General features: G+C 36.0%; 2 protein-coding genes across 2 annotated transcripts; both read left to right on the top strand.

The window, feature by feature from the left end:
- The first annotated feature begins 36,885 nt into the window (after window positions 1-36,885).
- Window positions 36,886-37,299, top strand: LOC145096265 (putative mitochondrial protein AtMg00820). The gene has a single exon (XM_079034021.1). The coding sequence runs from the start codon at window positions 36,886-36,888 to the stop codon at window positions 37,297-37,299; it is 414 nt and encodes a 137-aa protein (XP_078890147.1).
- Window positions 37,300-63,258: 25,959 nt separating this feature from the next.
- On the top strand, window positions 63,259-65,907 carry LOC145094920 (RGS1-HXK1-interacting protein 1-like). The gene is made up of 9 exons (XM_079032898.1): window positions 63,259-63,583; window positions 63,859-63,925; window positions 64,031-64,108; window positions 64,184-64,236; window positions 64,339-64,422; window positions 64,868-64,920; window positions 65,007-65,071; window positions 65,288-65,346; window positions 65,681-65,907. Exons 1-9 carry the CDS (start codon window positions 63,329-63,331, stop codon window positions 65,768-65,770), a joined length of 804 nt encoding a protein of 267 aa, XP_078889024.1. The 5' UTR covers window positions 63,259-63,328; the 3' UTR covers window positions 65,771-65,907.
- Window positions 65,908-72,089: the final 6,182 nt, after the last annotated feature.

Raw genomic sequence — 72,089 nt, 5'->3', positions numbered from 1 at the left:
AGCTATCGTCCTCCTACAACACATGTGTATCTTTACTTAATACTACTTGACTCTGACTGACTAATACTACTAAGTCAAACCAGTCAACACTGGTCAACGGTCAACGGTCAACGGTCTACAGTCAAACCGACTCGCCGAGTCTGGCGTGGACTCGCCGAGTCCCTACAAGAACCCGATTTCCTCTGGATCTCTTCCAACTCACCGAGTCACTCAACCGACTCGGTTACACAGTCCCTGGTCCGAAGTCTCTGAACAACCCGCACCAACTTGCCGAGTCTGGGATTGGACTCGGCGAGTGCACTCCATGCACAACCTCAAACAACCTTATAAGGTCAGATCCACTCTAGTAACTCATAGATCCAGTCCCCTTAAGCTTATTAACCACGTAAAGTCCGAGTCTTGGTGCTCAATAAGCATCATATAGCTCATTAATGGAGGTTTAGCCTCAAATACATAGATCCCAATCTAAAACCTCCATGGATGCACATAAAGCTTGGGCAAGGAGGTGCCCTGGACCTCTATGGGTCTAGATTCAGAGCCAAAACTCGCCAAGGGACCATAATGATGCTAGATCTAGCCACAAATGGGTTTAAAAACCCTAAATCTATATGAACATCACAATAACAAAGAATGATTCGAATGGTACCTCAGATGTGATGTCCTAGACTTTAGCTCTTCAAGAATCCACCTCTCTCTTGCTTCCTCTTGGCTAGATCTTCTCTTCCTTTGCTAAACAATAACTCCAAGAATCAACAATGGCTTCTTCCCTCACTTGAATCACTCAAATGATCTAGGTTTTCACTCTGGGGACTAATGAGCGCAAATGACGGACATAAGGCCCTTTAAATAGGCCGTAAACCCGAGAAATTAGGGTTTCATTAAACGTCGCAGACTCGCCGAGTCCACTAAGGCGACTCGCCGAGTCCGAGCATCAATCCGGATGAGAACCCGCGTCTTAACTTGGCGAGTCTACGCACCAACTCGCCGAGTCCCTTCTCAAAACTCAAAATAAAAAGATTAGTTAATATACCTGAAATCCCGGATGTTACAAAATAGATGTCAGCAAACTATAACATTAAGCTTTAAAAATCAAATTATAGCACTATCTGAAACAAATAATATGATTAAACTTCAATATATTTAAGACATTATTAGAATTGCTAAATTACCTTGGGAGTGTACTTTTGGAAATACTAAACAATCATATCCAACTTTAGCTTAGGTTTATCCAATGCCAAATACAAAATTAAACAATAATATGACCCACAAAATAAAAATGTTAAATGATGAAAAGAAATAGAGCCTTAGTATTTTAATAGATACCTGAAAGAAAGGGAAGAAATTATTTTTATCATAAGCAAGTTCATCCGTGATAATCTCCATGCTAGGGGTTCTACATCAAAATATAGATCAACTTATTTTTTTGGGTACATTCATTTAAAGAATAATAAAAATATGAAACTTTAAAATTTTGTTAAAACAAAAAAGCATTTTAGTGAAAAATATATATATAAAAATACCTTACACCAATCCAACCCTCCATATCTGCTGACTTCTTAGATGAATCCAACTCAATTATCTATTTTAGTTTCATAATGTCATTAATAATATGTATATATTAAATTTGTTAAATGAATGGGTTATTTCTAGTGTGTTGTACCTGTTTATATATAGCACTTGTCTCAAATTGATCTTGACCAACTAATGGTATTTTAGTTAGCGATATTATATAAATGTTGGCCATTTAATCCTCACGTGACATAAAAGATTTGGGTGGAATAAGAAAAGACAATATAATACACACCATCTTGATTCCTAGATGAAATCCATTTTGTCCTATTTAGCATTTGAAATGAAAAAAGTATAGAGATCAAATTTATATAAACTACAAACCTTTTCCCACAATGCAATCTTTACTAGAACGGATCCATTATAACCTACTAAAAATAAGTGCAATCTTTGTAACCCATATTCACCAACTGCATATTTTCAAGAAAGTTACGAATTTACTAAAGAATAAGAAATGCTGACCAAATTTGTATGGAAACTGGCCTTTAAAATTATGAGCTCCATTTTAGTGCTCACCCGATTTGTATATTTACTATTTCATTTCCTTTGCTATCATTTTCCATGATTGGACCACCAAGAGACAGCCCAGGAGTAATAATATGGCTAGGCTTATGCCCCCATGTTCAATATTTTACCAAAATTTATTAGTATACAAAATAAAAATAAAATATATTCAATAATGTAGAAAGGCCAAATATTTGATTTTCAAATAGAAAAAAGAAAGTATTAAAGACTTACCTTTCCTCGAGTCTGGAGAATTTATCATAGTAATAGCTTTCTGGTCTAAGTCTTTATGGTGGGAGGGGCAGGATTGTAATTCACCAACGTCTTCCAAAGAAAGAGGTATGTCATTAACGATAACAGTCCAATATAGGAGTTGGTTTATTTAACGAGCTTCTTCAAAACCCATTCCTTGTTTACTTGAAAATATGTGAGCAATTGCTTAAGGATCTGTGAACATTTCCAAAGGCCCTCGATTAGACTCGTCAATCGGATACCCAATACAAGAAATCCACTTTCTACCTTCTTGAATTGACCACATTACTCTCAACACACATGTACTATAATATGTATTAATTCATATTATACATGTACTGTAAAGGCTATGATCTTATATTATTCTCAAAATGATTTGATTCCTCATTTCACTTTTTCTAATTGATCATCAACTTTTAACTTTAAAGGTGATTTATCATGTTCAGTTTCTAAATCATGAACAGGTGATGAATCAGATAAGATGGAGGAAGAGTAGGATGCAAAGGTAATAAATTTTTCTCTTAACCAAATTGAATAAATTCATAATTGATAATGATGGGTTTTTAGCATATCTACATTCATATGTGATCATGCAACTCTAATTGCCTTGGATCTATGTTTTTCACTATTGAACATACAAATTTGAACACCAAAGCAATAACCTTAAAACTAGTGTATATAATTCGAAATTCATAACTAAACTAGGGTTAGAACATTACCTCACTTGTTATGTAGCAATAACAAGAACACCTTAAAGATCTTTGTCTTTTTAAAGCTTAGTGCCCCAAGTGTTGCACCTCTAATGGAGGCACAAACACCTAATGCAAAGGATGACTTGGAGAGAGGATGAAAATCAAATATCTTAGGGTTTCTCAAGCATAGTATCGAAATTCCAAGAGGTGTAGGGGATTTATATAGTTGTCGGGCTGCTAGGGTTTTCAAGTGGAAAACCTAATTCTTGCATAAGGCTTAAATAGCCCATGGACTTCCTCTTTAGAGCCCTTAGATGAAATCTTATGGCCTTACCCATAAATTTCATCCACTCCACTCTATGGAGTCCATCAGCCATTTTTTCAACTATCAATGATTTGCAAAACAGCCCCTCCATTATTAATCAGTTCCTTCAATCCCAAAATTAATACTAGATTAATTTCTAATTAAATATCAACTAATAATATGATTTCCAAATAATATATTATTCTTATAATATATTAATAAAGTCATTTTAAGTGCCAATTTATTATTCATATAACAAATCCTACTTTCACTCCACTGGTCATCCTGTCAAGTTGCATAAGTGAAGGCAACCCAAAAGGACCATGCTCAAAATCAAATCAAGTACACACCAGTTATAGTCATGGGCTTAGACACCTAATTCAACAGTCTCCGACTTGGATAAGTGTAATAAATATTATTGCAAGTATCACTTCAGAATCTAATTAGCAATCGTTCTTTCAAAAGCCATTGTCGAACTCTGATCATATCAGTAACGCGTCCTTCACATAAGGGGTCAAATACTCCTCCATTCTACAAGATATTGTATGGACATGAGACATGGATTACAATCATTCTCTCTGACCAAGAGTTACTTCCTGATTAATGATTTATGAAGACCGACTAATTGAACAAATCAAATTAGTCCAGGCTTGGCCAAGCGCTTAGGGTGTCATTACTAAATCATCAAGGGGCCCACAAATATCGCTTTTATCCCATTTAGGGAAAAAGGAACGGATAAACTTCGACTCATATGCTTGGACTATTTACTCATCAAATCACACACAACAATACATTTTATAACATCAAGTTACTAATGCGTTTACGTGTTATCAATGCACCACCTACTCATAGACAACAACTCATATGTCTGCGTTTCAAGAATATAAGATATTATCGTCTCATAATAACTCGTGATAAATCCATGAAGTTATTCAAATGAGTGTGGGTTTAATCCAATACTCAAATTCTTATTTCAAGAGTACTCATGAACACTACAACAAACATTTTCTATGTCTAAGCACTTAGACAGTCTACAGTCAGATTCATGACAATCTTAATTCACTACTTACTTCCAAAGTATGATCGATTGTGGATGTTTGGATAATCCTATTATTCTAGAAGTAAAACATGCGAAGTGAAACACAAAAATAATCAAATCCAATATGCTCTCAAAAGTTTTGAATATAAATAAAACACTTATTATTTAATCACCATATTAATTAGTCCTTATTCATTGTATAATGTTTCGTCCAGTCAAATAAATACTTGAATTGAAACATAAATCATCCCATGCTCTAAGCATGCACACTATGTTTATCTATTGTTCTTTCTTTGTGAAACAAATCAATTGGTCACATTACCAATGATCCTCATTTCATAATTTCAAATCCTTATTACAAGTGTAATGTCACACCCCGCTAAAGCGGAAACACGGGGCATGGCAGTACAAAGGGTTTCATAGCAAAAGTTAAAAGGAAAAACCAACCATAGTATTAAAAATCATTACAAATTTACAATAGGTTTGAACAACTTTTAAAAGAATTACAATGTAAATTGAAATACAACACATGCGAATGCTCCTAAAAGTGATGTGTCCCTAAGTGCCACTTAGTCCATGATTCCTAAAAAATCATGTAAAGCGAGCGTCGACTATAAAAATAGTTGGTGAGTACTCACAGATAAAAATAATAATAATAATATTGGTTTCATGAATCGAAATCAAAGTTTTGATAAAAGTTTCCATAAATAGAAATATATTGCAAAAATGAGTATTAAGTTTGCATAAACAAAGTTTGTTGTTGTAATGAGAAACAAAGTTCATTGCTATAATTAATAAACATGTTTATTGCCATAATAAATAACAATTTTAGTATGTGTATGAGAAAATAATGAGTTCACAACCAAGCCTATGACTGATGCCCTATCAAGGTCTATGCTTATCGTTCCATAGATTAATATGGTATCATGCACTCAAGCAATCGGGCGAGTGAGGAATTGTCATTTCCTAATAGTGCTATCCATAATGACCATTGGTTCAGAGAGTTAATGGTTGGAGTAAGTATAAGGGAAGGGACTTAAGACGATAAGGCCTCATGTTTGAAGTTATATAAACATACATAGCAAATTATAGCAATCAAGTTTTAATACAAATCAATTTAAGTACAATGAACAATAAATAGTTTTTAGACATGCTTTTCCACCCCAAAACGTAAAAACCGAAAATAGGGGAGTGCGTGAATACTCCCAATATGTATTGAGATGATACAAATGGTGCCTTGAACTATGCTCCACTTGTACCACTATCGTTTTCCTACAATAATGGTATTCACTAGTGAGTCTCTAATTGAAATATAACAATAGTATACTTACTACTACAATATAATTATGCAATATTGTGTCAAAATTCAATATTGATAAGTTACAAATATTTTTCTGTGAAAATTAAATTTCTGAATCAATTTGTTGAATAACAAATTCAAGTGGAATTTCCCATTATTGAAGTATTAAAATTTAATATTTTTAGAGATGTTCCAATGATTAAATATTGAAAAACTAAATCATTTTAGTTCTAAAATTTCCCAAACTTTGTGTTTTAGTTTCAACTGAAGTCAAGGATGTTAAGTTAAATTTTCTTGCATTTTCGATATGTCTAGCTATTTTTCACCATTTTAATTTCTTGAATAACCATAAAATTGTGAAAAATACTAAACGGTTAATAAAAATTACCAAACTTCATATTTTCGTTCTAACTGCATTAAAAGTCTTCCAGATAAATTTTCATGGATTATAGATATGTATAACCATTTTTCTTATATTTAATTCTCTAAATAGGAAAAAAATTCATGAAAAATAGCAATCAATTAACAAAATTCCCCAACCATTTTATAATACTGCCATTACACATACTTAAGCTGGAAAAAATAAAAAAAAATAGATTTCTAAACATTTTAACCCAATTTTATGATTTTTGTGCATTTATTCTAATGAAAATGAGAATAAATAGAAAACAGTTTCCAAAATTACCCAAACTTTTGGTAATATTGTTATTAAACATTCTTAAGCTGGGAAAAATAAAAACAATGGATTTCTAAACTGTTTAACCCAATTTTATGATTTTTGTGGATTTAAGTGTATTAAATCTTGGGAAATTAGAAGAAAAATAGCATACAAAAGAGAAAAATCATAAACATTTTTATGTAGAATCCTAATATATTATAAGAGTTTCTGGTAAATTTTAATGAATTTTGGATGAGTAGAACTATTTTTTCTATTATTAGTCCCTTATAAATACAAAAATCGGGTAAAAATAGGTATACATTATGAAAAATTCGAAAAATATTTTTATGAGTATTCCACATGCAGTAGGGTCTGCGAAAAATATTATATATCGTTTTGACATTTTCTAAAATGGTTTTATGATTTATTTGAAATAAAAAAAATTCAAAACCATACAAAAAGTAAGTAAAACCGATGAAACTCACTGATATGTCATCATTTACTTTAGGGGTCATCCACGAATTTACCTAGGATTTATACACCTCAGAAAGTATTTTATATGAATTATTGCCCTATTTTCTTGCAAGAATTATAATAATTCGAGAAAAATGAATTGTTTTCTGAAAATTTGTAGAACATCTGATTTCGTTGGTGGAATAGTGGGAAAAATCGTATCTAATCAAAAAAGTTGTTTTAAATATTTATTTGGGAATAAAACCTTTATAAACCTATTTGAAAGCTTTTTAACAACATACTTTGATGATTAAGCCTCTAACCTTGAAGATCATCACATGCATGTTGGTTTTTGGGTGAAATACTACCTCTGAAAATTGTGGTTATGAACATATGATTCATAATCCACCCATAGAATGGTGTAGAAGTAGAAAAATGTGCATGAAATGGTGAAATTATGAGTGGAAATGAAGGGATAATGCTTGGTTTTTGTGATTACCTTAAGAAGAACACTTGAAGAAGATGATTTTTGGTGTCCGACTCATTTTTCTGGAAAATTTCGTGATTTTGGAGGGGGGAAATGAGAGAAAATGGTAGTGGATTATGAGAGAGAGAGAGAGAGAGAGAGAGAGAGAGAGAATAGTGAAAGAGAAGGAGGTGTAATAGAGAATTGGAGTGTGTAGGAGGATAAAATGATTTTTGTCTTGGGGGAGAGTGTATTGGAGAGGGGGAGAACGAAATTATTAAGTAGGAGAGAGGGTTTCCCTCTCTTCCATTTTTATAAATTTCAAACTCTTTATAAAAATATCAAATTTTTATAAAATGTGCACTTAATTCTCTTTTTTTTATATAAAATCTTGATATTGGCTTATAAATTAAGGATAAATGTTAATGATTTAATTTTTGTTTTCCTTGATTATATTTCCCTGAATTTAATATGTTTAAATTGATATTGTAAGTTTCATAATTATTTTCATATAATTTTTAAGTTTAATGTTTATAAAATTAGGTATTTAGGGTTTTTTTCGGATTTTGCTAAACATTGAATATCAAAATAAATTGAATCTTTGAGACTTCAAATCATCTTATGGTGTTATAACTCTTTTATAGTTATAAATAATGTTTGTAACTTATTTTATCGGTCTATTGGCATTCTATGTAGTGATTCCGAGATTCAAGCGAAATTGAGGAATCAAGTATACAAGTCCTAGTTTTCCACTTTAACTTAAGTTCCTACGAGACTCAGACCTAATTTATACCACTAGGTCAAGTGCATGATGTGTGTATATGATTCATGAAAAGGTGTTCGAGTCAAAGAGCGACCCGAATATGGATAGTCACTACAGTTAAGTAGTTGTAGAATTCACATATCCATGTTGAAATCTAAGTACATTGTCCATCGTTTCTAATTGTTTCCTAGTTTTTAGTAGGTTATAACTTAGCTTCTAGTTACTAAGTCTAGTATGTGTCGTGCCTATATGTGCAAGTAAGTTTAGTCAAATCTAGAATTGACTCGAACTTTGACGGTTGTCACATGTAAGAATACCAAATTCTTGCCATTACTAGAATGTGTTAGTCTAAACTTACATGGAATGATCCTCTTGTAATGTCAAAGCATCAAAGTCATAGAGACTTTGCCAATTACATTACAAAGCATTTTCACTGGAGATTTGTTACATAAAAATTCCATGGAAATGAAGTCTCACTTTCAAAGTACATTCCTTTGAACATCCTTCTTGCATTAAAGTTTATAACTTACACATAGATTCTTAATATCCACTCCCAAAATGGAAACATTTCCATATTGCCATATGACAATGCAATCTTAATAGAATCCTATCTCTTCAGAATCACGTAAATATGGTCCATTTATTACTATACTTCCAACCGTTCATAAGCAACCAATCTTCAACGAACCTCAGATTGTCCTTGACAGTTGTTAACAACTTTAGTCACATCTTGTTCTAGTCCTTTTTCCATCTTAATACACTAGGCATTTGGAAAAATTTAAAACAAGTGAATATTATAGCATATGCAATTAATCCTATACCCGAAGCATATGGGATTCGATTCATAATATCTCACATAAAGGCATGATACTTGACCAGTCTCTTGCTATAATATTTCCGTTAGGTCCAGAAGGTGTTGCGTCTTGGGCTCAATATTTAGTCCATTTAATCTCCGGTATGGGCCTGTCCATCCGTGAGTTATTTTGTAGGGTTTTATATTTATAGATGCTTGCATGCATCCTAGAAAGTAAGATTTGATAGAGAATTTAATAGCGTTCATTGTTCTTATCTTTTGTAACCCTAATATCCTCTACAGCGGAAGTTCTTCATCGAGCTCTGCTGAGGATTGAGTCAAATGAATCATTCGACACGTTCAGATTCATTCTTGTGTTTTATCTTACTGTTTTTCGCTTTCTTAATTTACTTGTTATAAGATCTAAACGATCAAAGAGTTTTATAAAATCATCAATTGGTATCAGAGCAGGAGGTTGTGTAATTCATACACATCTCTTCTGTGAAAGAAGTTATTAGGGTTTATTCCGCATTAACTTATATTTATTGAGCCGTCACTCCATAATTGACGTATCTCATTATTTATTCGTTTTGCCCTAATATTACATATTACAAGTCTGATCTTGCAACAGGTTAAACGATCAAGCATGGATGATTCTCAATCTAATCCTATCAACATCTCAAACAATATTGGATCTACAACAAAGATTCCAATTCTTTACACTCAAGATTACGAGGTTTCGGCGCATCATTTCGAAGACTACGCAATCGGATCTGAAGATAATGGGTATCTAATATGGGAAGCCATTGTGTCTGGACCATTTGCTCGTTCAGGAACATCCAGAATTATTAAAACTCAGAAGGAGTATAATGATCTATTAAAAGATGTGAAAGACGTTGCTCAAGACGAAAAGGAGAAGTTTCAGTGCAACATCAAAGCATTAAGACTGATTCGATTCGCTCTTTAATCTGACACGTTTAGATTGGTGAGCTCATGCAGTACTGCTAAAGAAATCTAGGATCGGCTGCGAGAGCTGTATTCCACAGATGAAGATCTGGAGCACTCAATTCAGACCTTGCTTTTGTCTGAGTTTGGAGAGTTCAAGCAAAATCCTGATGATTCTATTACACAGACGTTTGATCGCTTCAAACATCTTCTCAGCAAGATGATCAAACATGATATCGAAAGGAAGCTTATTGAACAGAAGGTTACTTTTTTGAATGGCTTAAGATCCGAATGGAGAGCTGTTGTGTCTACAGTTAAGGCTCACGAGCAGTTCAAATCATATTCGCTGGCAAAACTGGTGGGAATTCTGAAATCCCAAGAAAAGATAGTGATCTAAGAGAAGAGTGTGGTCTCAAACTTGGGGTCCTTGGCCCTCCTATCTAAAAGCAAGAATGCAGTAGAAGACGAAGATCTGAACCTGGAGGACTACGATCTAACTTCAGAAGATTATGCTATGATGGTGTCCAATCCTAAAAGGTTCATCAAGAAGAAGTTTCCTACCAATAAAAACCGAAATTGGCAGGGAAGCTACAGTTCTGAAAAAGTAAGGGAGGAGCCGAAGACTGAAGAACCAAAGAAAGAGGTGAAGGTTGAAGCGGATTCTGGTGTCAGCTGATATTACTGTGGAGGAAAGAATCATTATGCCAAAGACTGTGTTTTGAAGAAAATGACAGAGAAAGATGAGGGGAAAGATGAAGAGGCCATCCTTATGAAAAAGCTAGAGGAGATTAAAAGGAAGAAAGTTGCTACTAATCCTTCTATGAATGCTCTTATTGTACAGGGTTCATCAGAGGATGACGAGTTCAGTGGCGTACAGGTGTGATCGACCGACTCAGAAGATGATGAGGTGAGAAAGCCTTCTCATGGAAAGGCTTATGTCGCAAGAGGTGGTGAAAGTAGTGGAAAGTGTCTGATGGTGACTGACGTATCTCACATGAGGGGATATAATACTGATGGTGGAAATGAAGACACCAAGGAACGAGAGGACTTGTGCTTCACAGCAAAACCTCTCAGTGTGCAGATCAGTGAACTTGATGAACTGATCAAGAAGGTACAATCTCTTTTTATTTCGTTCAAAATCCCACAGAAATCATATGAAAAGGAATTAAATAACTTAAATTCAAGAATTTCAAATCTAGATAGTTGTTTAACTCAAACACGGGTCACAAATTCTAACCCGACTGACCAAATAAGCAAGGTGTCGTCCAAGAGTGAGGAGCGAAGGATGTGGATTGAGCAGAAGGAATTGGAGCTAATTAAGTCTAGGGATGAAAACATTTATTTACAAAGAGACAATTTGAAATTGTTAAAATAAAGGAATTTTTTGTTTAATCGCTAAAAGACTTTATACTAACATTACTCAACTGCATCTAAATTGTGAAATAGAGCAAAAGATACATCGCATGATTCTACCCTTCCTTGAGTTTAAGGAGGATGAAATCGATGTGGAAGCATACAACTGTGAAAGTGTTGTATCTTCCGATGATGTCAATCCCACTTATATGTATGGTATGGACAAAATAGAATTTTTTATAAAATCCAAAGACCATAAGGACATGCTTAAAAATCTTTTGGACGAAAACGATAAACTGAAACTCAGGACCGAAACCATACAAAAATTTGACTCATTGAGTGCCAATTTAAGTTCAGAAAATAAAATTGATGTTGAAATCTGAACTTAATGAGGACGATGATATGAGTGAAATTTCTGTAGAGGTTGAAGTTGACTGTTCTGAGTTTGTCAAGAGCGAACCCAAAAACCACAAAAATCCGATTTCTGAAAATTCTATGGAATTCGCTCGTTTGTCCAAAACTAAGTCCCCAGCTCTTAAAGAAAAGGCCGTTGTGTTTCAGAAGGTTAGAACCACTTCCAATCAGGTATATAAGGATACAGGAGTAACCGAACATCAAACAGCCGAACTCACTGCCATGGTGAACGAAGACAATGCAGATGGCTGTCATGAGTTTTTCTGGTCAGCTCCTATAGATAATGCAGACGAAACAGTTGGTCTGTTAGAGTGCACGTCCTGGAAAACCAAAGGAAGATATGTACCAGAGCCGCTGAATAAGCCTGACAACTTTGACGTGCCAAGTACAAGTGGCACAAAAGAAATACATGTAGAAGAAGTCACCTCCACAAGCGAAACCTCATCTATGAAGAGTGAACCGGCTGTCAAGAAGCTAAAACAAAAAGCTAATATCCATAGACAACCGAAACAGGTGAAAAATCAAAAGCAACAAAGAAATCTTAGATACAAAAAGAATCTCTCAGATCGAAAGCAGTTTTGGCGCTCTCAAAATGCTCACTTCTCTTATCCTAATAAAGATTCAAAGTCAGGGAAAAAGACTTTTGGGCCACATGAAGTACAGAACCAAAATGAGAGGTTCGGTCCTGAGAACGACAAGAACCGGAAGGATAGGTTCGTTCCTGAGAGCAACAAGAACCGAAAGGATAGGTTCGGTCCGATCAACAACACACAAAAATCCAACTTTGGCTCATCATCGAGCAGCTACCGAAGATCCAGGTTCGGTCCCTCTAATGATCATAAACAAAAGGGTCATTTCGAACCTCAAACCAGAAAAAAATCTGATTCTAAATTCTCTTTTTCTAATTCTTCTCATTCTAAACCCTCTTCTAAACCCAATTCAGTCTCCACACAAAATTCAAGATCATCAACGAACTTGAACGGAAAAACGAAGATTTCCTCAATCAAGGAGAACCGAAAGCAGTCTAGTGCTCAAACACCAAAATCTGAATCCAAAACACCTGTAGCTAATTCTAACAAAATCAAAGTGTTTACTATTAAAAGAAAAGATGAAACAACCTTAGTTAAACACACATATATTGTTGATGTTTCTCTTACTATTCCTGTTCCTGTGAAAGGCTCACGTGAACCCAAGAAACTTTGGGTTCCTAAATCTGCTTAATTTTTGCAGGTTATCAGTGACGAGCAGTTCGACGAAGAATGGTACATTGACAGTGGCTACTCACGTCACATGACAGGAAGGAAGGAAGAGCTAAGGGAGTTTCGATCTCTTCAAAATGGTAGCAATGCCAAGTTTGGTAACAACTCCTATGGAACGATAAAGGGTTATGGGATGATAACCAATGGAGACTTCACAATAAGAAAGGTGGCGTACGTTGAAGGATTGCAACATAATCTCATCATTGTATCTCAACTAGTGGGTGGTACCGGTCTCAAAGTTTTGTTCGACGATGAAGGTTCAGAAATTATAGAGAAGAAATCCAACAAGGTTATCCTCAAATCAGACCGAAAAGGCGAAATGTTTCCTCTAAATCTCAAACCAATCAAAGGAAATCCAACTATATGTCTTTTTTCCAAAGCTCATTCTGACGAAAGCTGGTTGTGGCACCGAAGGCTCTCACATCTCAACTTCAAAGACATCAACAAGCTTGTCACCGTAGGTCATGTTCGGGGTCTTCCCTTGCTCAAGTTTGATCAAGAACACTTGTGCGCTGCATGTGAAATAGGGAAACAAAGTCTTCAAAGTCACCCATCAATTATAAACACAAAAGTTATTGAACCACACGAGTTGCTTCACATCGACTTGTGTGGTCCATCATCAATCGAAAGCATTGGCGGTAGCAAGTATATTCTTGTTATTGTTGATGATTTCTCACGTTTTACATGGGTGTTCTTTCTGAAGCACAAATCTGAGGCTACTCCTAAGCTAAAGATGTTTATCAAGCAAGTTGAAGTGCAACTGAGAAAAGTCGTTTGCAACATTAGGAGCGACAATGGACTGGAGTTCAAGAACAAAGAATTTGAAGACTTTTTGGCAGAAAAAGGAACCAGTCACAACTTCTCTGCCCCCTACACGCCTCAACAGAACGGAATTGTCGAAAGGCGAAACCGATCCTTGTGTGAGGCGGCCCGAACTATGCTAAGTTTCGCTTCTCTTCCCTTATATTTCTAGGTTGATGCTATTGCTGCAGCATGTTTTACGCATAATAGGTCTTATCTCAACAAGCGCTTCTCTCTTACTCCTTATGAGATCATCAATAACAGGAAACTGAATGTAAAATTCTTCCATGTGTTCGGCTCACGATGTTTCATCTTCAACTCCAAAGAACATCGTAACAAGTTTGACGTTAAAGCTGATGAAGGAATTGCTCTGGGATATTCTCTTACTTCAAAAGCATATCGGGTCTTAAATAAGCGTTCTAGAAAGATTGAAGAAACATATTATGTGACTTTCGATGATAGCTACGTCAAGAAGCTAAAGACTACTGAAGAAGCAATTGGAGAGACTTTCTCTTAAACAGGTCAAGTCACGGCCACGATTGCTAATTTGTTCGATCAGTTTGTGGACTTATTCGATAAACCTGAGAAAGCTACTCTCTCGGAAGCCAAGGCAGCAGACAACAAAATCGATCATCTGAAGTAAATTGTCGAAGATGCAGCCAAACAAATGGGTGAAGGAGAACAAGTTCCAAACAAACCTCCTCAGCACGGCACTTCAGTTGAGGGGGAGAATCTATTTTCTTCAAATCAACCGAACTCACACTTTCAGGGGGAGAATTCTATTCCTGTAGCACCCGAAAGCTCTGCTACACCCGAAAGTCCAGCTACACCTGAGAGTTCTGTTGCACCCGAAGGTACGAACCAACCTGAAAATCAAAGAGATTTATCAGTCGAGGGGGAGAATTCCGATATGTTCTACGATGACGATAGTCAATCTGAATTGGAAGAAATGGTCAACGCCGAATTGGATCCATCTTATGATCCAAATTATCCTCCTCTTATCAAATGGACCAGAGATCATCCTATATCTCAGATAGTGGGTAATGTCACTGAAAAGGTCCCGACCCGATCCCAAATGAAGGCAAAGCAATCATCTCTATTCTCCAAAGTAGAGTTCTGCATGTATAATTCTTTCGTATCCAAAGTTGAGCCGAAGACAGTAAACACGTCTCTTGATCATTCCGATTGGGTTCAAGCTATGCAAGATGAACTCAATGAGTTTGAAAGAAACAAGGTATGGTGCCTAATTCCAACACCTAAAGATGCCTCAGTTGTTGGTCTCAAATGGGTATTCAGAAACAAAATGGACAAGGAAGGTAATGTGATTCGAAACAAAGCTCGTCTCGTGGTGAAAGGATACTGCCAGGAAGAAGGAATTGATTACGAAGAAACTTTTGCTTCGGTAGCAAGGCTGGAATCTGTTCGAATATTTCTGGCCTACGCTGCACACAAGAACTTCGAGGTCTACCAAATGGATGTAAAATGCGCCTTTCTGAATGGAGAACTTGAAGAAACGGTTTACGTGGAGCAACCTCCTGGTTTTGTGAATGAAAAGCATCCAAATCACTGTTATATTCTGGACAAGGCAGTTTACGGTCTAAAACAAGCGCCTATGGCATGGTATGAAACGCTAACTAAGTTCTTAAAGATGTCAAAAGTCAAACAAGGTTCGGTTGACTCAACCTTCTTTCATAAGAAGGAAGGTAACCACCTTATGATAGTTCAAATCTACGTCGATGATATCATCTTTCGCTCAACGAATCCTAGCTTAACAGCTGAATTCAGAAAGCTGATGGAGACTAAATTTGAAATGAGCTCAATGGGTCAGATTAACTTTTTCCTTGGTTTAAACATTAGACAGGGATCCGAAGGCATCCTTATCAACCAGGAAGCATACACCAAGACTCTTCTTTTTAAATTCAGCATGATGGAAGACTCAAAGGTCAAAGTTCCAATGGCGTTCGGCACCAAACTCACACCATCCTTGGAAAAACCGGCAGTCGATATAACGTTATACCGCCAGATGATTGGTTCCTTGATGTACCTCACAGGTAGTAGGCCCGATATAATGTTTTCTGTGTGTTATTGTGCTAGGTTTCAGGCAAATCCCCGTGAACCACATATGCTAGCAGTGAAAAACATACTCCGGTATCTGAAACGAACCACCTCCCTCGGTCTATGGTATCCATCAAACTCAGGTTTCTTTGTTCAAGCCTACTCAGATGCAGTCCTTGGAGGATGTGGTTTAGACAGGAAAAGCACCACAGGAGGAAGCCAATTCCTAGATGGGAAGTTGGTTAGCTGGCAATCAAAGAAACAGACATGTGTTTCTCTGTCAACAGCCGAAGTAGAGTACATTGCAGCTGCCTCCTGTACATCTCAAGTGATTTGGATCCAAAGCCAGCTCCGTGATTATGGAATCAATATGAAAAAGATCCCACTATATTGCGATTCAGAAAGTGCAATTAGGATCTATCATAACCCAGTGCAACACTCCAAGACCAAGCATATAGCACTGAGGTATCACTTTATTAAGGATCATGTGGAAGATGGAAATGTCGAAATTCACTTTGTTCGAACCACTGATCAACTGGCCGATATCTTCACCAAAGCTCTTCTTGAAGCAAGTTTCAATAAAATTCTACAAGGGCTAAGAATGATGGAATCGGAGTCAGTACCAAAAACTACTTCTCAAAACTAAAAGTCGGAAGCGAAATGAACTGAACGTTCGGGTTCGGTTCACGTGTGTGCCAAAATGAACCGAACGCTCGGGTTCGGTCCTATTCTCTTATCTTCGCTGATCACTCAAAGATAGTTTCTTTGGTTGTAAACCTTTTGTATCCTTTTCTCAATTTCATCTCTCTTATTTTAAAAGTCCTTTTCTTTTTCAAATTCATTTTTTTGCAACCGAAATAGACCGAACGCTCGGGTTCGGTTCCAAAAAAAAAAATTGTCTGTTTTTTTTTCTTTTTCTTTCTTTAAATCAAAAATTCCAATTTTTTTTTTAAATCAAAAACTCCAAAAACATTTTTTTAATTATTTGTGTTCGTTAATATTTTTTTTGTGTGGATATTTTTGGGGAAATTCTTTTATTAGTTAAGTGTCCCTAGAAGCATGCTGTTGTATGTGTCCAAAGCCTCACCGGATTCTGAATAATAGCCTTACAGACTTGATATATACAAACCTTGTCTTCCCAATTAGGCTTTTATATTTATTCTAATCATGAGCTACCTTACTCTCTTCTCACATGAGATAAATGTTTTTTGCTTGGTCCTTATTTCAATAGCAGAGGTACTTTGGTTTCTTTACACCATCTCCAATATTTTTCTCCATCATATTTCGATCTCATACACGTAACCCTTGAGACTCTTAGAAATTACCACTAAGGTTTATGGTTACACAATTTCTGTGTTCATGATCTTAGCTTCGTGCCACTACGTGCTAAGTGAAACCCACAATTCACTACCTTCTATGCATTGACGGTGAACAATTAACTTTGCTCTAGTTTTCACTAAAGAATTGACGAATTCAGCCTTAAGACTGTACCTTGAAATCTCTGAATTTTATCTTTGTGTGATTCCTATGAAATTGTTAAATCCCATAACATTTCTTCCCATGGAATCCAGTTTTAATTTTTTTTTGTTGAGATTTCACCTACAAATATTTTCACCATGCCACTTAAATTCTTTTCAAACCTACTTGTCCAACAGACTACATTGGTCTCACAAGTACTTCAGTCGATTTCAGTCTTATGTCAAGATCAGGAATTTTGAACTGCAGCGATAGCCACCCAAATTAGCCTGATTAAAAGACGCCTTTCAACACTTCTCAATAAGTGTCTGATCGTAATCCAACGGGAAACCAAACAAACACTTTAAGGTCTCTCTTGACTTTGAAGGTAGAGATTCGTACCCGGGATCCATTGTTTCGTGTCTTTATTGACATCACAATTTCCCACATATGTGTTGCTTTATTTCTTTTTCTTTTACACACTAAGCACGAAAATCTTTTTGATTTTCCATAATTCTGGTTTCATTACTTACAAGCCATTTTTTTGAAGTTATAAAAGAGTTGTGGCTCACAATGTTACACATGGTCATTCTGCTTTAAGATGACGCTCACTCTAAAGGGATAAGTTGCTGACTCAACCGGGAGTCAAATCGCTTTGATTTTTAAACGGCGCCTGATGGGTAGGCGTGCGAAGTGGAACCGTTTTTTTCAAACGGCGCCTGATGTGAAGGCTTGTGAATCGGGACAGTTTTTTCTCTCTCCTGCATAATCATCGGGGCTCCAAACTGTCACGCGTCAATCACCTAAGGAAACTCTTCATTTTTTCCTCGAAGATTTGGGAACAGATTCTTCTCTCTCTTCTCACCATGGTATAAAAGGTAACTTCGACCATAATTTACCTCTTTAGTGCACCCAATTTTCAGAGAGCAAGAAAAGCATTATTCCTTCTACTGTTCATCATCTCTCCCAAATTCACTTCAATGGCGGACTCATCTTCGGTTCATGCCACTTCCCACATTCTGCCGATTCGTCCTCAACAAAGCCTGATCATCGATCTCACTCCACACGCTTACGATGCATTTATGTTTCCGATCATCGAATGTCTCAAATTTTCACCGCTGGCTCCTGCTCTCACCAAAGTTGAAGCTGTTCCAATGGAGTGTTTATCACAAATCTTCTCCACAGCTCATTATGATAAGTCTGTCGATAGAATCTTCTACGACATTCTTGATCACAAGGCATCCATCTCCAAGAAGCGATTATGTTCGCTTTTAGGGTTTGAACCCGATTCATCTAGGGTTAACCCTGAATCCATTCTAGTGGGTCAGTTGTTTTCCATGTTTTACAACATGGGATACACTGAGATTCTAACGACGGTCACAAAATTCAGGAAATCCTGTTTCCCTCCTCAGTGGAACGGGTTCTTCACAGTGCTGTTCAAGGGGTTATCGGAACGCAGTGCCGGTTCAGACAGAGCGATTCGTCTTTTTATGACGATTCTTTATGGGGTATACCACGGTATCAAACTTGACTATGGGTCGGTTTTATGGCAGCAGCTGATTCAGAGTCTTGCATCTACATCTCGCCATTCAGAGATTTCCTACGCTCGCTTTTGGACGTTGATCACCAAGTGGGTGATGGATAAGTATCTCGTTCCAATTGTTGTTGGTTGTCCACTCTCTTCGATAGGTACTTTCCATACTACGAAGATCATTGTCTCTGATGCATCTAAGTTTCACTTCAATGGCTCAATCCCTGAGTTGATGTTTGGAGACGTTCCAAGCGACAGCCGCATCATCAGAATCTACAAGGAGTTTTGTCGCTCTGGTCCTAGAGAGCTCACTCCTGATATGATTAAATCAATCCACGATGCTGATAGGCCCGCTCCAAGGGGAAAGAAAAATGAAAAGGGGAAAGACAAGAAGGTTGTCAAGGGAGCGAAAGGCCCTTCTCCGAAGAAACGAAAACCTACCAAGGTGGCTCAATCTCCTCCACTGAAGAAGAGGAAAACCCAACCTAGGCGAAAGCTGATACTTGCTTCCTCCTCAAGCAAATCTGAGGAAGAAAGTTCAGGCTCTGAAGAGTCCCCCCGTGGTAACACTCCTCCACGATCGCCTACCCCAGAGGTATATGTTTCTAGTTCACCTGTCTCTTCTCCACCAATCTCCATTTCTATTTCCATTCCCCCATAACCTCCACCACTCAAATACCACCCACTTTTATCCCAATATCCCCTCCCATTTTCACTGAAGCTACCACAACAACCGCTGAAGTACGAACCAACGTATCTATTACGGGGGCTCCTACTAAAGCACCCGAACCCACTCCCACTACCGAGCATACATCAGCACCCGAACCTACTTTCACAACCGAGCCTCCACCCTCATCTCCTGCTCACTCCGCAGACAATGAAGAACCTTTTCTTGATGGGGAGAACATGACATTTGATTCGGTCTATTACAGTCCGTATCAGGTGCAAAGGACGATGACGATGATGCTCCTGTCACCAAGAAGCATCTCAAGGAGCTTCACGAGAAGATTGATTCGCTCATTGCTTCCTCCTCTTCTTCATCACAGTTTACCATCTCTGAGGTTGCTATTTAGAGGATTGTTGATGCTTTCACTAAGGCTCATGAAGCCTCCATCAACTCAGCCACTGCCGCTATTGACGCCTCCACCAAGGCATGTGCTGCTGCGACCGAAAAAGTCGAAAAACTATTTCTTGATGCTTCTTCTCTTTTGCAGTCTTTACAGGAAACTGCCGATGCCAATAAAACGAAGCTTGACCCTATTGTCAACAAGCTGGCTACCTCAGTTGCCTCAGAACTGCAGTCCTTCGCCAGTCTTCGTCAAACTCTCAATGATGAAAACACATTGTTTAAGGCAACTATTGAGGAGCGCCTAACTAAGCTACAAGAAGATCTAGCTGCCGAGAACTCACTCATGGACGCTCTCGCTCGAAAGACCACTGCTCTCAAGGTTAAGAATCTTCAACTCTCCAATTCTCAAAAGGAGATTGAATCTCTTCGATCTGAACGAGAGGTTATTTCATCATGTGTTTCGGATGTCCACGCCGCCCTTTCTAACATCCTTGAAGCACATGATCCAATACTGAATTACTCAGTAAGGCGTGATCTTGCAGAAAAGCTTGCCCCTGCCCTTTCTCTCCTGAGCAAAATTGAAGGGCCCTTTAAGTTCGTGTCCATTCCGAAATAAGGGGGAGAGCATGTATCTCAAACCGCCTCCCACTTCTACAGCAACAAAAACAACTGAACCTCCTTCAACAGGTCAAGCCTCAGGTTCGGGTGTCAAAGACAAAGGGAAGAAAATTGCTGAAGAGAGTGATGAAGATAAAGAGACGATTGCAGATCTCTTAAAGAAGCAAGGTCGTGATAAGGATGCTGATATGAGCGCTCGCGTTGCCAGAGAGGCTGAGGCAACTGAAAGAAAAATGAAAGAGGCTCGTGACCTTCTTGAGAGTAAGAAAATCCTTTTTCCTCCGTGGACTCTTGAGAAGCTTTTGAAGGAAGCGATTGAAACTCCCATCATTTTGTGGCTTGAACCTGTGATTTCACTGGATCGCATCAACTCTGTTGATTCACTGTTTGACATGCCACTGACCCGAAAGGCCTTCATCTTCCATGCCTTTGATAACGTTGCTGATATCCCTCATCCTCATCCAAAGTTTGATTGGGATCTCGTCGAATTCTACCTGAAGGCTGCCCAACCACAGTATCAAACTTGGAGTGCTCAGAAGATAGTCAACGTTCGGGTCCTCAAACCGTTTAGAGAAGGGAACTTCACAAATGTTTGGTTCAAGGTGCTGAGGGGTTCTGCTAAGACCGAACATGCCATATCGCTTGCCGATCTTCCCAATTTGAATCCACATGATTGGATAATTTTGCACAACATCCTCCTCACAAATGAAGCAGAGTATGGTCCGATTATTGATCACTTCAAGAGGATGGTTGTATGCTACATAATGGAAGTTGCCAAGATGGATCAGAAGATCGCTAGCATCTTCAAGAAAAAGCCCACTATCTCACCTGTTGGCTCTGCCAGTGATCTGAACATGATGCAGATGGGAAAGATTGACCCGAAACGAAATTTTGTCATCTTTATAAGGAACGAAGGCCAAAAATGCTTGTTCGCTTTGGTAGACAAACATCTTTACACCACTGCATGCTTGGAACATGTTTTGGGAATCATTCATCGTTGCAAGCAGAATTCAACAGACGACAAGAAGTACTTCGATGACATGATCCAGTGGTACATTCGCTTCAGACAGACAATCCTCGCTCTCATCCCTCGTCTGTTTGAAACTACTAAGAAGGTTCCTGCAGTTGGACCCAGCAAGAAGAAGTAATAGTCTCACTCCAATTGATGCAAAGGGGGGGGGGGGATTGTTAGGTCCAGAAGGTGTTGCGTCTTGGGCTCGATATTTAGTCCATTTAATCTCCGGTATGGGCCTGTCCATCCGTGAGTTATTTTGTAGGGTTTTATATTTATAGATGCTTGCATGCATCCTAGAACATAAGATTTGATAGAGAATTTAATAGCGTTCATTGTTCTTATCTTTTGTAACCCTAATATCCTCTACAGCGGAAGTTCTTCATCGAGCTCTGCTGAGGATTGAGTCAATTGAATCATTCGACACGTTCAGATTCATTCTTGTGTTTTATCTTACTGTTTTTCGCTTTCTTGATTTACCTGTTATAAGATCTAAACGATCAAAGAGTTTTATAAACTCATCAATTTCCATATATAGAATTTCAAATGTTGAAACATTTCAACTTGACATTCATATATCCATGACTAAGTTCCCTTAAATATTACTAGAGCAAAACAATTTCCAAACTTTGCAGCTTTGCAAATTGAAAACTTTGTTTCCTATAAATAGCATTGTTACCTTGCAAAACTCATTATAACGATTATGTTCCGACTAGCATAATAATTATTCTTACTAGCATAACAATTATGCTCCCACTAGCTTTGACATGTATCTAAAAAATCAGTTGGACTTCTAGAAAGCAATACATATTGACTTTCTTTTACCAAAGTTCATATTTCTGATACAAGATGCTCTGATAAGTCTTTATCTAGACTTCTCAAGCTCATACACCTTCATTAGATAGCATATGTGCGTGTCTAAACCATTTCAGAACTTATAGCAGTAAGTCCTAAATTTTCAAACAGTTCCTTGCCATTTCTCAGAATTCGAACTATGAAAAGGGATGTCATAATCATATTCGAATTTGAGAACGCAATTGCCACAACCGCTAAATCTATTGATACTAATCAATCCTTTAAAATCTACTAGTGGAAGAGTTTCCTCACACTCATTTTCATGAAGTAGAGAGAAACCTTTCGCCACTTAGATTTTATGGTGTATGTGTTCTTATCCATGTGAATTCGTCATTTCCAACCACTATCAGAAGACAAGGTTTATGACAAATTCAAACTCATATGGACTAAACTTGTTTAATCTTTATTTCTTTCCATCTAGTAGCACAAGGGCCTACCATTGCTTCCAAGTTAATGAGCAGCTCACCTACACTGATCAATGCACTTTCACCGATCAAGGTCTTTTTGCCTTATGCAGTCAAATGAGAACTCATAGAACTCACATGCATGTCAACTTAACTGGAATGGGCACAAAAACAAGAATATGTCAACATGATAGGTTATATATCTCAAGTCGTGTGCTAGTGATAACAAAAATATTTATTCTCTATTGTCTCTTGAAACTTTTCAAGATTAACAAGACTCCCACTGACCTCTTGACATATAAGATTCTCCGTCAAGGAACAATCCTTGACAAACAAATATTCAAGAGTTAGTACGGGTTCTTATCAAGATAACACTTCATCTAATTGGTCTTATTTGGTCTTTATTTCAGCCGAAACATCACAACTACCAATTTTAAATGAGCAAGAGTAAAAAAGCATTTATACTCCACATTTCATGAGGCGTTGTAAACCTACTTAGAACATGTCACTCAAGGTACAACTTGAAGTAACTAGAGTATAACTCTAAAACTCGATTTTCGAACGAAGGATGACTCATCTTCTTGATTTAACTATTTCAATAATTCCCGATTCTTCTTCTTAGCCATACAAGTGCACTAAGGTGTCGTTAGAGGATCAATTGTGATATGGTTCCTTAATCATTAAAATGATCATAAAACACGATACTAAAGTATTCTCCTTTCCTTTCAGACTGGAGAAACTTTTATCTTTCTGCCTAATGGATTCTTCTTATTCGTTCTGCTATACTTTGAAACTTTTCAAGGTATCAGAATTACACTTAATCTTATAAGTATAACCATATTTACTGAACCAACAGTAAATCATGATGAATAGACTTTATCATTCTTTGTGGTGGATCTGACCAGTCCACATCAATGTGAACTAGATCCTTTAGTCTTTCACTTGACTCACATATACACGTGAATAAGGAATTAGTCTTAATTTACCAAAGATGAAGATTCTCATACATCACACAATTCAAATCGCATGATTCCAAGTTTCTGTCCAACTGAAATGTTGGTGATGAGAATCCTCCCGCATTTGGTAAATTATGACACCACCACAAACAATATAACTAAAAATCAAATCAATTTTTAACATTGCTAACAATAGAAGTATAAACATCAATTTTCATAAATGCCATTGCAAGGAAATGTAAAATAAGATAAAAAATCAAAATTTTCTTTATTTATAAAATGCAGAAAAACTTGACATTACAATGCAAATACAAATGAAAACTATGTTTCTAATATTCCTAAGCAATCTAGCATAACTCCTAAGCATCAGCTCAAAATTCTGATCATTGAACCATGCGATCGACATCCATTTCTTCACGATCAAAGTCGGCTTACTCTTCTTTTAAGCTTCAATCCTTTTCTTTGATCCTACAAAACATCAAAATGTAATATTATCAAATAATGTATTAAGAATTCATAAATAGGAACTTAATAGATTTAAATAGTGGACTTTACCTGAAGCAGAGTCATACAATTTGACTTTATTGTCTCTTAGATCTCTCAGGTAATTAGGGAAGCTTCGCTTCCAATGTCTTCAATTGGCAGTAGAAATAGATTGACTCTTTAGGAGTGAAATGTGGAAGTATCTCAGAGTTTGCCTTTCTCTTATGGCCAAACTTTTTGACCTTGGCCAATTTCTCTCCTTTAGGATAAGAAAGCATTTCTGGACTATCCTCGTTGTCATTGCCTACGTCCACGGAAATTTGTGAGGTAGATCGCCCAATCAAATTTGCTTGACCAGTGTGCCAAAGCATTGCTACTTCAGCAACAATCAGTAAATATGTTAGATCAACAAGGTCACATTGTTGTCAGTCACATAGTAGTCCAAATTAGTGTGTGTGTCAGTTAACCACAAACGCTCCACTAACTGACCAATAAGGTGAAATGTGCAATTTCATGGGTTAGCATCAAATTCACATTTTTCCTAAAGTAACTAAGATTGAGAATTTATAAAAGGTTTAGTTACTTTGTATTTTCAATATATTTATTAATGAGGATGTCCAATCCTACCCGTTCGGCTAATGACCCTGCACTGGTCAAGAGTGTGGTGGATAAGAGTGAATACCCAATGGCGGTCATTTTACAGGTTGTTTCCTTAAACACTCCTTATAGACCAACTTCGTGAATGAGGCCTACTAACGATAAGACTGACTTTTCTTATACATATATATGAATTAAACTTTTAATCTTATAATAGTATAAGGGTGTATTTTAAACTTTTAAAACACTAAGTGATTTAATCTTTTAATAAATTAAACTTAAAAATATTTACGGATTTATTAATTGTCTTTTAATTAAACACTTGATTAATTTATTAATAAAATCCATGAGGGTGTGTTTTTAAACTATTCAAATAATAGGGTTTAACCATTTAAATTTCTAAAATTTTTACTTTCAATTTCAAATATAAACTATAAAACTAAAAGGTGTATTTTAAAACTTTTCAAAAAATACTAGGTTAAATCTATGAATCAAAATAATCTTATATTATCCAATTTAACCAAATCTTCAAATTTGATTAGGATATCATGATACTATTCACAAAAAACGATTTTGGGCATTAAAAATGATTATGGTAATTATCCAAATCAAAATCAAATCTGAAAATCGAAATTTTAGGTGACAGACGTGTCAACTCGTCGAGTTCACCAACTCATTGAGTTCACTGGTCAGACAACCAAAAAATTGTTTTCTTGTTCTTTAGACCAGTTCACTCTTGCACCCATTCAATTGAAAACCATCCTAGGCTCTGATACCACTAATGGATTTTGAGCATATCTACATTCCTATGTGATCATGCAACCCTAATTGCTTTGGATCTAATTTTTCTCACTATTGAACATACAAATTTGAACACCAAAGCAATAACCCTAAAACTAGTGTATATAATTCTAAATTCATAACTAAACTAGGGTAGGGCTAGAACATTACCTCACTTGTTATGTAGAAATAACAAGAACACCTTGAAGATCCTTGACCTTTAAAAGCTTAGTGCCCCAAGTGTTGCACCTCTATTGGAGTCATAAACACACTATGCAAAGGAAGAATTAAAGAGAGGTGGAAAATCGGATATCTTAGGGTTTCTTGAGCATAGGGCCGAAATTCCAAGAGGTGTAGGGAATTTATATAGTTGTTGGGCTGCTAGGGTTTTCAGGTTGAAACCCTAATTCCTGGTTAAGGCTTAAGCAACCCATGGACTTCCTCTTTAGAGCCATTGGACGAAATGTTATGGCCTTACCCATAAATTTCGTCCACTCCATTCTATAGAGTCAATTAGCCCAGTTTTACAACTATCCATGATTTTCAAAACAACCCCTCCAATATTAATCAATTCCTTTAATCCCAAAATTAATACTAGATTAATTTCTGATTAATTACCAATTAAAATATGATTTCCAAATAATATATTATTCTTATATTTGTTAATAAAATCATTTTAAGTACCAGTTTATTATTCATATAATAAATCCTACTTTCTCTCCCCTGGTCATCCGATCAAGTTGCATGAGTGAAGGCAACCCAAAAGGACCAAACTCAAAATCAAATCAAGTACACACTAATTATAGTTACGGGCTTAGACACCTAATCCAATAGATAATTCATGAGCAGATGATGAATTAGATAAGTTTCTGGTTTCATGCTCTGATTCCAAGTCCTAATCCTTAGATGACTGGTTTGACTTTTGTAAATATCCCATATCATGATACTCTTAAAATAAAATCACATGCATGACTAGTGAATAGTGATACACAAACTAAAAATGATCAATGTAACAACAATTTGATTTCAATTTACTTTTTTAGTTCTTTCTATAATTATACATATAAAATCTTTGCAAACTCATATTGTATAAATGAAAAAAAGAAAAGTGAACCTGAAAGCGGAGAAGCTAACTATAGACACAAACTCCCAAAGTTAGATTTCTTTTGCAATCTCTTTTACTGATTTACTACACGAAAGGGGGAATTCAATCATACATAGATACACATAAATATGAATAATTCATGACTAAATAATAAGTTGAGTCAAATTTAAGAACATGATGATATTGTTTGACATTGTTTCCCATACGAAGTAGATATCCATTACAGGAACCTGCGGACATCCAAAAGAGCTACAAGAAATAATTAAGGACTATAAATCAAGCAACTAAGCATTTTAATTGTACTCATAATCATGAGCCTCTAATCTCCTAAACTAATTTTGATTCCGATTTTGTATGATCGAACTCTAATTTCACATCCAAACAACTTAACACTATTCAGTTATGCTTCAACCATATTCAATTAGCATAATTAGTTAAATACAGGAAGAATAGGAACATAAATTGAGAGATGTAGATGAAAAAATAACTCTAGGAACAAAAATATTGCAGGTAATCAAGGCATCAAATACATGTAGGGTAAGAGATATTGACGTGGATTGATGATGCAACAGCGGCGGCGACGAAAATAGCATGGACCGAAGATGACATATAGCGATGGCGGGATAATGGTTCGGTGTCGACGAAGAGAGGGTGGTGATGGTGCATCCAGATCAACATTAGCGGGAGTGGGAGTGGGTTTCAGATATGGTCATTGTTGGGAATTAGAGTTGTGTCTTTGAGTCTTATTTTAATAGTTCATTTATGTAAACAGGCTTAGTCTTGTCCACCCATCATTTATTAGGGTTGGAGTATTTAAGGTGCTTGCATGCACCGTATTTCATAACTTTTTTAATAAGATTCTTGTAACCCTAATCATGCCTCTACAGTAGCAATTCTTAATCGAGTTCTTCTAAGGCAGTGACTTTTGAATCATTCAACATATTTTGATTCACTGTTGTGTTCTTGCTTTAATCTGTTTTGAATCTTATCGATCTTTCAAGGTTTATTATCCTAACAATTGGTATTAGAGCAGGAGACTGTGTAATCTATACGCATCTCTTATATTTAAAGAGTCATGAAGGGTAATATTATGGGGCGATCCTTATTGGGTCCTCCTATAACTTCGCAATGTATATAAGTTGTATATAATTTAAGATTAAATAGAACTTCGAATAAGTGATCCTACTCCAAAACCACAACCAAACAAAGAACAGGTAGTGAAGCATAGATCACAAATTTTAAGTCTATAAAATCTCAATTATATAAAACCTTGGAAATATACCCTCCGAAATCATACACCTACCAGAAAGGTCTTTTAAGTTCTCACATAAGTTATTTATAGTGCCTAAAATACTCCTATAGTATTTTTATGTGATGTACTTGGTATGTTTTAAACTTGTTGTTGTCTTATAGCATCATAAAATACTCCCATAGTATTCTAACTTTTTGTTCTGATCTAGAAATCCCTTGAATATAGTAAGGTAAGTTTTAAGACTATTGCAACACCACATCACTCCCAAACACATGTCGATCATATCTCAAATGAATATAGTTGATCAGGCTATATTGATCCCATATATGATTACATAATTGTGCAGGTTTGACCGCAGTGTTTAACCTTTAAATATTTATATTCTGTTCTTCTTGTGATACTTGTTCTAGTATGTATATATGTATAAGCGTGTATGTATACTTTTATAAAGTATTGTTATATTCCCAAAATATATTATTATTCAGAGCACTTAGGCCCCCATTGTATTTATAGTTGTATATCTTCTATCGGTTGATATACTTAGTTCACTATAAACAATGCTCTGATACCAATCTGTCACACCCCCAAACCAGACGGCGGAAACGTCCGGGGGTGGATGACTTCATTTGTAGTATCACAACACATGCATTTATAGAAATCAAAGTAAGAACAACCGTTGCATTAATAAGTAAAAGTTTATACATGTGTTCAATCATAGTATATTGACGCTAAAATAATTAATACAAAGTATAGAACACATGACTCAAAACGGCTCCGTCTTCCTAGAAGCTTGGGGAATACCTCTCTACCGATTCCCTGAGAATACAAGTAATTTAAAAAAGGAGTATCAACATAAAGCTGAGTGAGTGCATAAGAATTTATGTTTGAAAGCTCGTTTTCTATTCATTGAATATGTAAAACTGTTCCAAAAAATCCTATATTTTCTTTTGTATGTGAAAAGTAGTTTTAATCCCATAAAATTGTTCCATTTGTAAACCAATATTATGTATTTGAATTTCCTTTGTAAAACATGTAAAAGTAATTGTGTCTGGTTCCACCAGCTGTTATGGTAAACTATAATGTAATACTATAAATTGTATCTTTGTAAAGTTAGTATTTTGAATTGTACTCAAGTTTAGTTAATTATACACTAACCGTATTGTTTAATATCTTTTTCATGAGTTTATTATAACCATACTATGACTAGATGGCCTGATTCAATGCTTTGGAGGCGTCAGAAATGTTGATAACAATTGTCACCACAGACCGGCTAGTCTAACTGTAGCTAACAGTTTAGGTGCGGGATTGTCAATCCCATATAGATCTATAAACATTTGTTTCGATCCCTATGATGGAGATTATGGTTATAATATCAGGACTTTAACTATGTTGTTTAAATGTACTAACAACCTGAACATATTAACTCCTAGAAACATATATATAGATGTTACGTGTATAATAAGTAATAACGATGAAAACTCAATCATTCTGAAATAAATGACTGTTAGTAAGTTTCTTGTTTAGTATTCTTGAAATGTATTTGTAAATTGTTCACACTTGTGTGGTTTTGAATCCAACTCGTGTTATTGTAAAACAATGTACTAGCGTATACTTGACTCGTGTATTAATGTTCTTGAATCATAAATTATACCTATTATAATTTATATGTATTTTCTGTATTGATACTAACTGTTCATGAATGCAACCTCTTACTCAGCAAGTTACAAAGAGTATTGAAACTCAATAAAATAACCTTTATATTTATATACATATACAATTATATAAATATGATTTTTGGAGAAAAATATAAGTTGGTATAACCTTTTAAAGAATTTAAAAGTTTTGAAATATTTGTGATGACTTGATGTCATTTAACGTTATTTGAAATCATTTGTAACACAAAATCTTTGTGTTAGACTTGTATTCCCCCCCCCCCCCCCCTTAAAACTGCAAAAAGTATGAAAACTTTAGCGGTATGAACTCACTTGATAAGTGGTGAATCGGGCAGCGTTTCGTTTCTAATAATGATATTTCTGGATGTAACTGCGGGTTTCTGGTGAAAAACCAGGCTTCACGCGAGCAGAGTTTCGGCTTGGGAACTCTGTTTCTCGGGATCTTGGGGCTTCGGGACTCACTTCAGGTCTCGGTATGATATCGGGGTTTCGGGGGTATAAATTGCGCGTAAATCGATGTGATACGGGTGAGAGAGAAGAGATTGAGCAACCCTAAACGGCCACCCTTGTGATCTATTTATAGAGGGGTCTGGCCCTTGAACGCAGCGCGTTCCCTGAACGAACACCACATTCCTGAACGCAGCGCGTTCCGCCGTCCGTCATGGCTTACGAACTTCGGACTTGACATGCGACGGGACAGGCTCTGGGCTCCGAATGCAGGGTGTTCCTTATTTGAATGTGGCGCCTTTCCCCTTTGGTAAGCGTGCCCCGAACTTCAGAAATTCATATCTTTCGCATACGAGCTCCATTTTCGATGTTCTTTATATCCACGCAAAGGTGAGATTATACTCAACAACTTTCGTTTAGACTCCATCGGCTAATTTTGAATTTATTTTTAATCTTATATTTTTAACTAGTCGGGATAAGAAAAGTTTGTTAAAAATGCATAACTTCTTCATCTGACGCCTGTTTTCGTCTGACTTTTTATCGTTGTGCTACTAATGTCGAGATCTTCAATTCTTGTTTAGGTTGTGTCGCCTAAAAATCAATCGATCTCTATTTCGAGTTTTTAGCTGTCTACTTCTACGTCTGAAACTTAGGAAAATTATAACTTCCTCATACAAAGTAAGATTTGGGCATTCTTTTTATGTATATGTATGGTTTAATGAGATCTACGACTTTCATTTATATACCTAAGGCTAAAAAGTATTTTATTGAGATTTCGCTTTTTACGCTTAATAGTGTTTTACCAGTTTTGACGCAGATCTTCGATTGGTCATAACTTCTTCGTTATAACTCGGATATGAGTGTTCTTTATATTTCTGAAAACCTTGACATGATATCTACCATTTTATGCAACCCAATTGAGACTTTTGAACATTTCATTTTTGACGCTATTTTTATTATATCAAAAATAGATTACCATACTTGACTTTAGGTCATTATACTGACTTGAAATATCGGGTTGTCACAGCAATCCAGAAATCCCAATTATGTTCATAAAAAAAATCCACACCTTTTAATCCAAATGCAAAAGTCTCTCAAACTGCGAAACCTAAAAGGTTTTTCATATAGCCGGTCTCAAACTCCACAGGGTTCAAAACCGAATGAAACATGTGAAAAAAATCAAAAACTAATGCGAATGTTTCAAACTCAGCTAATGCACCGAAAGATGTTAAAGGTAAAGGAAAGATACTTTCGGAGCCTAATGTCCATATCAAGAAAAGTGAAACTAGGTCTAAGAGAGAAGAGAAACAATTTGTTAAACATAAAATTCAACAACAGAAAGTATCCTCAAATGATACGAATCTAAAAGACAAAAGAGTAACTGTTTTTCAAATTACTAGGAAAGATAGCACATCCTTGATAAAACGAACATATTTTCTTGATCCATCTATTTGTTTTCTTACTTCTATGAAAACCTCACAAGGACCCAAATAATTTTGGGTTCCTAAATCTGCTTGATTTTTTCAGGTGATATGTGACGAGCAGTTTGACTCGGAATGGTATATCGACAGTGGCTGCTCACGTCACATGACAGGTATGAAGGAGGAACTGCGAGAGTACAAGGAATTGAAGGATGGAGAAAGAGTAAAGTTTGGAAACAATTCTCTTGGCATGATCAGAGGCTTTGAAATGATCACAAATGGCGAATTCTCAATTCGCAAAGTGGCATACGTGGAAGGCTTAGAACACAATCTAATCAGTGTTTCACAGCTAATGGCTGGAACAGGACCAAAGGTTTTGTTTGATGATGAAGGATCTGAAATTGTTGAGAAGAAAATGAAGAACGTTCTCATAAAATCCAAACGAAAAGGCGAGATGTTCCCTCTTGATCTAAAACCCATTAAAGGAAAGCCAACTATCTATCTACTTGCAAAAGCTTCATCAGACGACAGTTGGTTGTGGCATCGCAAGCTTTCACATCTTAACTTCAAAGAAATCAACAAGTAGTTCTTGGTGATCGTGTGAGAGAACTGCCGCTCTTAAAGTACGATAAAGCACATCTTTGTATGGCTTGTGAGATGGGAAAACAGAGCAGGAATAGTCATCCCACAATCGTCAATACGAAAGTTATTGAACCACTTGAACTTTTGCATATCGATCTTTGTGGTCCTTCTGCAATTGAAAGTGTTGGTGGTAATAAATACATTCTTGTTATAGTGGATGATTTTTCCAGATTCACTTGGGTTTGTTTTCTTAAACAGAAATCATGAGCCACTCCCAAGCTTAAAGACTTCATAAAGCAGACAGAGCTTCAACTGCGAAAGCTCGTTTGCAATGTTCGCAGCGACAATGGGTTGGAGTTCAAAAACCACGCAGTTGAAGATTTTCTGACTGCAAAAGACGTTTCACACAAGTTTTCCGCTCCTTATACTCCACAACAAAATGGAGTTGTTGAAAGGCGAAACCGATCCTTATGTGAAGCTACGACAACCATGTTGCGAATCTGCCACTTTATTTTTGGGCTGATGCAATCGGGACAACCTGTTTCACACAAAATTGCTCCATTCTTAACAAGCGATTCTTAGTCACTCCCTATGAAATCTTGAATAAATGCAAACCCAATGTTAAGTTTTTTCATGTTTTTTGTTCTTGTTGCTTCATTTTCAATTCTAAGGAGTAGAGAAACAAATTCGATGTGAAGGATGATGAGGGTATTTTCTTGGGATATTCGCTGACCTCCAAGGCATATAGGGTTCTTAATATGAAGTCCAAAAAGATAGAAGAACCCTATTATGTTACATTTGATGATAATTATTTGAAAAGGTATCAGATCACTACAAATTAATCAGAGGAGATCTTCCCACAAATGAATCAAGCAACCACTCCACTGGCCAATCTCTATGAAGAATTCACACTATTATTTGATGAGCCAGCGAAAGTGATATCATCAGAGTCCAAAGCAGCATACAACAAAGAGGACGAATTAAAGAAAATCATTGATAAATGTGACAACCCGAAATTTCCATTTTGAACAAACCATATCAAGCCAATAGATGTAGAACAGTTACAATGTAAACTCAGATTTTGAGTATAAGTTTGGCAGTTTTCAGGATTTTACACTTAAGGAGATATTAGGAGAGTGGACGCACTAGGGTTTTGTGCAACACTGTTATTCCAAGACTCTAGGACATTAGAGTTCGTTCCAGGAATAAAAATATTTTCTGCCAAAAATATTCCAGGCTATAAATAGATTTCTGAACTAAATTCATTCATGATTCACAATTCCAACTAGAGAAAAGTCGTTTTCTCTCTCACGGATCTTCGGGTTTTTATCCCAAATCGTGAGTACACTTCTCTAGTTGTGTTTTACTGCTTGTTTTATGCCTATTAACATAGAATACATAGCTAAATCATCCGATTTAGGAGTTTACTCCCCAAGGTGTTCTTGGGCGGTAAACTCCCGAAACCAAGCCTAGATTGTCCCCCATGATTAGTAACTACCTTAGACTTGTATAGGAGTGTGTTAGGGACAAGAAATCAACCAAGAAACACCCAATTTTAGGAGTTCACGGCCCAAGAATAGCTTAGGTCGTAAACTCCCTTGTAACTTGCTCAAATGGTGTTTTTAAGGCACCTAAGTCTTGGACTCTATTTTAGACAAATACCCTAAAGTGTTTAGTACCTAGAAAACATAAGAAAGCACAAGTGTTGAAGAGTTTACGGCCAAGAGTGGTTCTTGGGCCGTAAACTCCTTTAAAGGGGTCAAAGGACACCCTAAATCCTTCCTTAAGCCAAGAGACAATTTGGGCATGTACCTAAATGGGTTATGGACTAGTTAAAACACTTAGAACCCCAGGAGTGAGGGAGTTTACGGCCCAAAAGGTTCCATGGCCGTAAACTCCATAAAATCGTGCCAAATGTGCCATAACCTCTTCTAAAGCCAAAGTACCAAAGCCTAGATTTGTTCCTAGTTAAATTAGAGGTTAGAAAACACCATAATCACCCTCCCAAGGGAGTTTACGGCCGTAAACTCCAAGGGAATGTGGTCTCTGGGCCGTAAACTCCCCAAAGGAGTTATTATGGTACCCAAACACTTGTTTAAGCCTTAAAACAATTCCCCACTAGAGTTGTGATAATTCTAAGCTCCATTTAGAGCCTTTCTTGAGAGTTTACGGCCAAGAGTTTACTCCCCTGGGCCGTAAACTCCAATGAATATGGTCATTAGACCTTAAACTCACATTAGGGGCATTGCACTCCTTTGTTGCAACCCATTAGCCTCCTAGCACTTGGCCAAAAGTGTTTTCCTCGCTTTTAAATGTTTATACTTGTATAATTAGTGATTTAATCTCTAATTATTTATATACATATGTCTTCATATGTAATTAGGATCATTGTGTGTGTCTAAGTCTTCACTTGACACCAAGCACTTGTCCGATCCTTCCGTACAATAACAGTCCGTTCAATTCCAGTCACTTACTGCAGGTGAGTTCATACCCCTTAACTAATGTTTTAAACTATTTTTAAATGTTTTATGGGGGGGATACAAGTAGAATCATGCTAATTCTTATATCAATCACATGTGATTAATAAGTAGAATTATGCTAGTTATTCCATCAATCACATGTGATTAATATACAGCATTCAAATGATTTGGCTACTCATTAGCCATATTACCAAACAGTTTCTTCAAATGATTTTTATAAACATTTTATATGTTTTAAACTACTTATTACACTGTACATTTTACTCTGTACATTACCTTTCAAACTTATTTACAACTGTGATTCAAACAAATGTTCCTTATACTTAAACTGTTTTATCGAACTTATGCCTTCAAATTGTTTTATAGATTGACATCAAGTCGATCTTTTCTTAAAATAATATTTCTGTTTCAAATGTCTTACAAAACTTATTTATGCTTTTACTACTTATAAATTGCATGCCCATATATGTAAAGATGTATAAGCAATGTTTAAAGGGCTTAGAAAGGCCATCCGCCCTATTTCCTTTTTCTCGATTTGGATGTGGTCTGGTGGGATTTCGGGTGACCGTCCGAAGGTCGTTTCCATATTAGTTATATATCAATTATACATATATAGACATAAAAGTACTTCCATATTCATGCGTACTATACACGTCATTAGTAAGTTACCATCGGGGTAACACAGAATCGTACTACTACAACTGCTAGATCAATGAGTAAGTTCATTCATGCGTCTATACAGAACATATACAACTATACTAGGAGGAGAACATATACAACTATACTAGAATGAGAAACATTACATTACATTTACAACTATACTAGGAGGAGAACATATACAACTATACTAGAACGAGAAACATTACATTACATATACAACTATACTAGGAGGAGAAAACATACAACTATACTAGGATGATTACGTTACTATACTTGCTAGGTAGAGAGCACATTCATTACAGTTAGAACAGTTCATTACATTACTATACTTGCTAGGTAGAGAGCACATACATTATAGTTAGAACAGTTCATTACATTACTATACTTGCTAGGTAGAGAGCACATACATTACAGTTAGAACAGTTCATTACATTACTATACTTGCTAAGTAGAGAGCACGTACATTACAGTTAGAACAGTTCATTACAGTAGATATACGAGAATACGATAATTATTGTGATATAAATCGGAGCATGACATAAATGTCATGACTCGAGTTGTAGCCAGAGTCTCTTATAGGGAGAGCATGAGTTTGCGTATAGATCTATACTGGATTAACAATCCTACACCTTGCTGCTAGCTACAGCCAGACCTGCAGGTCTGCGGGTGCCAAACGTCATTCCGTTATTACGACCATTCGTATGTCGTTGTTATCCGTCGATAGTATGGTGCAATTTATCACATAATGCCTTAATATAAATCCGGTTTAAGGTAATTAGTACAGCAGTAGTTCTTATAGCGCTACATTTTAGTACTACATTAATTTTTCCATGTACATATCTTTAGTGATCTTCACTTAAACTATAAATGTAAAAACTATATTTTGTTAATAATAGTTACACTTGGGAAAATTACACACTCTTACAAGAAACGAACATTGAGAACAGTTAGGTCTTGGTAGAAGACTACATTCAGAACAGTTAGGTCTCGGTAGGAGACACCTTCATATACTAGTAGGAATCATAGGGATTTCTAGGGTTTTTCAAACACTTACAGTTCATATACAGTTACAAATTCTTACATACAAATACTATTTACAAATTAAGACACTAAATACTTATGATCTCACCAGCTTCAAAGCTGATACTCGCTTTCAAAATTACTTGTATCCTCAGGTCATCATAGACAGGTACCGATGCAAGGAGAAAGGAAGATGGAGCTTGTTCAAGACTTATCTTTCATTTTGATTTATGCTTTAGTGTTTATCAAAATTTGACAGAACACATTTGTATAATAATTATATTATTAATGCAATGGATGATGTTGTTGCTTGTTTGCTACTTTACATTGTTGTTGATATTATACATGACATCCTCCGCCCCAGAACGTTTCCGCCGTTCCTGGTTTTGGGGTGTGACAATAAAGTTGTGAAAGACCTTGAAAGCGAACCCCAAAGTCCGAAAGAACAAATAGGCAACACTTTATTCCAGGGGGAGGGTTCATCATCAACATCTACACTTGACTCACCTCTCCAAGGGGGAATTCTTCTCCTCGTATGACTCATGAATGTCCTATTGAGGAGGAGGATCCAAATCCAGACATGGGAAAACCCTCATCATTCGAGGGGGAGAATAACAATACAAACAATGATTCAGATGCACAATCTAAATTTAAAGAGGTGAATGCTGAACTGGATCCATCTTATGATCCAAATTACCCTCCACCGACTTAATGGACCAGAGATCATCTGAAAACACAAGTCATTGGTGAATCATCTACAGGAGTTCTTACAAAATCTCAACAAAAAGCAAAACAGACTACACTATGTTCGAAGTTGGAATTTTGCATGTTTAATTTGTTTGTATCCAAAATTGAACCCAAAACCATGAATGTTGCTCTCAATCACTCTGATTGGGTGAAATCAATGCAATATGAGCTCAATGAGTTCGAAAGCAACAGGGTATGGAGATTAATTCCCACTCCACTGGATGCTTCTGCTATTGGTCTTAAATGGGTGTTTCGCAAAAAGTTGGACAAAGAAGGGAACATAATCAGAAACAAAGCGACACTTGTTGTCAAGGGATATCTTCAGGAAGAAGGAATTAACTACGAAGTGACCTTCATACCCGTTGCAAGGTTGGAATCTGTTCGCATCTTCTTGGTATATCCAGCACACAAAAACTTGAAAGTATTTCAAATGGATGTTAAATGTGTATTCTTTAACGGGGAACTAGAAAAGACAGTGTATGTGGAGCAACCACCTGGCTTCATAAGTATCCTAATCCGTGTTACATCCTAAACAAAGCGGTTTAAGGTCTGAAGCAAGCTCTAAGAGCCTGGTACGAAACTCTCACCCATTTCTTAAAAATGTCTAAATTTAAACAAGGTTCAGTTGACCCAACCTTCTTTTGCAAGCAAGAGGGTGACCACTTAATGATCGTCCAAATTTATGTTGATGACATTATCTTCGGATCAACTAATCCCAGCTCTACAGCTGAATTCCAAAAGCTAATGGAAACGAAATTTGCGATGAGTTTAATGGGTCCAATTAACTTTTTCCTTAGATTTATCATCAGACAGAGCCAGGAAGGTATTTTTATAAATCAGGAGGCATATACAAAAAACCTTGCTCGCTAAGTTTGGGATGGTAGGAGACTCAAGGGTGAAGTTTCCAATGGCTTTCCGAACGAAACTTACTCCATCTCTGGACAAACCGGCTGCAGACATGACGCTCTATCGTCAAATGATAGGTTCTTTAATGTACTTAACTGTGAGTCGACGAGGTATTATGTTTTTCATTTGTTATTATGCTAGGTTCCAAGAGAATCCTCAAGAACCAAACATGATCACCGTCAAAAACATATTCCGGTATTTAAAATGAACATATTCTATTGGAATATAGTATTCGTCGAAGTCTGGCTTCTTCATACAAAAAAATTTTAGATGCTGACCTTAGGGGATGTGAGTTGGATAAAAAGAGTACAAATGGAGGATGCCAATTTGTTGATGGAAAAGTTGTCAGTTGGCAATCCAAAAAGCAAACTTGTCTCTCCTTGTCAACAGCTGAAGCTGAGTATATTGATGCTGCCTCATGCACATCCCAAGTCATATGGATACAAATTCAACTTCGTTACTATGGCCTAAACATGAAATGAATCCCACTATATTTTGACTCTGAAAGTACCATTTCGCATTTGTCACAACCCAGTGCAACACTCAAAGACGAAACACATCGCACTGAGCTATCATTTTATCAAAGATCATGTGAAAGATGGAAATATTGAGATACATTTCGTACGGTCTGCTGATCAGTAGCTGGCATATTCACGAAAGCCTTACCTAAAATGACCTTCAACAGAATACTTCAAGGCCTAGGAATGATGGAAGTTGAATCATTTCCGAAACCACTTTCGCATTCATAAATTTTTCACTACGAATTGGTGCGAATGCGCGCAGTGATTCACAATCTACTTTGTGACAACCCGAAGTTCGTTCCGTCATCGTAACCCGTTCCATCATTAAAAATTCGTCGTCTTGAATTGTTTCCGTTTCGTTTCTAAATTAAGTCATTAATTTTGAGTTTGCCATTATGACTTAATTGGTATCCAAACACGTTAGAAACTCATGAAAACACCCCAATCTAGTAATTAGAAAATTTTTAGTTTCAACCATATCGGGTTACGACAACTTACCAAAAGCCTCGTTTAACATCAGTATCGGGTAGAATTCCACCTTGTGCCAAACTTAAGCATATATAAAGTTGAGAGAGCCTCATTTGAAGCCTTTTCCACTCTCTCTCTCTCTCTAACCTCTCTCCTCAAGTCCAAGTTCTTCATCCGAAATCACTCATTTCAAGCTCCAAATCATCAAGGTAACTATCCTAGCTCCTACTTTAACATCCTTAGCCTTCAAATTCACGATTAATATATGAAATAGGACCATAAACATGTGTTTACGACCCTGGAACATCCTTAGGCCGAGAACACATGCAAAGGGGGTCTTTGAGCCTTAAAACCCATACAAACCTCATTTGGAGCTTAGATATGACTTAAGGACTTATTTGCATGGACTTAGAACACCTTGAACTCATCATTTAGGGTGTAACCATGATTTTATGGCCCAAGCACATGCTTGGACCATAAACACCTATTCATAAGGAGTAAACTCAATTTAAAGTGTTAAGATGCCACTTAAACACACCATAAGCCTTGGAATAAAGTCTAGAAACAACCACAATCAAGTTAAGGGCCTTAAACATGCTAAAACTAACCCCATAGGAGCTTACGGCCATAAACCCCCCAAGAATGGATTCCTAGGCCGTAAACTCCTAAAACTTAGTCAAATGGTGCCTTAAATTCATTCCATGGCTTGTAGATTTAGCTAGAAACACTTGTAATGACCTTGGAGCACCAAAACATCAAAGGAAGGTGTGTGAGGGAGTTTACGGCCATAAACTCTTAGTTTACTGCCGTAAACTCCATTAGATGGTCCATATGTGGGTTTAATCCATTCCTATACCCTAGATTTGATCCTACCCAATTTTCCCAAGTGATATAAGACCATTTAGCACCATAAAACACCCCACCATGAGTTTACGGTCGTAAACTCATGGGGAGTGGGTCATTAGGGTTGTAAACTCTCTTATGAGTTTACTCTTGAAGAGTAAACTCCATATCCAAGCCATATACGTCCCTAAATGTCACCCGGGTCACTCCAAACACTTATTTTGAAGTGTTTTCGCGTCTAGAAGTGTATATCCTCAACTAATTTGTAGTTCAAATCCTAATTAGATACGAATGTGTATCTTTTCATATTACATAGGAACCTCACACACGTTCAAGCCTCAAACTAACGTTTAGCATCCAATCCGGCACATTCTTCAATCGGTGAGTTCATACCCCTACCCTTTTTCAATGTTTTTCAATGTTTTCAGGGGGGAATACAAGCAAAAGTACAAGGAAATCTTGTACTCAAACTTATGATTTTATTTGATCTATTTCATAATTCATATACTTTTAACACGGAAAACTATATTAACAAATCGTTCAACTTGCAGAGTAAACCGTCATGTTATTTGTGAAGCTTGTTTTAAAATGTTATATTTTATATTTCACAAATGAATTTCCATATAATTGTTGTTAAAAGCATGAATCTTAAAGCATTAAAATGTTCTTGATATAACTCCCCGTAGATACGAGAGTGAAGGAATAATAACATTAAACTAAGAACTTTATCACTCCCCGTAGATACGAGAGTGCAGGACTAATAACATTAAACTTAGAACTTTACCACTCCCCGTAGATACGAGAGTAAAGGGATAATAACACACAGTTAGAAACAGAACAAATACGAAAGTACAGTTAGAAACAGAGCGAATACGAAAGTACAGTTAGAAACAGATAATAACACGAAAGTACAGCTAGGAACGGAGCGAATACGAAAGTACAGCTACGAATAATACAAATACGAATATGAATACGAATACGAATACGAATACAAATAGGAATACGAATACGAAAGCACGCCTTTGGATACATTCGAGTGTAGGATAACTAGGACATCAGAATACCTAGCTAATACAACAAGTATGTTAGATGCTTGTACATTACATTTGGATTCAATAACTGAACTTTACTTTTAGGAAAATAAGGGTTTTTCCTGGGATAACAAACTGTACATAACCGAATCGTATAAAAAACGGATATCTCAACTATACTTATAAGAAAATATGAGATTTTCTTGGATAACAAACTTTTCGGAAAACCAAAGGAAACTTGTACATTTTCAGAAAACAAACCTCTTATGAACTCACCTGCTTTATGCTGATTTTCAAACTGCTTGTATTCTCAAGTCCATATTAGACAGGTACCCGCGATCTTTTGGAGAAGACGGAGCGCTTATCAGACACGTCTTCACTTTTGTTCATACGATATATATGTATGACACTTTTAACACTTTGATATCAAACAAATGTAATAACTCTATGTAATGTATTGTTTTGTGTTTACTATGCTTACTATGTGTAACAAATCGTTATTTCAAACTTATGTAATAGTGTAGGTCAAATTGTACTTCTTTTTCATTAAATAAAGAGAAATTTTGGCATACTATGTATATTTACATAATTTACCCTCAAAAATAAATTATTAAATAATCTCAATTGGGTTGAACCAAGTGATAGAGATTGTAACAAGGTTTCCAAAAATATAAAGAACACTAAAATCCGAGTTATAATGAAGAAGTTATGACCAATCAAAAATCCGCGACAAAACCGGCAAAACGCTATTCAGTGTAAAAACTGAATTTTTAATAAAATGCTTTCTAGCCTTAACAATCTAAATGAAAGTTATAGTTTATGTTAAACCGAGAACTTTCATAAAAAGAACGCCAAAATCTGACTTCGTATGATTAAGTTATGATTTTTCTAAGTTTCAGTATAGCAGTGTACAGCTAAAAACTCGAAATAAAGATCGAGTGGTTTTTAGCCAACACAACCTAAACGAGAACTGAAGGTCTCGTCATTAGTAGTACAACAGTAAAAAGACAGACAAAAACAGACGTCGTATAAAGAAGTTATGAATTTATAACGGATTCACGTCCCGGTCTGTTTAAAATAATAATATTAAAAATAAATTCAAAATTAGCCGACGAAGTCTAGATGAAAGTCGTAGAGTATAATTTTAGCTACGCGTGCATATAAAGAACGTTAAAAACAGAGTTCGTATGCAAAAGTTATGAATTTTACAAGTTTTGACAAAAAAATAAAGAAAAATACCAAAAACCGGGAAAATTCGCATGAACAGTGACTGCCACGTCACCCTCGCATGCGAGGCCTCCACGTGTCGGCTGCTGAGTGGACCGATGTCTCGCGTGTCACCTTCTGATTCGACCAACTCTGCGGTCCAATCCTACTCGGACAACTTCACAAGAGACACCCCGGAGACGCCCCTCGCACACCCCTCGCATGCTCCTCGGACACCTCCTTCGCACGTGGCTTCTTTTCATTGGACCGAGGGTTAGACCAATCCGAACCATCCAGCAGCGAGCCTCCGGTCCGAAGAGATTCCTTCGCCTCGCCATCTGTCAAACGCGTGTCGCCCTTGCCTTGCTTCGGGTCCGAGCCTTCGGGCTATATATAGTATGCGAGGGTTTCCGAATTATTTCACTTTTTCACACTCTTTCACATTTTCCACTCCCTTAAGCTCATATACAACCCCTAAATCCCCGGTATCCAGACTCGAGCCCGAAGTAAGCCGTGAAGCCCCGAAGTTCTCGAGAATTCATCCTCTCTCCTGTCAAAAGTCTGACCGATTTGAGCCGGTTTCTGGACAAATAAACTCCTTTTCATGAAACGAAACTCTGTCCGAATTACCACCTATCAAGTGAGTTCATACCCCCGTATTTTCATAATTTCTACTGTTTTAAGGGGGGAAGTACAAGTATAACACAACAACTTTGTGTTATAAATAAATGATTTCAAATCACGATAAAATGATTTTAAAGCATCAAAAATACTTCAAATATTGAACTCTTTTATAAACTTATATTTTTCCCAAATATACATATTTGTATATATAATTTAATGTAAATAAGATTTAAAAGGCTTAGGACTAATAATTCATTCTAGGTCCTTTTCCTTGTTTAGATGTGGACTTATAGTATCGGTTATTTGTCTGAAGGTCGTTTACATTTTACCTATATATAAAATTGTATATGTATATAAACATAAAAGTTATTTCATCAGTTTAATTAACCTTTGTAATATGTTGAGCAAAGGATTACATGCAAAAATAGTTATTTACCAGTTCCTAAAGTACGTATAAATTATAATAGGTATAATTTATGATACATAGAGCTATAATTCATATGAATACACTGTTTTACATGCAACAAGGGTTTTATTTCAAAACAAATCAAGGGTTTACACTTATCAAATACATGTTCGGGATACTAAGTCAAGAACATACTGTCAATCATTTATTTCAGAATGATTGGGTTTTCATAACTAATATACATGTAATGTTTGTATGCTTTTTATGAGACATTCAATTCAGGTTGTTTAATTCATTTTAGACAACCAAAGTAAAGCCCTGACATTATAACCAGAATCTCCAGTCCGGGGATCGAAACAAGTTGTGTGTAGATCTATTTCGGGATTGACAACCCCGCACTCAGGCTGCTAGCTACAGTCAGGCATACACGCCAATGAGTGGCAATTGTTATCACCAGTTTAAGTGCTCACCAGGCGTTTGTTTCAGGCGTTCATGTCTTAGTATGGTTATAATAATTCATTAAAAAGATATTAACCACACGTTAGTGTATAAACAACTAAACGTAAGTATATCTTCAAAGTACCAGTTTACAAAATGCAAAATACAATGCTATACTATAGTTTTCAATAACAGCTGGTGAAGCCAGGCACACTCTCAAATACAAGTTTTACAAATACAATGGTTTACAAATAAGACGGTTTTATGGGAATAAAACTACTTTTCACATACCACAGAAAATATGGGATTTTCTATAAGTGTTTTCATATTCAAAATACAAAGACACCCATTCAAACATAAAGACTTATGTACTCACTCAACTTATTGTTGATACTCTCTTTTCAAATTACTTGTATTATCAGGGAAATAATAACAGTTACTCCCCGAGCTTTTTGAGAAGATGGAGCCATTAGGAGTCTTATCTTCTTCTTTTGTAATACTATTTTGGTTTCAATATACAATGATTGAACACATGTAAATATTATACTTTTAATTACAATGGTTGTTTGTGCTTTGATTACTATGATACATGTGTTGTAATACTACAAATGAAGTCCTCCACCCCCAGACGTTTCCGCCGTCTGGTTTAGGGGTGTGACACTATGTACATTGGTTGCGATATACATGATGTCCTCCGCCCCGGAACGTTTCCACCTTAGGTTTCGGGGTGTGACATACTTTGACATCGCGAATCAGTGCGAACGCTCGCAGTGATTCCTAGTCCACTGTTCATTCGTGGTTTGGATCTTCTTGAATCCTTTTGTATATTATGTACATTATTGTTTACCATTGTTTCTTTTTTAAATTTCTTTCTGTTTTTATTTCCTTTTTCAGAAACACAAAAATACAAAAATATTTTTCTTTGTGTTTCATTTTATTTCTTTTAGTTTCACAAAAATTTATAACATACCAAAAATAATATATCATCGACAAGCTCATAGAGGCACACATTTCTAGTCATTCTCAAGTCGTAAGATGGGAAAGGTATAAATCTCTTCACCTATGTACTAGTTAAGTGTCCGTAGAAGCATGTTGATGCATGTTGTCTAAAGCCTCGATGACTCTATGTTGAAGCCTTAATGAATCGATTCTACAAATCGTTTCTACCCAATCAAGCTGTTAAATTCACATAAGTCATGAGCTACCTTACTCTTCTCAATTGAGTTAGGAGTTATCTGCTTGATCACTTTCGCATAGCATAGGTACATTCGCTTCTTTGGAACCACCTTCACATTTCTCCATCACTTTCGTTTTTGTGAATGTAACCCTTGAGACTCTCAGCAATTACCAATGAGGTTTATGGTTACACAACATCTGTGTTAATGATCTTAGTTTTTTTCAACCACGAATTGAGTGAAACACAAAATCCAATACATTTTAATGAATTGACGGTGAACAATTAAACGTTCAAGATTTTTCACAATGAAAGCCACTTTCGTGGTCTGTACCGAGAAATCTCTTTTTCTTTTGTGAGATCTTTATGAATTGCTCTAGTCCAAAGACATTCCTTCCCATAAGATCCAGTTTTATTTTTATTTTTTTTCTGAGAGTTCTACATTTTCCAGAGTCACTAAAACAATTCCAAAGCTACATGTTATTATGACTACACTGTTCAGGCAAGTACTTCATCCAAATCTCGTACTTATATCAAGTTTCTGAGTTTGGTTGAAGATGAAACCATCCTTAAATCCTAACAAAAGATATCTTTCATTGTTTCTTATCAAATAATTGATCGTATTTCAATAGGAAACCACCCAAACACTTCTTAGTCTCTCTTGACTATGAAGGAAGAGAATTATGCCCGGGATCCAATAGTTTCCTGTCTCATTAGACATCACTAGAATTCCTTAGAAGATCCAAGTGATTTTCAAGTGATTTTCAAGTGATTTTCAAAAATCCGGTTCATGGCTTTATGAGTACTTTCACTTTTGCAGGTTCATCACAATGCAAAAGTTCCATTTTCGCTGCAAAACTCTTAACAATGCAATGGCTGTGAAAGGACGAATTTTAAACGACTCTTTTAAAGGATAAGATTTTATTTAGGTGCGTGATGATTTGAATGGAAGCCTACTTTACCACTGCCTGACACACGTCTCTGACTTCACAACTGTAAGTCACGCTTTTCCATGCGCCTTTTTAGTAACCGATACAATCTCTCTCCAGATGTCTCTCACCCAACAAACGGTATAAAAAGATTTTTGATGCTTCCTATCTCCTTACCACTAACAAATACTCAAAGAATTTTGGCAATTGAAAAGCTCTCAATTATTCATCATCTTCATTCTCAAGAACTCATCAACGGCAGGATCTTCTAAAACTCCTTCTGTCCAAGAGCAAACAAGGCAGTCATCTCTTTATACAATCAAGCCACACCGAAACTTGATTCTCGATCTCGATCCTCTCAAATACAACAACTTCATGTTACTGATTGTTGAATGCTTGAAGTACTAACCGTTGGTTAAAGCTTTGACCATGTGTGAGATCGTTCCAATGTCACTTCTCTCTAAGGCTTATTCATCTGCTTGCTACATCAAAGAAGAACATAGAATCACATTGGAAGTTCTCGAAAAGAAAACCTTTATCACTAAGTCTCGATTTTGTTCTCTGCTAGGGCTTGAACATACTGCTAATATGGTAGGCCCTGACTCCATTACCATCGTTGCTATTATGGAAATGTTCTACCAAATGGGTTATAAAGAAACCCTAACCTCCATCTCCAAGTTCAGAAAACCTAATATGCTGCCTCAATGGAATGGGCTTTTCACTTTGATATTCAAGAGCTTTTCTGAGAGGGTAACTAGTTCTGATTATGCCAACAAACTTTACATGAACATCATGTATGGGATCTACATAGGGGAAAACATCGACGATGGGGTAGTTCTTTGGGCTCAACTGGTTCAAAGTACCCATTCTACAAACCGGCACAGTGAAATTTCATGTGCTCGATTCTGGACAATTGTTGTTCAAAGAGCCATTGAGAGGCATAAAATTCCGGTGATGTGAGATTCATTCATGTCTACTATTCCGATCTTACACACTACAAAATTCATTATTGCCGGTAAATCCAAGTTTTTGTTTGTGGGTTCAATTCCTGAAGCCATGTTTTGCATAATTCCTGCTGCAAGCAAGAATGAACTGGTTATTTACCAGTTCCTAAAGTACGTATAAATTATAATAGGTATAATTTATGATACATAGAGCTATAATTCATATGAATACACTGTTTTACATGCAACAAGGGTTTTATTTCAAAACAAATCAAGGGTTTACACTTATCAAATACATGTTCGGGATACTAAGTCAAGAACATACTGTCAATCATTTATTTCAGAATGATTGGGTTTTCATAACTAATATACATGTAACGTTTATATGCTTTTTATGAGACATTCAATTCAGGTTGTTTAATTCATTTTAGACAACCAAAGTAAAGCCCCTGACATTATAACCAGAATCTCCAGTCTGGGGATCGAAACAAGTTGTGTGTAGATCTATATCGGGATTGACAACCCCGCACTCAAGCTGCTAGCTACAGTCAGGCATACATGCCAATGAGTGGCAATTGTTATCAACAGTTTAAGCGCTCACCAGGCGTTTGTTTCAGGCGTTCATGTCTTAGTATGGTTATAATAACTCATTAAAAAGAGATTAACAACACGTTAGTGTATAAACAACTAAACATAAGTATATCTTCGAAGTACCAGTTTACAAAATGCAAAGTACAATGCTATACTATAGTTTTCAATAACAGCTGGTGAAGCCAGGCACACTCTCAAATACAAGTTGTACAAATACAATGGTTTACAAATAAGACGATTTTATGGGAATAAAACTACTTTTCACATACCACAGAAAATATGGGATTTTCTAGAAGTGTTTTCATATTCAAAATACAAAGACACCCATTCAAACATAAAGACTTATGTACTCACTCAACTTATTGTTGATACTCTCTTTTCAAATTACTTGTATTATCAGGGAAATAATAACAGGTACTCCCCGAGCTTTTTGACAAGATGGAGCCATTAGGAGTCTTATCTTCTTCTTTTGTAATACTATTTTTGTTTCAATATACAATGATTGAACACATGTAAATATTATACTTTTAATTACAATGGTTGTTTGTGCTTTGATTACTATGATACATGTGTTGTGATACTACAAATGAAGTCCTCCACCCTCAGACGTTTCCGCCGTCTGGTTTGGGGGTGTGACAAATTGGTATCAGAGCATTGTTTATAGTGAACTCAGTATATCAATCCATAAAAGATATACAAACTATAAATACATTGGGGCTGAGAGCTCTGACTATAAGTATACTTTTAAGAATTCTAAGTATTTTTAAACGAAGTATACTAACCCTCATACCTACAAGTACATATTCATAAGAACTTAAAAGTATTTGGATGTTGAACATTACAGTTAAACCCGGGCAGTTATGTAATCATATCTAGAATTAATATAGCCTAATCAACTATATTGATTTCAGATATAACCAACATGTGTTTGGGAGTAATAGTAGTGTTGTGACATGTCTAAAACTTACCAACTACCGAAGAAAATCTAAGAACAGAACATAAAATACTATAAGAATATTATAAACATCGATATGCTTTATTTTTCTTTTCAGGCATTTCTCATAACCTGATTCTCGTACAGACACAATGGCAGGACATCATCTACCAGGGGACCCTTATTTTCCAAATCATGGCAATCAAGGATGGATAGTGGAAGATTTGGAGGAAGATCCGGAGGATGATCCAGAAGAAGACTCAGATGAAGAACCATTTGAGGACAACGAATCAAGCGGTACAGATACAGAGCCACAAGTCTGCAACTCGGGGATACGTCCCCCGAGACAAGAGGAAGCAATACCCATACTTGAGTGGGGCCAATACATAAACCATTAGAGTTGACAAGACGGCCAACGCCCTCCCTACGGAATGGCACGGGGTTTCTATAACATCTTAGAAGGAGGAACAGCCGACAGAGCTCTTCCAGTTAGAGTGAACCGAATTGCCCGACAATTCGATCAATCAAGGATGTCAATCAATCGTATCCTAGAAGTGAATGCGGCTGCGCAGGCTAACGCTGCCGATATCCTTCGTCTTGACGAGATGCAAGATGATACCCAACACCATACTGAAGCCCTTCAGAGGCAACTTAATGTTGCCGAATCAGAGATCAGAGGACTGAGGGAGCATCAAGCTGCCCAAGAAAGGCGCTGGAAATCGCAAGACGAAGCGGAACCTAGTAACCGTCGTAGCAACCACCGCAAGTAGTGTTACACTACTTTCAAATTTAATATACTGAATGTATAGACTACTTTTAGAAGATGTATAAATCAAGTATCAATAAAATAATAAGCACTTTATGTCAACAAGAGTTATTACAATTTACATAAACATTCCATTCCAAAGTTTTGGGATTTTGGATATGTTCTAGTGTTATTTTTCATACTTTTCAAATACGACCGCGAAAATTTTTATTTTCGGTAGGCCGGTTTGATGTCGATAATTTTGCAATATTAAAGACCTACTTTAGGGTTAAGTATCCAAATTACATATATACCAATACAATCGACATGTACTTTCATACTCTTTGAAAAATAACCACTTCATTTTTATCTATCCAGTTGCAAGTTGTACTTACAATGGACATCCATTTTCAATTCTTTACAAGATTCTTGTTGAATTAAGTGATTAAGTTCAGAGATATCAAATTCATATTCATTCTTGATATCTCACTATCTTTTTATCTATTAACTTTTAAAGAAAAAGATGCCTCCTCGTAGGAATCCAAGACGTAACAATGAAACAGGAGCACCGACGCCACCTCCACCACCACCCCCTCAATTCGATGCTGCCATGTTCCAAGCAGTAGTCACAGCAGCTGTAGCGGCTGCCTTATCTCATATCAATACTCATGGTGCTAGTGGGTTGGGAGCTGATCCACATCCTTCTAACCTTGCCGAGGGTCATGAGCACTTGAGAGAGTGCACTTATAAAGACTTCTCGAATGCCAAACCCAGTACCTTTAATGGAACTGGAGGAGTAATGGTTTTAAGGCAGTGGATTGAGAAGATAGAAGTAGTCTTTGAAATCTGCTCCTGTCCAGAGGGTAGCAAAGTTAAATTTGTTGCCTTTACTTTCTTAGATAGGGCCCTTACATGGTGGAATGGCCATGTTAAGTCACTAACTTTGGTAGTGGCTAATACTATAAGCTGGGAGAACCTAAAAACCATGTTGATGCGGGAATACTACCCACGAGGGGAAATTCAGAAATTGGAACAAGAACTCTGGAGTATTACTATGGCCGGTGCTGACATAACAACTTACACGGATCGGTTTTGTGACTTGGCGATTCTTTGTCCAGAGATGATTGCTCCAGAGAGCAAAAAGATTGAAAGGTATATTTGGGGATTGTCGCCCCAGATACAAGCAAGTGTCATTGCATCTACCTGTCACTTTTGATAGTGCCAAGGAAATGGCACAATCACTTATTGACCACAGAAACCGTCAAAACTCTATGGTTACTGCCCCAGAACAACCTAGGGAGAACAACAACAACAGCAAGAAAAAGGGTTGGAACAAAAGGAAGGGAAAATCTCCTCTAGAACCTTCAAAGAAGCAACAAATAGCGGCAGTCCATGCTACTGTGCCTGCTACCATACCTACTACTGCACCTACTGTTACCCCTAACTACTCAGCACCAACTAAGCCCTATGTCGGTAGCCTCCCTAAATGCAACAAGTGCAAATTTCACCACACCGGAAATTGCCCTGAAATGCAGTGCCGTAACTGCAACAGGAAAGGGCATACTGCCCGATTCTGTAGAACACCACCTCAACCCCTTAACCAAGTACCTGCCGCTGGAGTAAGTCGAGCATGCTACCAATGCGGTGATGTGGGGCATTTCAAGAAAGATTGTCCAAAAGCTGGAAATGTCAGTGGGGTTGGGAGAATTCTAGCACTAGGTCACGAAGAAGCGGTGGCAGACCCTGCTGTGGTCACGGGTACGTTCCTTCTCAACAATACTTATGTATGCATTCTTTTTTATTGTGGTGCCGAGAGGAGCTTCGTGAGCCATAAATTTAAACATCTACTAAATCAGAACTCCCAACCACTAAATAAAACCTTCACAGTAGAAATGGCTAACGGGAAATCCAAATCCACCAACGATATATACATAGGATGTACCCTTACATTAAATGACTTGTCTTTCCCAATAGACCTTATGTCGGTCTCTATCAAAAGTTTTGACATCATAATAGGTATGGATTGGTTGTGCCCCAACCATGCCGACATCCTATGCTATGAAAGAGCTATTCGTTTGAACTTGCCAACTAACGAAACTCTTATTATCTATGGCGACAAACCCGGAACGAACCTTCAGATCATTTCATGCATCAAGGCACAGAAATACCTTCGCAAGGAGTATTGTGAATTCCTAGCTCATGTGGTAGACAAAAAGCAAGAAGTGAAAGACATCGCAAGCATTCCTGAGGTCTGCAACTTTCCCGATGTATTTCCCAATGATCTTCCAGGGGTGCCTCCCGAGCGACAAGTCGAATTCCGAATCGACTTAATCCCTGGAGCTACCCTTGTAGCCAAATCCCCCTATCGTCTTGCACCTTATGAAATGCAGGAATTATCCAGCCAACTTAACGAACTCCTAAGTAAAGGTTTCATAAGACCAAGCTTCTCACCTTGGGGAGCACCGGTTTTGTTCGTAAAGAAGAAGGATGGATCATTCTGCATGTGTATAGACTACCGCGAGCCGAATAAACTTACCATCAAGAATCGATACCCTTTACCTCGCATTGACGATCTGTTTGACCAACTTCAAGGGGCGAACTACTTCTCGAAGATAGACTTAAGATCTGGGTATCACCAGTTACGAATTTTGGAGGAAGACGTTCCCAAAACCGCGTTCAGAACTCGTTATGGTCATTACGAGTTTATAGTGATGCCATTCGGATTGACAAATGCACATGCAGTGTTCATGGACCTAATGAACAGAGTGTGTCGTCCATTCTTGGACAAATTCGATAGTCTTCATTGATGATATCCTTATCTACTCAAAGAGCAAAGAGGAACATGGCCAACATCTTCGTCAAATATTACAAACTCTTAGATCAGAGAAGCTCTATGCGAAGTTTTCAAAGTGTGAATTTTAGATCAGGAAGGTAGATATCCTAGGTCACGTGGTCAGTTCAGAAGGAATACACGTCGACCCTTCCAAAATAAAGGCGATTGAAAACTGGTCAGCACCTAAAACACCTACAGAAATCCATCAATTCTTAGGTCTTGCTGGCTATTATCGCAGATTCATTCAAAATTTCTCTCGAATAGCTAAGCCTCTTACTACTCTGACCCAAAAGGGTGTAACTTTTAGCTGGGGAGAAAAGCAAGAAATAGCGTTTCAAATGCTGAAGCGAGCCTTGTGTCGTGCACCGATCTTGTCTCTCCCTGAAGGGACAAAGGATTTCGCAGTGTACTGTGATGCTTCTAATCAAGGGCTTGGATGTGTTCTTATGCAAAGAGGAAAGGTTATATCCTATGCCTCAAGACAGCTAAAGACACATGAAGTCAATTATACAACACATGACCTTGAACTAGGAGCAGTGGTGTTTGCTCTGAAAATCTGGAGACATTACTTATATGGCACGAAATGCACAATATTCACGGACCATAAAAGTCTCCAACACATCTTCGATCAGAAAGAGCTAAATATGAGACAACGACGATGGGTGGAGCTACTGAACGATTACGAATGTGAAATTCTTTATCACCCTGGTAAAGCAAACGTAGTAGTTGACACCCTTAGTAGAAAAGAATACTCGGGACACCGGGTAAAGTCGTTGACCATGACAATCCATTCGCATCTATCCACACAGATCAAGGAAGCTCAACTTGAAGCCTTGAAACCCGAAAACGTAGCAGGTGAAACTCTGAGAGGAATGGATAAGAACTTCGAAGTCAGGGATGATGGAGTCTAATATTTCATGAACCGGATCTGGACACCAAAGTTCGGTGGCTACAGAGATATGGTTAAGAATGAAGCACACAAAACCCGATATTCCATCCACCCAGGTTCAGACAAGATGTATCTGGACCTTAAGAAGCTATATTGGTGGCCTAACATGAAGGCCGAAATCGCTACCTTTGTGGGCAAGTGCCTTACTTGCGCCAAAATTAAGGTAGAGTACCAGAAACCTTCATATTTATTACAACAATTTGAAATCCCTGAATGGAAGTGGGAACGGATTACAATGGATTTCATAACCAAGTTACCCAAGACATCAAGTGGTTATGATACTATTTGGGTAATTGTCGATAGATTAACCAAATCCGCACACTTCTTACCAATCAAGGAGACTGACAAGATGCAAAAGCTAACCAGAACATACCTCAAGGAGATTGTTAGACTACATGGTGTACAAATATCTATTTCATTCAGACCGAGATACTAGATTCACCTCTCGTTTTTGGCAGTCTTTACAAAACTCTCTAGGAACTAAGCTAGACATGAGTACAGCCTACCATTTGCAAATCGATGGACAAAGTGAAAGGACGATTCAAACGTTAGAAGATATGTTACGAGCTTGTGTGATAGACTTTGGGAAGGCATGGGATATTCATTTACCCCTTGCTGAGTTCTCTTATAACAACAGCTATCACACTAGCATAAAAGTTGCTCCATTCGAAGCCCTCTATGGCCGCAAGTGCAGATCCCCTCTATGATGGGCTGAAGTGGGTGACACGCAGCTAGCTAGAGGTCAAACTCCTGACAATGCTCTCACTGGTGCAGAAATTATTCGAGAAACTATCGGAAAGATCGTACAAATTCGAGAATGACTTAAAGCTTCCAGAGATAGACAAAAAAGCTACGCAGACAAAAGGAGAAAACCCTTGGAATTCCAGGTTGGCGACCGAGTTTTGTAAAAGTCTCACCCTGGAAAGGCATGATACGCTTTGGAAAGAGCGACAAGCTGAACCCAAGGTATATAGGACCATTCGAAATTCTTGCGCGAATCGGCCCTGTAGCTTACAAACTTCGATTACCCCAAGAACTAAGTAACATTCATTCTACCTTCCACGTTTCGAACTTGAAAAAGTGTCTTTCCGACGAGACTCTTGTGATACCACTCGAGGAAATCGAGTTAAACGAGAGCCTCAATTTTGTGGAAGAACCCGTAGAGATACTAGACAGGGAAGTTAAGAAAACCAAACAAATTCGCATCCCGATAGTGAATGTTCGTTGGAATGCAAGATGGGGACCTGAATTCACTTGGGAGCGGGAGGATCAAATGCAACAAAAATACCCACATCTTTTTCCCTAGTCTATCTGTAAAGTAAATTTCGGGACGAAATTCTCTCTAACGAGGGGATAATGTAACAAATCGTTATTTCAAACTTATGTAATAGTGTAAGTCAAATTGTACTTCTTTTTAATTAAATAAAGAGAAATTTTGGCATACTATGTATATTTACATAATTGACCCTCAAAAATAAATTATTAAATAATCTCAATTGGGTTGAACCAAGTGATGGAGATTGTAACAAGGTTTCCAAAAATATAAAGAACACTAAAATCCGAGTTATAACGAAGAAGTTATGACCAATCGAAAATCCGCGACAAAACCGGCAAAACACTATTCAGTGTAAAAACTGAATTTTTGATAAAAGGCTTTCTAGCCTTAACAATCTAAATGAAAGTTATAGTTTATGTTAAACCGAGAACTTTCATAAAAAGAACGCCAAAATCTGACTTTGTATGATGAAGTTATGATTTTTCTAAGTTTCAGTATAGTAGTGTACAACTAAAAACTTGAAATAAAGATCGAGTGGTTTTTAGCCGACACAACCTAAACAAGAACTGAAGGTCTCGTCATTAGTAGTACAACGGTAAAAAGACAGACAAAAACGGTCGTCGTATGAAGAAGTTATGAATTTATAACGGATTCACGTCCCGGTCTGTTTAAAATAATAATATTAAAAATAAATTCAAAATTAGCCAACGAAGTCTAAACGAAAGTCGTAGAGTATAATTTTAGCTACGCGTGCATATAAAGAACGTCAAAAACGGAGTTCGTATGCAAAAGTTATGAATTTTACAAGTTTTGGCAAAAAAAATAAAGAAAAATACCAAAAACCGGGAAAATTCGCATGAACAGTGACTGCCACGTCACCCTCGCATGCGAGGCCTCCACGTGTTGGCTGCTGAGTGGACCGATGACTCGCGTGTCACCTTCTGATTCGGCTAACTCTGCGGTCCAATCCTACTCGGACAACTTCGCAGGAGACACCCCGGAGACGCCCCTCGCACGCCCCTCGCATGCTCCTCACACGCCCCTCACACCCTCCTCGGACACCCCCTTCGCACGTCGCTTCTTTTCATTGGACAGAGGGTTAGACCAATCCGAACCATCCAGCAGCGAGCCTTCGGTTCGAAGAGCTTCCTTCGCCTCGCCATCTGTCAGACGTGTGTCGCCCTCGCCTTGCTTTGGGTCCGAGCCTTCAGGCTATATATAGTATGCGAGGGTTTCTGAATTACTTCACTTTTTCACCCTAAATTTCACACTCTTTCACATTTTCCACTCCCTTAAGCTCATATACAACCCCTAAAGCCCCGGTATCAAGACTCAAGCCCGAAGTAAGCCGTGAAGCCCCGAAATTCTCGAGAATTCATCCTCTCTCCTGTCAAAACTCTGCCCGATTTGAGCCTGTTTCTCGACAAATAAACTCCTTTTCGTGAAACGAAACTCTGTCCGAATTACCACCTATCAAGTGAGTTCATACCCCCGTATTTTCATAATTTCTAATGTTTTAAGGGGGGAAGTACAAAATACAAAGACACCCATTCAAACATAAAGACTTATGTACTCACTCAACTTATTGTTGATACTCTCTTTTCAAATTACTTGTATTATCAGGGAAATAATAACAGTTACTCCCCGAGCTTTTTGTGAAGATGGAGCCATTAGGAGTCTTATCTTCTTCTTTTGTAATACTATTTTGGTTTCAATATACAATGATTGAACACATGTAAATATTATACTTTTAATTACAATGGTTGTTTGTGCTTTGATTACTATGATACATGTGTTGTAATACTACAAATGAAGTCCTCCACCCCCAGACGTTTCCGCCGTCTGGTTTAGGGGTGTGACACTATGTACATTGGTTGCGATATACATGATGTCCTCCGCCCCGGAACGTTTCCACCTTAGGTTTCGGGGTGTGACATACTTTGACATCGCGAATCAGTGCGAACGCTCGCAGTGATTCCTAGTCCACTGTTCATTCGTGGTTTGGATCTTCTTGAATCCTTTTGTATATTATGTACATTATTGTTTACCATTGTTTCTTTTTTAAATTTCTTTCTGTTTTTATTTCCTTTTTCAGAAACACAAAAATACAAAAATATTTTTCTTTGTGTTTCATTTTATTTCTTTTAGTTTCACAAAAATTTATAACATACCAAAAATAATATATCATCGACAAGCTCATAGAGGCACACATTTCTAGTCATTCTCAAGTCGTAAGATGGGAAAGGTATAAATCTCTTCACCTATGTACTAGTTAAGTGTCCGTAGAAGCATGTTGATGCATGTTGTCTAAAGCCTCGATGACTCTATGTTGAAGCCTTAATGAATCGATTCTACAAATCGTTTCTACCCAATCAAGCTGTTAAATTCACATAAGTCATGAGCTACCTTACTCTTCTCAATTGAGTTAGGAGTTATCTGCTTGATCACTTTCGCATAGCATAGGTACATTCGCTTCTTTGGAACCACCTTCACATTTCTCCATCACTTTCGTTTTTGTGAATGTAACCCTTGAGACTCTCAGCAATTACCAATGAGGTTTATGGTTACACAACATCTGTGTTAATGATCTTAGTTTTTTTCAACCACGAATTGAGTGAAACACAAAATCCAATACATTTTAATGAATTGACGGTGAACAATTAAACGTTCAAGATTTTTCACAATGAAAGCCACTTTCGTGGTCTGTACCGAGAAATCTCTTTTTCTTTTGTGAGATCTTTATGAATTGCTCTAGTCCAAAGACATTCCTTCCCATAAGATCCAGTTTTATTTTTATTTTTTTTCTGAGAGTTCTACATTTTCCAGAGTCACTAAAACAATTCCAAAGCTACATGTTATTATGACTACACTGTTCAGGCAAGTACTTCATCCAAATCTCGTACTTATATCAAGTTTCTGAGTTTGGTTGAAGATGAAACCATCCTTAAATCCTAACAAAAGATATCTTTCATTGTTTCTTATCAAATAATTGATCGTATTTCAATAGGAAACCACCCAAACACTTCTTAGTCTCTCTTGACTATGAAGGAAGAGAATTATGCCCGGGATCCAATAGTTTCCTGTCTCATTAGACATCACTAGAATTCCTTAGAAGATCCAAGTGATTTTCAAGTGATTTTCAAGTGATTTTCAAAAATCCGGTTCATGGCTTTATGAGTACTTTCACTTTTGCAGGTTCATCACAATGCAAAAGTTCCATTTTCGCTGCAAAACTCTTAACAATGCAATGGCTGTGAAAGGACGAATTTTAAACGACTCTTTTAAAGGATAAGATTTTATTTAGGTGCGTGATGATTTGAATGGAAGCCTACTTTACCACTGCCTGACACACGTCTCTGACTTCACAACTGTAAGTCACGCTTTTCCATGCGCCTTTTTAGTAACCGATACAATCTCTCTCCAGATGTCTCTCACCCAACAAACGGTATAAAAAGATTTTTGATGCTTCCTATCTCCTTACCACTAACAAATACTCAAAGAATTTTGGCAATTGAAAAGCTCTCAATTATTCATCATCTTCATTCTCAAGAACTCATCAACGGCAGGATCTTCTAAAACTCTTTCTGTCCAAGAGCAAACAAGGCAGTCATCTCTTTATACAATCAAGCCACACCGAAACTTGATTCTCGATCTCGATCCTCTCAAATACAACAACTTCATGTTACTGATTGTTGAATGCTTGAAGTACTAACCGTTGGTTAAAGCTTTGACCATGTGTGAGATCGTTCCAATGTCACTTCTCTCTAAGGCTTATTCATCTGCTTGCTACATCAAAGAAGAACATAGAATCACATTGGAAGTTCTCGAAAAGAAAACCTTTATCACTAAGTCTCGATTTTGTTCTCTGCTAGGGCTTGAACATACTGCTAATATGGTAGGCCCTGACTCCATTACCATCGTTGCTATTATGGAAATGTTCTACCAAATGGGTTATAAAGAAACCCTAACCTCCATCTCCAAGTTCAGAAAACCTAATATGCTGCCTCAATGGAATGGGCTTTTCACTTTGATATTCAAGAGCTTTTCTGAGAGGGTAACTAGTTCTGATTATGCCAACAAACTTTACATGAACATCATGTATGGGATCTACATAGGGGAAAACATCGACGATGGGGTAGTTCTTTGGGCTCAACTGGTTCAAAGTACCCATTCTACAAACCGGCACAGTGAAATTTCATGTGCTCGATTCTGGACAATTGTTGTTCAAAGAGCCATTGAGAGGCATAAAATTCCGGTGATGTGAGATTCATTCATGTCTACTATTCCGATCTTACACACTACAAAATTCATTATTGCCGGTAAATCCAAGTTTTTGTTTGTGGGTTCAATTCCTGAAGCCATGTTTTGCATAATTCCTGCTGCAAGCAAGATTCTCGAAGCTTACAGGAAACTTCCAGTCTCAACCTTTCGTCCTTTGACTGGTGAGATGCGAGAGATAATAGCAGAGGCTGATAAGCCTAAGAAAGGAGGCAAGAAGAAAACTACGAAAGAAGGTCCTTCAACAGTAGCAGCAACCTCCAAGAAACGAAAGACAAAGGTTGGCTCTTCTGCACCAGTTCCTCCTCCCATCAAGAAGCTAAAGACAAAGAAAGTTGTTCGCCTTGAGGTGGAAGAACCTATCCAACACGAAGACACTGATGCCATTTCCTAATCCGAGGTTTCGCAGCCTACTTCTACAAATCCGGAGGTATCTTTTAGATTCCAGTCTCAGTTCCTATTACTGATGACTTCTTTGCGCATACATTTATTCCCACTTCCACTGCTACCATTTCTATCCCGGTTACCATTGCACCATGTCCACCTCCTGTCATTTCGCAAGTTCAAACCACTGTTGCTTCTTCCACTTCTTTGTTTACTGACTCTACTGCCACCACCTCAACCACGAACATGACCAATGGACCTCCTGTTACTATCAACACATCTGATGTGGGGGTAGGAGCCTTAGGATTAGTTTCTGATCACTCAACACATCTGATGTGGGGGTAGGAGCATCAGGATCATTTGCTATCACCAAGAAGCTAGATTCGCTGATCAATTCTTCTCAAGCTTCTTCTAGTGATGCTTATTCTAAAGCCGTAATGGAGGCCTTTTCCAGTCAATGACGAAAGAACATCAAGCCAATCTGGACAAAGCGAATCAAGCGGTTTCTGAGTCGACTTCAATATGCAAGGTGCTTGGCAAAGTTGAAAAGCTCATCTACGATGCTCAGAATTTCATGACAAATCTCTATACAACTGCTGAGAAAAATACCTTTAAGGTGAATGAGGCAATAGTGGGTCTTCGCACCTCACTTCAAACTGAAAAAGAAGCGCGTGTTTAGGTTCGCACTGGTCTGTAAACAGATCACTCTGATCTTCAGACGTCAATTTCCTCAAAAATTGATAAGCTTCGTGAAGATCTGGCAGTTGAAAGCGGTATAATTGATGAACTTGCTGCAAAAACAACGAAAGTCCAAGTTCAAGCTGCCAAACTCGCCCACACTAACAAAGAGATCAAGGAGCTTAAGTCTGAATGCATAGTTGTTAAAAGCTTTGTTGGCGACGTCAAAGCCTTGCTCTCCAATACTCTTGATGCTCATGATCCGATTCTTTCAATCTCTATTCGAAGGCATTTGGCTGAAAAGTTTTGTCCTGCTCTTGCCATGCTTAGTCAGATAGTGGGTGTTTCGGAGTCTCCTGACCTTCCAAAACAAGGGGGAGAATCGTTAAAAGAATCTCAGCAACCTCCGAAGAATAATGAGAAAAAACCAAAACTCTCTAATGAACCGAAGGTTAATGTCGCTTTGTGTTCCAAAAACAAAGAAAAACTAGTAAATAGTGATGATGAAGAGCCTGATGAAAACGAGCTCAAAAGAGGAAAGGCTCGTGAGGCTGAGTTGGATGGACATCAGAGAATCATCCGAGAGGCAGAAGCGAAGGAGCGAACAAAACGTGAAGCTCAGGTCACTTTGGAAAGTTGAAAGACTTTGTTTCCAACGTGGACCTTGGAGTGAATCTTTAGTGAGGCAGTTGATAATATAAACGTGAGTTGATTGGAGCCTGTTACTTCGTTTGATCTGCAGAATTCGTCAAATTCTCAATTCGACATGCCTATTACTCTGAGAGAATTTATGTTTTGCTGTTTTGATGTAATTGTGAATGCTCCTACAACAGACAAAAAGGTTGATAATGCTTTAATGGTTCACAATCCAATCCTCAGTACCTCACTTGGAGTGCACAAAAGATAATAGCCGTGAAAGTCATAGGTCCAATAGAAATAGGGAGCTTCTTGAATGTCAAGTTCAAAACAACAAGAGGATCAACCAGCATTGTTCACGAGTTTTCCTTGGCTAATCCGCCATGTATTTATCCCTATGATTGGATCGTTCTATTGCACTTTCTTTTGAATGATGAAAAGAAATACGAACCTATTTTTGGGCATATAAAAAAAATGTTGATTTCGTACATTTATCAAGTGGCAAAATTTAACATTGAAATTGCTTTAGTTTTGAAGAGGAAACCTACTGCTCCCCTTACTGGCAAGACGAAAGACAACAACACAATGCAGATGGGGAAGATTGAAAAAGAGAACTGGACCATGATGTGTCATCGTGGTTCTGGAGCTAGTTTTAAGAAGTGCCTCTTCACATTGCCTGATAAGCATTTGTTCTCTACAATAGGGCTGGATGAATTCCTTAAAACCTACAAGTAGTCGACTTCTGTAACCAAGAAGCAAAAATCAAGATAACATATGAATACCGAAACATTGAAACATTTTATCAACACGAGAGTGATCGATAACATATCTGAAAGACAAATTTTGATCAATTCATAGATTTCAAGTTCCAATCATAAAAAAATATATATAAATATAGAAATCAAGTTGTCCAAAAGAACACATTCAGTATAAGAATCAAACCTGGTTGATGATGGGCTTTCCAATTGAAAACCCAAATTACAAAAGGAAACAAAACCGATAATAAGGAGGGTGTTGTGGTGCATCCAAATAAAATTAGAGACATATAAGAGCAACGATGAACCAGGGGAGAGTTGAATCTGATGTGGGAAAACCCCTAATTGTTTTAAAGTCTGGGAAAAATCGATTCAAGCACTTTCAGACATTCTAAAATTTTTATGGTGATGCCATTAACGGTTTTTTTTACAATAGAAGAAGAACAGAGACTGCAGAAAGATATCCAACAGACGATAGACGGATGAAAAAACGATTTTAGGACTGCTTTCGAGGCAACGTCTCCCAACTTGTGTGATGATCTAATACTATGGATGGGAAGTGTGGGTTAAATAGATCCTTTGAACTTAGAAAACTCCAAATGGACCTATATATGACCCAAAATGTATAGACTCTCGTAAGACCATCAGACATCGTTGATAACTTGATACGACGCCTTGGAGAGGAGACAATATGAATTGAGTTTGATGTCTCGTTGTGTCGTTTGGAAGATAAGCTACATGGCCTAAAAAGAACCGGGTGAAATTGTTTTAGAACGTACGAGAAAAATAAGGCTTTTATATATAATAATGATATATATATATATATATATATATATATATATATATATATATATATATATATATATATATATATATATATATATATATATATATAGGGTTAGGTTCATGTGAGACGACCTAATTTTGTGAGACCGTGAGACGCATTTTTTTATTTTTTTTAATTTTTTTTAGTTAATTCAAGTTCCGAAAATAATATTTAAAAAAAGAATTTTTGGATTTTTCCATTTATTTTGCATTTTAAAATTATTTTTTAGAATATGTACAGTGTAATATTCTATTAGAATATTTCACGTATTTTTAAAAAAAATGGAATTTATATTTATTTTATTTTTTATTTTTTTTAGTTAATTCAAGTTCCGAAAAAAATATTTAAAAAACGAATTTTTAGATTTTTCCATTTATTCTGCATTTTAAAATTATTTTTTCGAATATGTCAGTGTAATATTCTATTAGAATATTTCACGTATTTTACAAAAAAAAAAAACGGATTTTTTTTTATTTTTTTTAGTTAATTCAAGTTCCGAAAATAATATTTAAAAAAAGAATTTTTGGATTTTTCTATTTATTTTGCATTTTAAAATTATTTTTACATTTGGTATCATGGTCTCACAAAATTAGAATGGTCTCAATAAACCTGAACCTATATATATATATATATATATATATATATATATATATATATATATCTTTACTATCTTATAAAAGAAATCCCACTATTTCTAAAAATAGATTGAATATAATATTATTATTTTTTTAAGACGTTCAAATCATTAAGCTAATAGTACAAGTAGTCATCAATAAAATAATATTAAATTTTAACCTTTGTTTTGAATCCTTATATTTCTCAACAAATTCTATCTCATTCCCTAAATTTCGGATAATTCAAAATTTGAAACCATCAGAAAATACCTGTTGATTCAAATATCCCTCCTGCAGATGGCTCTTTCTTAACAGGTTTTATTTTAATCCTTACTTGTAATTGATTTCATCATTTTTAACTTTTTGTATTTTTATCTTATAAATATATTGGGTGAAGGCTTTATTATATCAGGTTTGTTCCTAAAAAGGTTTATACTATGTTTCTTTAATGTGTTGGCTTTGCAGGTTCCGAGAACTCAACCAAGAGGGCCAGTTAGAGCATTATATTATCATTAGTTTGTATATTTTGGCATCTTACTTTTGCAATAAAGAACAGTTAAACACAAGATTTGACATGATTAAGGTAGTTTGTATATTTTTCATCTTGTTTAGTCTAAAAATGAAACATTTTTCATCATTGGTCCTTATACTATGAAGTTTCATCACATGGACTTCCTGATTACGGTGATTATTATCCTTATTATAAGGTTCTATATAGATTTTGTTCAATATTTTAAGGTTTCGAGAACCTAAATAATTTTGAATCCTTGAATTACATACTATTGTTGAAAATGTTTTAATTTGTGACCAAACTTGGTTTAAAATCACAATGAACAAGTTGACACCTAAGTATTTTGACCTTCTCAAAGGCCTATTTATCGACTTTTGAATCACAACACCTGATATTCTAAAGGTTTATTTTTATAAACTATTATTTATATATTTTAGCATTTTACTTAGTAAGACATTAAATTAATAAAGGAATTAAGGAAAACGAAAAAAAAAAAAAAAAAGATGACAATAAACAGTACAAGTGGTTTGGGTATGTATAAATGGAGTAATAACCATTTAGGGGGTGTTTGGCAAAAAAGCTTATTGCTTATTAGTTTATTAGCTTATAAATTAATAAGTAAGTGTAGAGTAACTTATGAAAAAATGACGTATTAGAGGTACCCCACCGGAATAAGTTATTTTAATCCAAACATTTTTTTAACTTATAGTGATGTGGAACCTAATAAGTTGCTTTAAAAAAGCTTAGCCAAACACCCCCTTAATATAGTATGGTAATGCTCTTGAAAAATAGATGTCATTTAATATTCATTTCTCGAAGTGAACGCAAAATGGTTTAACTCTAAAGAGATCAAATTATTCGCCGCCCGCCGCTTTGCGCGGGTAGACGGCTAGTATATATATATATATATATATATATATATATATATATATATATATATATATATATATATATATATATATATAATTTATTAGGACAAAAATTGTGGCAAAATAGAAATCGGGACATAAAGTGGCATTAGCCCTTTTCTTATTCCCCATTCCTCGAATCTCAGGCAAAATATGGATGAATCGACGGAAGATAAAGCGAACGTCTCACCGCCACCGCAACCACCGTATCCGGCTGACATCGATGTCTTAGAAAAAGTGAAACTCTTCGGCGGTGATTCACCCAGAGAATGGGTTGATAACGCCGTCGAACAGACACTGATCGCACCTCGAATCATACTCGGGACCCTGGAATCCGCAATTTCTGCAACTACATTCCGCCTTCGTCAAATTAAGTCGACTTCCATTGCTCATCTTATTACGACATTCGTATGTTTCTCCTATTTTTGTTGTTGATGATGTTTTTATGAATTATTACTCTTCTTTTTTCGCAGCATTTGCTACATTTCCTTGGAGTGTACATACAAATCGAAACGATATCAAAAAATGAAATATTGGATCTTTTAATTTAAACAACTAGGCTTTGTCATTATGTTTGGAGCTTATGAATGATTGATACTAATACAAGTGTAATCAACATTAAATTTTTTTTTTCTTTTTATGGTTGTGATATAAACCCTAAATGATTTAGCTATAATTTGTAGGATTCCCTGCAAGATTTGAAGTCAAAGTTTAATATTTACGAGGATATTATGCTTCAAAAGATGAAAGGTTTGTTATGCTAATGGTTGACTATTGTCATTATTGACTTTTCTTCTCTTTGATTTCCCATTTTTGGCTTCAAATTAAGGTGTTAACATTAATGGTGGGTTTCAGAGAGCTTTTGCTTTGTTGTTGCACATCCATTTGCTACAAGTGGGGTTGTTTTTGCTTCGGGGTTTCTATCTGCTAAAAGTAAGGCTCATAAATTATAATATTTTTTTACTTTAAATATTTTTAATTGCTGAATTTAATTTCGAAATTCTTAAGGAACAAGGCGTGGTTTATACTACAATACATTGCGTCTTTTTCTAAGTGAAGAGGTAAAAATGTTAATCTTCAAAATATCTTCTTTTTTTTATTATAAAAAAAAAAAATGAAAGTACGTTGCTATTTCATGTCTATTTTTATTATTTTGTGAACAGGCGATGCTTTCTAGAGCAACTGCTAAGGCACAGAAGTTACGTGACTCTGTTAGAGAGATTACAGTAGAAGGGCAAAAACTGGAGGTGTTAAAATTAATAATTAGTGAATTATTTAAACAAAAAGTAATTGATATAACAAAATATATATAAGTTCATTTATAATTATGTTTTAAGTTTTCGATGATGTCACGATTACATATCAATATATTCTTATATTTAAAAGAGTAAGTTACCTTTTTGGTCTCTGAATATAACTGATTTTTGCAATTTTGGTCTAAAAGATATAGTCTTTTTTATTTGAAATAATGACCAAAAAGATACAAAAACCTCAAATAAGGACCAAAATTGGAAGAATGCTATTTTAGGGACCAAACTTGAAAAAATTCAGCTTTATCTTGGACCAAAAATGTAATTTACACCATTTAAGTATTTCATTCAAGCAATTAATTTTTATTCACCACTAATTTTAACTTACACATCAACATTTAAAAATCATAACAATTTACACATCAATATATTTTTTTTCCAGCAATTTACGTTACGTGCAGAATCAGAGTTGAAAAGGGGAAGAAAAAAACTTAGGTTTGTATTTTTAATAAAAATATATATAATTCTTATTTATAGATTAATCATGGCTTTTTTTTTTTTTAATATATATAAATTTGTAGACAAACCGGAAAGCAGATCCAGGGGGTCATTAGTTCAACTTATAAGATTGAAAGACAATCAGGCGGTATGAAATTATTAATTACATTATTTTTTTTTATTAATTTTTTAAATGACTAAATAGAAAAAGTAGCAACATACTTCCATTTCTTTTCAATTACAAATTTTGTACTTTCAAAATTTTCTTATTCAGACATTATATTTTGCAAAATCTACCTAAATAAATTAATAAAAGTACGTTGCTATTTCATGCTTTTAACTTTATTTATTTTAATCGTGTCAGGGTTGAAAGATATACTCAAGGAGCTTCCAAAAATGGACGCATCACAATTTCGATCAGAAGTACGTGTCCAAAACCCTCTTGTATTAATTTGTTTATCATAACATCATACTTTCATTTTTTCTCATTACAAAATTGTACTTTGAAAATTTTAAGTTATTATAATATTGTCATCCAATACAAAATTTTTTTTCATTAAATAATGTTATAATAAGATAAATATTGAAAGTGCAATGCTATAAGTAGGTAGTAGATTTTTACAATGTCTTAATAAGATTTTGAAAAAAAAAATACAATGTTGTAATAACAAGAAATGGAAGTTGGATGCTATTATGTTGCTAATTTTGGCATTTATAGAAGTGTCATCTAATTATGTTGAATATATTGATTTTTCAGGTGTCGGAATTGGCTTTTGAAGCCATGAGAGAAAGGAGGGTTCTTAACAAAGAGGTTAGAAAGATATCTAATTATGGGATCCCCATTTAAATAAAGGTGTACTTCCATTTATTTGTTTATTATAGCGTCTTACTTTCATTTCTTTTCATTATAGCATTTTACTTTTCAAAAAACAATTTCTTACCCATTTGAAGAATATATATTTAATTATAGGGTTGTAGCTTCAATTTTTTTTTCTTATTGCATTTTCAAAACATCTACTTATTTGCATCACTGAAAATTGGTTTGTATTTGGATAATACTGCTATACTGCATAGAGTTTTCAAAGTATAAGTGTTGTAATACTATAATATGAAGAAATGAAAGTAGGATACTATGATAAACATTTCAATGAATTTATGTGCAGAAATTATTTATTTATTTATTTTTTTTAAATTGACGAACGAAAGTTATTATAGAAAATCAGATTATGTGTATTACGAAGATGAAAAATTACAAAACTGAAGGGATGAAAGTAATATTATATAAAGTTCAAAGTAACACTTTTAAAAGTAAAATGGTGGGAGATGACATTTGTAGTATTTTAAAAATAGGGGTTAAGTGTAATTTTAAAAAGTATAAGGAGAAAAAATGTCATTAATCAAACTATATATTAAAAAATGTAGGGTATAAAATGCCATTCGTAAAAGTAAAAGGGTTGCAAAACATCCACTGTCATTGCAAATGAATATAGATAATACGTCAGTAAGTTTATTAGAATTCTATATATTTTAATATAGGATTAATGTTATAAATGAGTAACAAACTATATCAATTGTCATAAAACACTATTGTTACTTAGAATTCCTATCGATATATACCTTAAGAGTTTCAACTTTTTTTTAAACAATCAAAGTCTTTGAATTCCTATTTTAATATAGGATTAATGTTATAAATGAGTAACAAATTATAGAAATTCTTTAATGATAACAAGATAGGTGTAAGATATCGTTGGATATCCTGGTTCCTTAGATTTCTCAGGTCGTTATCACATACCATAAATAATAGATTTTTCATCTTGTTCTTAACTTGTTTCTTATTGAACTCATTCAACGATTTCATATATGATCCTATGGGTAATAGATTAACGATATTAATAATCAAGTGGAAGAGACAACTAGCATATGATCCCTTCAACCTTTAAAATAATAATAAAAAAAAAGTAATTCACTGTCAAAAGTAGGTTTTCAATTTGTATCAAATCAATAGATAAGCTTAGAAGTTATCGAACATTATTCTGCAATGACCGCATCAATTGTGAATCAATCTATCCATCCAGGAGTTCTTGAGGAAGATGTAACCCAGGTATTGACTCTCCGACGACCCACCATGTGAAGGTTGGACATGATAACGTTTCAAAAATCTAACTTCACCACTGATACAATAGGCGAGCACTGCCATCGCCATGGTAGCTTGTGGCAAGCTGCTCTAGGGTAGCATAACAATCTTGATTAATAAATGGTTGAATGATTATTTATTTTTAAGAAATAAAGAGTCGGTGAACTTTGACAACGACTCTTTGTCTTCACTAATTTATAAATGAAATTGAACTAGAATATTACATATCATAGAAAATCAGAGAGTTTTGAGGGGGAAGAAGATTGAATTGAGAATGAAGGGAATCGTGCCATTGTGGGAAGGGGGAGGGTATTTTTGTAAAATTATTAAAGAATTTTAATTTTTAGATAATTTTTTTAATATTAAGTTTTTTTTTTAATCTAGTTAAATTATGAATTTGGATATAGATGTGAGTTTTATAATTTGAGAATGATATATATGTAATGTAAAGTTTATATGTCACACCCCCAAACCGGAACGGCGGAAACGTTTGGGGGCGGAGGACGTCATGTTTAGTATCACCACACATGTATCATAGTAATCATAGTAACAAACAATCATTGTATTAACATTAAAGTGTTTACAAAGTATGTGATTCACAAAAGATTGACTCTAAAAGTAAATAACAAAACAAGATATGAAGCTACTATGCTCCATCTTTTGAATCCTAGAGTGCGTACATGTCCACTATTCTCCTGAGAATACAAATTATTTTGAAAGAGTAGATCAACATTTAAGCTGGTGAGTTCATAAGTATTTTGGTGATGTAAAGTAGGTTGAAAGTTCTTTTTAGAAAAGTTCGCTTGTTCCTTCAGAAAATCCTATATCTTCTGATGTGATGAATGAGAGTAAAAATGACTCTACAATTCCCTTTATGAGTACTAAATGGATACAAGTTATATACAATTTAGAGTAAACAGACAATCGATTATGTGAATTTGCCCTAAGCCCACAACCAAACAAGGAACAAGAAATGAGACGGAAGTCACACATCCCACTATATGTTAGATCTTCACTATATATAACCCTGGCGTATTCATTTGGTACTTACGGAGTTAACTGTAATAGTTCATTATATTTGATGAAAACATTCTTTAAGAAAATCATATATTTCCTTTAGTAAAAATACTAACCATAATAGTTCCTTCTATAACCACTTAGTTTATACAAGCTATATATAATCTAATATCGAACGGATAGTTAAATGGGTGAATCTGCCCTAAGCCCACAACCAAACAAGGAACAGGAAGTAAGGCGGAAAGCACACATCCAAATACCTATCGGATATTAATTATATATAATCCTGATGTATAAAAAGGTATTATAGAATTAACCACTAAAGGTCCTTTAAGTTATACTGGTTTAATAAAATGGATTAAAACCTTTTACTGATAAGTTTCTAGTTTAGCCTACTAAATGATCTATCTGAAAAGTATGTTTTTGTACTAGAAAACAATATATTAAATTTGTATGTTATGACCTGACTTGTACATGGTACTCCTTATGATTACTTGGTGTATATGGAATATATACATAACTAAGATCAGATAGATAGTAGACTGGGTGCATCTACCCTTAGCCCACAACCAAACAAGGAACAGGAAATGAAGCGGAAAGCACACATCCTACTGTCTACCGGACCCGATTAATATATATCATTGATGTATGCACTAAGAAATCATAAAGTTAGCATTATAGGCCCCTTTCTAAATGAATGTACTAAGCCTCGACTATATTGTTTGTCTTTTGTAAGTTTTCCCAAGTTTAGGACTATCTTTACTAGAAAGTAGTTTGCATTACCCTTTATTTGAGAAGATCACAATAATGAATGTAATGGGAAAATGAAAGTATTCTGTAATATTGTATAAGTAATTACTGAAGCACTTAGTACCTTAAAACCAGTTTGTTAATTAAGGTTAAAATGTAAGTTGGTTGTAACCATACTGATATGACACACGTTTAACACGACGACCTAAAGGCGCCGAAACTGATGTGACATTTGTCACCCGTAGACTTGCAAGTCCCACTATAGCTAGCAGCAAGGTGTGGGGTGTTAATCCCGTATAGATCTATACACAAACTGATGTTCTCCCTCCAGAAGACTCTGGTTACAAAACGTGACCTAACAAGTATATTGCTATGCCGTGAAGTAGTGGTTTCACATTATCGTTGCCTTGTTCTTGTTATCGTATGTTCCTTCTGTTTTAGTGTATAGTATGTTCCTCCTTGTTTCTCTTTACAATATGTTCTGAACTGACTCCTGTATGTCTCATTGTACTAGAAATATTGAGTAGTACTCCTCTAAACTATACCTATTATAGTTTACTAGTAATGTTGTTTGAATGAATGCGTACGTTTGAACACCTTTGCTACCCAAAAATATTGAATTGATTTGAAATAGTTTGTTTGATAACATAGTTTGAAGTATAACAAATCTCTTGGTTTGATACTTATAAATCACATGTGATTGATTATACAACGATATGGTTTTCTACTTGTATTCTGTAACATCCCCAAAATAACAGCCAGAAAAGACTGGTTTCATTTATGTTTTTAAAATAATTTCAGAGTAAATCCATTGATTTAAAAGAGTTGTGGAATTTGTTCCCAAACAAAATAAGATAAAATAATATTTATCAAAGCATTCGTAAAGAAATGTATTTTCATTAGATAATCAAAACTCGGGATGTCATGTTCCGATACAGACACAAAAGCATAAACGGCATATTATAAGCTTTACAACAGTTATATACAACTACATGCCTATAAACAAAACAACTTGATGATTCATCCATCTTATGCCCTCGCGCCACTACCTGTAATGCAAATAAAACTGAGTGGGTCAGAGTTGGGAGCCTGGTGAGCATATAGAGTTTTCAACCCACAATAAATAATTATATTTAATTTCACCAACCAACAATAACCCGATTACCCATTTCCGTTATCCTCACTTTACGTCGCTATGACAACAACTATTACAAGGGAACTAATCTAGCATTTTCATCGGGACGGACATTACTGCAAAGGGGTTTCCTTGACAATAGATGTCCTAAAGGTAACCATGAGGGGGATAGAGTAAACCGGTGAACACATCGTTCACAACACCTACAGGTTATGAACCTGCTAGCGTTCCACTAGACTGTCTAGAAAGAGTCTGTGGTCGTCATCCATACCCCGCTAGATGAATAGATCAACAACAATATCGAGGCATCTCATCATTTTTATTTCATCACACACCAACTATCCACCCATGTTCTACCCAACATCTTTGTAGATAAAAATATAAATGTAAATACATCATAAAACATGTATAAAACATTCAATCGAAACTCATTTCAAATAAACATAACATATAAACACATAACACGTAGTTTATGGAAATACTTCGTATTTATGTGTTAGAAGAAAGTAACTACACACTCGCTTAATAAGACGATGTTCGGACAACACTACGACTCTTAAAGTGGTATTCTTCGGTGAAACCGAGATGCTTCCTTGAAAACCGGGTTTCTCGCGGGCAGATTTTCGGCTCGGGAACTCTGTTTCTCGAGATCTTCGGGGCTTCAGGACTTGCTTCGGGTGTTGGGATGATATCGGGGCTTCGGGGGTATAGCTTGCACGTAAAACGAGGCAATAACAAGTGAAAGGTAAGAAATGAGCAACAAAACTCGACTACCCACGACCTCTATATATAGGGGACTGAACATTGGATTACGCTGGGCGTACTCCCTTTACAAGCAGTATGCTGGGCGTACGCTTCAGATCAAGCCTAATGCGTCATGAGTTGGGATCGGAGGGTGCCACCGAGACACATTGACCGGAGGGTCTTATTGAGTTATAGCCTAGAGTGGCTAATGAGTTGTATGTGGTACTTTGGGGAAGTCACTAAGCTTTGTGCTTACCGTGTATGTGTTATGTGTTTCAGGTACTTCTCAAGATCATGGGAAGACGCCGACTTGATTGTACACACACACCAGAGATTGTTTTATGACTTAGGGGATCCTGGAGTTTGATATATTGATTTCTTTTGAACATGAGTTTTGGTGAATTGACATTGTGACATTTTATGGTTATTATTAAAATCAATGTATTTTGAAATTTAAAAATTTGCTTAAAATTTTACGCCGTTACAATTTTACCATAATTTGGGTTTTATTTGTAAATTATGGTAAATAATGAGACTTTAATAAAACCGGGTAAGTAATGAAACCGGTAAACTTGGAAAAATGGGTTAAATTGGCACTTTTACCAAGGACTTTTTCGTAAACAAATTTTAGTTTGAGACATTTTCGTAAATTAGGGTAAAATATTGAGACTTTTCCGGAGATTTCCCTAGAAATAAATATCACAAATCTACAATTTACAATTTATATAATATTCTTAAATTATATCTTACATTTTCATCTTTAATGATCACTAATACCTATTTTTGCCTTATTGTTGTAACACACATGTATATCAAAAATAAGAGAAAGAACGATAGAGAACGAATGTTAATAAAGCGATCCTTCATTGAAAACGCATCAAAATTCTTCATAGAGCCTATAAGATTCTTTTTATAGACTGCTAGAAGGTCTCTATAGTGACAATTGGTGTGACATCTATGAGAATGCACCATTTAAAGTAACAGTTTTGATTAGTTTAAGTGAAAAATCATTTAGAATATTTACCAGTTGTGATTTTTTTCACTTGGATGTGAACATTAACATTCATGTAGAGAAATGGAACTTCAAAAGAAGCATAAATTGACATTCTTGCTTTGGAATTAATAGTTTTGGCTTGCCTTCTCCAGAAGTACAATATGCCATTGATGTTGATAGTCATTTCGTTAAGGACATTGTTTCTGAATCATCAACATCGTAAACATCTTCCTGGTTGCGTTTTAATTCTTCATGTCCATATACTTTTTTAAAGGATGTCCACTTAGTTAGTGGACTTGTTGCAATACCTTTATCTAGATTTGAAGTGAGTGTGATGTTATCACCGGTAAACGAAACAACATCCTAAATGTAGAAAATAAATTCATATGTCC

The sequence above is a fragment of the Lactuca serriola genome, chromosome 3 (assembly GCF_051521515.1).
Source record: "Lactuca serriola cultivar US96UC23 chromosome 3, Lser_US96UC23_V15, whole genome shotgun sequence".
Lineage (NCBI taxonomy): Eukaryota > Viridiplantae > Streptophyta > Magnoliopsida > Asterales > Asteraceae > Lactuca > Lactuca serriola.
Note: the sequence above shows the minus strand (reverse complement) of the source record. Positions and strands in the feature narration are given on the sequence as shown.

Bases quoted from the DNA above. Each gene is read 5' to 3' on its own strand.
- LOC145096265 (XM_079034021.1), top strand. From the start codon at position 36,886: ATGAATGTTGCTCTCAATCACTCTGATTGGGTGAAATCAATGCAATAT.
- LOC145094920 (XM_079032898.1), top strand. From the start codon at position 63,329: ATGGATGAATCGACGGAAGATAAAGCGAACGTCTCACCGCCACCGCAA. The intron at 64,109-64,183 runs GTAAGGCTCATA...GAAATTCTTAAG, and splicing joins GGGGTTTCTATCTGCTAAAA to GAACAAGGCGTGGTTTATAC. The intron at 64,423-64,867 runs GTGTTAAAATTA...TTTTTTTTCCAG, and splicing joins TAGAAGGGCAAAAACTGGAG to CAATTTACGTTACGTGCAGA.